Consider the following 70,979-nt stretch of genomic DNA (forward strand, 5'->3'; position numbering starts at 1 on the left):
TCTGGGTTTGGACTTTGTGGCACACTCTGGTTCTGGCACCTAAAACACCCAAGACACACAATATTACTGTTGAGCTTACGGGAAACCACCACCCCCATGCGCTACCTCTCTGCTACCCAGCTCACCTCCAACGCTCGTCCGGCTCCGGATGCCTGCGGCGCCTGCAAAACCAAAGACAAACACTCCCCTGAGCCGCAATGTAGCACTGGGCTATTAGACGCCAACGTGTCCACAACCGCCTCACTTGCTGGGACTACTCAGTGGGTGTGCAGCATCGCCCCTCTGACCCTGCATGTCACACCAACCGAAGAAACACACGCCGAGATACTGCCCAAAACCCTACCAAATTCCCCATCTCCCACTCCCTCACCTTGCCCGCCCATCCTCCCCCGAGGCGTGCAACCTGAAGGCTCGCAAACCACCCATAAAACCCAACAGACATGGGTTGCTTTAAAACTTGAAAGTTGCTCCCTCTGAGGCAGATGTGATAAGGTCAGCAGCGGCGGGTGGGCTGAAGTGACTGACTCATCCCCATCCCCACATCCCATGTCATTCATTGCTTCAAAACTTCAAATTGGAAAGAACCAATACATACAGTACTCAGAGCCACATCTTCTCTCTAATACCACGTGCTGACTCACCTTCTTACATTGCTCTCCTCTCCTACGCTGCCCCGCCAAGCTTGTCCTGTTGCATCTGCAAGAACGACATCAGAGAAATCACCCTGAGGCAGAGCAATAGAGTCATAACAACAAAAAGCCTTGCACCTTTTTACAAATACCATCTAAGGTCCAAATACAACCGTACACAAAGAAAATTACAAAAAAAAAAATCCGCACCAAAACCAGCTGTACCCTCTTCCACATGAACTCTTCTTCACTGCTGCTGTATTGCCTTTCCAACATGCCTCTGCTCTTCCCAAACAAAACAGAAGAGGTGTCTACACAGCCTCCCAAAGGCTACCCTGAGACAACTCTAACACCTTTGCCCCGATCTACTGGGATTCATGTACTACATATAGACTCTCCACAGGATTCCGCCCACCCTGGACACTACGTGCCCAGGCAGGGCAGCCCCGAGCCAAACACTCACGGTTACGGACAGACACTACACGGAACGCTACGAACGACACGCCTCAAAGATGAGAGAAAACTCTCAGCAAGAAAGATGACACGGGGACCAAAGTCACCGTCGTGCAAGAAAATCTGTGGGATCGTGATGATGTCAACATGAAGACGCTCTACGGAACCCCCTGAAGCAAACTGTAGAACGTGATGGTACGTAATAAGAATGGACTGTTGAGCCCGCTAAGATGGACGTGCAGGAAGTCTGGCTTCAAGACCTAAGAACGTAACGACGCAGGGAAGAACTCCCAGACGTGGAAGTGGGCCGTCCAGAAACTTCCGAGAGGCAAGATTGATGCACGCTTTAAGATGCTAACGCAAGAAGAGCATAAGATGAATGGTGCTACGCCCACAGGCCCAAGCATTCGAGACCCTAAGGATGACGCCCAGGGCCCCACGTCGTGCTCCTGGAGCTCAAAGATGACCTCGAGACCCAAGAAGGGGCGAAGATACACAACACAGACCACATGAACGACATGACAACACGCACGGGCTGGAACTGCCCTGCCCGGGACACGCTAGCGTCACACTGAGCAGTAAGCAACATCCTTTACCTTCCTAAATATGACTGTGCCCCGGGACAGCCCTCGCCACTACGCTAACGTCAAAGACCCCATTTTGCAATTGTCCACCTCGGCCCCTCTCCGGCGCCTGACTGTCAACTTAGCTTTTGGAGGGCCAGCCATCTGAATCCTTCTTCGATGCGGTCCGCAAAAACCAGCCATCCGATACATTTCCGCAGTCACCAGGTTCCTCCTCTTCCTCTGCAAAAGGAAAATAAAACATAATCCCAGAGGCCGCCACAGCACCAGCAATAAGCATCCTGAGAGGAGATGCCAACCTCTTCGACGACACGCTCAGCCTCCCGAATGCCGTGGCGTTCTGCTTGCCCGCTCTGCGCCGATTCCGGAGTCCGAGGCTGCAATGATAGTTATTCACAGCACCTAAGAGACCAAGAAACACAACATTACCACTGCGCTTCTGCCAAACCGCCACACCATCAACTCCTATCTTCTGTCTTCATTCACATGAAAAAAAAAGTACCCAATTGTATTCATAGAGGCGCCAGTCACATCTTCCCTCTAATGCCACATGCCGAGCCACCTCCGTACAGCGCTCCTCTCGGCTCCCCTACGTCACCCTGCACATCTCATCTCTCGGCATCTAAAAAGAGAAAAAAAAAAAAATCCAACATTACGCCGATGCAGAGCGATAGCTTAATTCCAAAGGTCTTGTTTCTACTTCGGAACACTGTTCAATTAGATCCAACTACAGCCTGCCATCAAAAAAAAAAAAAACACAGAAAAAGCCCACAAACATTACACCCCACACAAAGCAGCCTGAACATCTTTGAGATACTGTGTCCTTCACTGACTGTGAACAGCCTCTCCGACTTGGCTCTGCTTATGCCAACACCCACTAATAAAACACCCACGCACCCAACCTACTGAGAGCAAATTAATTCCAGATGACTACCCAACCTTTGCCTCGGTCGCCACAGATCCACATATTAACTGTAGACTCTCGTCACTATTCTGCCTGCCCTGGACTCTACACACCCGGGCAGGGGGGCTCCGAGCCAGACACACACACAAGCACAGACCAACACTACACAAAACGCTAAAAACAACGCATCTCAAGGATGAGAGAAAACTCTCAGCAAGAAGGATGACACCCAGACGGAAGTCACCGTCGGGCAAGACGACCTGGAGACCGTGGTGGTGATGTGAAGAGGCTCTATGGAAGCCCCTGAAACAGAGTGTAGGACATCATCATCTGTGATAAGAAGGGACTGTCAAGACTGATAAGATGTATGCGGGGGAAGCCTGGCTTCAAGACCTAAGAACATAATGACATAGGGAAGAAGTCCCAGTTGTAGACGCGGGCCATCCGGAAACTTCCAAGACGCAAGACCAATGCAAGCTTTAAGCTTCTAACGCAAGACGACCAGCAGCCGAATGGTGCTATGCCCATGGGTGCAGGCGTTCGAGACCCTAGGGATGGCGCCTGAGGCGCCATGCCGTGCTCCTGGAGCTTAAAGACGACCTCGAGACCCAAGAAAGGTCTAAGACACAGAACACGGACCACACGAAAGACAACAACACACACAGGCTGGAACCACCCTGCCCGGGAATGCCGAACAGTAAGCCGCATCCCTTACGTGCCTAAAGGAGACTGCCCTCCAGGACAAACCTCTCCCCTACGCCAACTTCAAAGACACCTTTTTGCAATTCTCAACCTCGTCCCCTCTCGAGCGCCAGTCTCTCAACTTAGCTTTTGGAGGGCCAGGGGTCCGAATCCATCCTTGAGGCAGTCCACAGAAAACAGCCATCCAGTACGTTCCTGTGGTCACCAGCTTCCTCCTCTTCCTCTGCAAAAGGAAAAGAAAAAAAAAAGTTATCCCAAAAGCAGCCACAGCACCAGCAATAAGCATCCTGAGAGGAGATGCCGACCTCTTCCACAACACCCTCAGCCTCATGAACACCGAGGCATTCTGCTCGCCCGCTCAGCGCCAATTCCAGAGTCTGACGCTGCGGCAACAGTTATTCACGGCACCTAAGATACCAAGAAACACAGCATTACCACTGCGCTACTGCCAAACCACCAGTCCCGTGCTCCTCCTCGATACTATCTGGCTCGCCTCAAATGCGAGAGCCTAGAGCACACCAGGCTCCGACGACACCCGAACCCATCTGCAAAACCTGTCCAAGAAGGACTCATGAACCCGGCTACCTTTTCTAGCCCTCCCCCAGTGCCAAAACTTTAGAAACCCCTTCTCTTCTCCCTGAGCTGCCAGGGAAGGAGCCCCACTTCTTCCCCATAGATCCCACCCTTTATTTGCCAGCCCGAACACCCGGCGTTGGACACTTCTTGAGAGCCACTCTTCCCAGCCTCTCCCTGCGTCCCACCACCACCTCCTATCTTCTGTCTTCCCACGGACTCTGGGCTCTGCTGCAGACCCACAGAGTCAGTGAAGCCCTGATCTGACCTATACCAGGGGCCTGCCACAAGCCGCAAAGGCTCCAGGGACACGGCAAAACCCTGAGCACGGTGGGGGAAGGTGACAAGGCACCCCACATCCTGAAATACGTTATGCTTTATGGCCCTGCTGCTTTCCTGAGAAATGTGGAAACTCCATCTACAGCTGCAGACAAGGTGCTCACCCAGTCCCTGCAAAGTAATCTCATCATCTGCCCGATTGAGACAAATTCTATTGGCATCTTATCTGGGATACAGCAAAGCTAGTGGGGGAAAAAAAAAAACCACAAACAAGAAAGTTCCGTCTTCAATACAGTCAGGGATTCCAGGAAAATGCGCCACGCCTGGAAGAGAGAAAACCATACCCTTAAACTATCTCACCGCCCCCTAAGACTCATTACCACGCGACTCACCTGAAAAACCACAAGGAAGAGAACCGGCACATGAGGCCGCTCTCTACTATACACGCTGCCAAACCTCACCTGGTCCTGAAGGTCTTGCCACCTCCAGCTTCTTACCTGCTATTCTCTAAATGGGATAACATCTCCACCCAAGGAGCTGAGCCGCCTCCAAAGCTGCAATCGACTGAAGGACAGGCAGAGCTCTGACCCTGGAGACACCTGGCAGCAGAACGAGCTGCCCCAGCAGAGGCTGTGGGTTATATACCCCGGGCCCCGCCCAACGCCCTTCCCACCAGCACCTGGGAAAGGGCCTGGCTGACCTCCACAAGGCATAGAGCCTGCCAGAGGAAAAGCTGCTCCTTTCCTCACAGGCCTGAGAAGTACAGCATGCAAAACACCAAAACGGAGAAAGCGACCCTTAGAGGAACGGACAATATGTGCTCTTTTATTACAACTACATCAACTGTGTCAGCAACAGGGCCCGGTAGGTAAGTAAACTTAATTAAACTTCTGCAGGGCGTAGACATAAAGAGAAAGACATCATCCTAACCTAAATAGGCCAGAAGATCATGAAGCACAGTAACAATATTTTTATCAAGACTCAATGTGCTTTAGTTTCCTTGTAAAAGAAACCCCACAACGAGTCATACAGCATTTCTAGCAAGACGACGCATATTATCCGACTTCTGCCAGAACTGTGTTCTGGATCGGACCGACAGACAGAGTGCAAGCAGAGGCTTGTGTGCCGCCTGTAATGCAGTGGCTGAGAAAGAACCAAGGCTTGGGGCCGCCGCTCTCCTCGGCCGAGTCTGCTCCGGTGCCCTGTCTGTCATCATTGCTGTTGTGCCTTAGGCCATGCAGTAAAACAAGTGACACATGCTCCCTTTTAACTTCTCTCCTGAGGCAGAAAAGAACAAGAGAGAGAGACTTAGGGACTGAAAGATAAACTGAACTGTAATGAAATCTTAACAGCAAAATAATACCAAGAAAAGACAACAGTAACAAGAAAACAATTAAATATATACAGGACATACACAACCCGATACAGAGCTCCCAGGATGACCGCTGCTTCACTGGCAAAGTCCGGAACCAGACTCCGTGACAGTCCGGAACCAGACTCCGGACCTGGTTGCATAAATGCACGGATCGAGGTCAAAGGACAATGAACAGACAGAGGAGTCTTCAGAGGCCAGACAACAGGTACCGACCCCTTTGATCCCTCCGCTTTTATACTGAGCGTGATGAGGATGGGATGGAATACCCTATCAGTCAGATTCGGGTCACCAGTCCCGTCTACTCTTCACTATGGGTACAACCCCTCTACGCTTTTCTGCTTCCAACCCTCCAACAGGGCATATATAAAAGTTAGCTGGGCTGGGCTGTTGTAGGAATAAGTATAAGCAAGAGCCTCTCCGCACGGCATCCCTTCGCATTAAGCGTAAATATAAGTTCTTGGTGCTCTGAAGGCAGATACTACCTGAAAAATACGTCATTATTTTCAGAGAGTTCACTTCATTGGAAGAGACTTACCTGAAAAGTAAAGTGACTGCAAACAACACCAGTTCTGTTGTACCTCAGACCAGCACTTCCACACATGGCTACGTAACCTCACATTCACATGAAAAAAAGAAGAAGTGGCCAAATGTATTCATGGAGCCGCCGGTCACATCTTCCCTTTAAGACCTCGGGCTCAGCCACCTTTGTCCTGCACCCCCATCAGCTCCCCTGTGTATCCCTGGCCACCTCATCTCTCTGCATCTGAAAAAAAAGCAACACACCAACATCAAACATTACCCTAATGCAGAGCAGTAGCTTAATTCCAAAGGTCTTGTTTCTACTTAGGAACCCTGTTCACATAAGTCCAACTACAGCCTGTCATCCAAAGAAGAGACGCCTGCAAACATTACACCCCACACAATGCAGGTTTACCATCTTTGAGATACTGTCCCCTCCACTAGCCATGAACACCCTCTCCAACTTGTCTCCGCTTATGCCCGCGCCCACTAATGAAACACCCATCCACACAGCCTCTCGAAAGCTAATCAATTCGAGACGACTGAGCAACCTTTGCCTGGGTCTAGACAGATCCTCATATTCAGTACAGACTGCTGTCGTGATTCTGCCTACCCTGGACGCTACACACCCAGGCAGGGCAGCCCCAAGCCAAACACACACAGACTGACGCTACACAGAACACAACAAACGACGCGCCTCAAGGATGAGAGAAAACTCTCAGCAAGAAGGATGACACCGGGACCAAAGTCATCGTCGGGCAAGACAGCCTGCAGGACCGTGATGGTGACGATGTGAAGAGGCTCCACAGAACCCCCTGAAACAAAGTGTAGAACTTCACAGTTCCTGAGAAGGGACTGTTGAGCCTGACAAGATGGACACACAGGAAGCCTAGCTTCAAGACCTAAGAACTTAACGACACAGGGAAGAAGCCCCAGTCGCTGACGCGGGCCATCCAGAAAGTTCCAAGATGCAAGACCGATGCACGCTTTAAGATGCTAATGCAAGAAGAGAGGCAGACGGTTGGTGCTACGCCCACGGGTGCAGGTGTTCGACACCATAAGGATGGCACCCAATGCACATTCCGTGCTCCTGGAGCTTAAAGATGATCTCAAGACCCAAAAAAAGGGTCTAGGATGCAAAACACAGACCACACGAACGACACGACAACACACACAGGCTGCAACTGCCCTGCCTAGGATGCGCTAACATCACACTGGACAGTAAGCTACATTGTTTACCTGCCCAAAGGAGACTGTGCCCCAGAACAGCCCTCCCCCCTACACTAACGTCAAAGACCCCATTACACAATTGTCAGCCTCCACCCCTCTCCAGTGCTGGTCTCTCAACTTAGCTTTTGGAGGGCTAGCATCTGATTCCATCCTCGACGTAGTCCACAAAACACAACCATCCGATACGTTCCTGCAGTCACCGGCTTACTCTTCCTCTGCAAAAGGAAAAGGAAAAGAGAAAGTCATCACAAAAGCAGCCACAACACCAGCAATAAGCATCCTGAGAGGAGATGACGACCTCCTCCACAAAACCCCTCAAGCCTCCTGAATGCTGATGCAGTCTGATTGCCTGCTCCACACAGATTCTAGAGTCGGATGCTGTAGCGACAGTTATTCACGGCACCTAAGATACCAAGAAACACAGCATTTGCACTGCGCTTCTGCCAAACCACCAGTCCTGTGCTCCTCCTCAATACTATCCGTCTTGCCTCAAATGCGAGAGCCTAGAGCAGACTAGATACCATCAACAACCAAACCCAATTACAAAACTGGTTTGAGAAAGACACATGAACCCGCCTCCCTTTCCTAGCCATCCCCCTCCTGAACCATCAGGGAAGGAGGCCCACTGCTTCCCCACAACTCCTGCCCCTTATTTTCCAACTGCTCCTCAGGACCTGCTGTTCTGAGCCCTGCCCTGTGTTTGGCAGGCGCCTCCTGTCTTCCGCCTTCATAGAGACTCCGGGCTCTGCTACAGACCTGGAAAGCCGGGAAAACAGTTACAGAACCTACTGGTAGCCTCCCGCAAGAGCTTTAGGGCCACCGTGATACCCTGCATGCTCTGGGGCAAAATGATGAGCCATCCCTGCTGCTTCCTCAAAACAAACAAACTCAATATATAGATACGTACAAAACACTCACCCTAAATCCTACTCCAGTATCTCATAACACACACAATTAAGACTAATAAAAACACCAACTAACATAGTGTACATCAAAATTGGAAAAAAACACAAGATTTTATCTTCAATGAAGTCAGAAATTATAGTAAAACACACCACCTGCCATAAGCAAAAAAAAAAAAGATACATACTATTAAGCCATTTAAACAAACCAAATGCTCCCTACAAAACTAAAGATATGGGGGGAAAAAAAAAAAAGATAACATACAACTCCACTTTCTATGGCAACCACCCTTACATTGAGAAGCCTTACCTCTGATGTCTTACCTATGCTAGTTTAAACGCTAAAACAAGCCTTCCCAAACAGCTGCACAAGCTCCAAAACAACACTTAAGAAGCTCCAGAGCTCCGACCCTGGAAAAGACCAGCAGCAGAACAAGGTCCTGCCCTGAAGCTGTGGCTCATATACCCCGGGCCCCACCTGAGGCCCTCAGGCCCCACCCACCACCTTTCCCACAATCCCCTGGGTAAAGGGTGGGGCCAACCCCCAGAAGCATAAAAGCACCTGAAGGTGCAGCAGGTGTTGTTATTTGCTTTAAGTTTACTATTTACAAAGTAGTGAAGAGTGACCCTTGATAGAAAAAGCATTATCTGCTCCTCCCTTGCAGCTACACCTATTGCATCAATGACATGTCCAGGTGAGCAATTAAGTTATTTTTTTATGGAATGTAAATAGAAAAAAAATAAACATCAGACTTATCTCTATAGAAAAGTAGCTTATTCAATGCAATGATAACAGTATTATTAAAATTTATGTACTTGAGTGTCCTTCAAAAAAAAAAATACAAACCCAAACACAATCTATTACTATGGGGTCATTCCTTATTTCTAGCAAGACCGTGTGTACTAACGAACTTCTGCCAGAACCCCTTTTTGGATGGGAGTGAATAACAAAACAGAATCAGATTCTATGAGAAAACTTTCTCAAAAACATTTTCCTCTGTGAAATAAGTTATTTATTGTAAATTGCTAGCAATTTAAAGTCATATTGATAATCTCATTTTGACTTGTTACTCAACAGCACTACTTGAGTCCCAAAATACAGAAAGCAACAAAAAAGCATGGAATTACAAGTCATGTATTTCCTGAACCTGCATAAAGCACCCTAATTAACATCTAAGTAGCTAGAACAAAAACAAATTTATATACATAAACTCATATTTTACAATAGGTATAAAAATGAGAAATTCTTCTTTATTTCAATGCCTCATGCCCATATAGACAGGTTTTATTCCATTTTTAAACACACATTCCCCCCATGAATTTTCAGGCATTTTTAGGTTGTGAACTGCCTCTTTTGGGGGGGACCCAGTGTGACAACCCACACCCCCCCGGAAAAGGTCTTCTTTTGACTTAGAAATACCATCTGGAGTACAATTACAGCCTGACATTAAAAAAAAAAAAAAACAAACTACACAAACATCACACCCCACACAAAGCAGCTTTAACATCTTTGAGATGCAGTCTGCTTCACTACTGCTGAACAGCCCCTCCCACATAGCTCTGCTCATCCCAAAAAAACCCTTAATTAAAGAGCTGCCCACACCACCTGCTGATGGCTAACTTGATGGGAGTTGACTGTACCACCTTGGCCTCAACAGTCTCATTAGATCAATGTATTAACCATATACTCTTACTGCTGTTCCCCCTACCCCTGACTCTACAGCCCCAGGCAGCGCAGCTCCAAGCCAAACACACCCACGTGCAGCCCAACACCACACAGCACTAGAGACAACGTGACTCCAAGATGAGAGAAAACTCTCCACAAGAAGAGCGACTTTCAGACAAGAGACGCTGTCGGGCAAGAAGAGCGACTTTCAGACAAGAGACGCTGTCGGGCAAGAAGAGCGACAGGGCTGCAGCGCTGACACGACCAGGCTCTACAGCCAAGCCATAAAAGAGTCAAATGTAACGGACCATTCCAAGAAGTTCCTGTCAAAACGGAGATGACGTATGTGCAGGAAGCATGGCTTCAAGACCCGAGAACGTAAGGATGCAGGGAAGAAATCCCAGTGCGTAACAGCAGGTGGCTAGAACGGCTAGGGCTCAGAGAAGAGAGCTGCTCAGGCAGCCGGGAACGACGCTGCAGAAGAGGACCATTCAGAAACTCCTGAGAGGCAAGTCCTATCTGCACTTTAAAATTGTTATGCAAGAAAAGAAGTGCCCATTGGGCACTCTGCCAATTAGCACAGGCATTTGAGACCCTACAGGTGGTGCCCGAGGCACATGCTGTGCTCCTTGAGTGCAAAGAGAAATAAGGACACCAAAACTTAAGGAAAGTCCAAGACACAGAAGACAGAGCACACAAACTACACAACCAAAGACACAGGCCAGAACTGCCCTGCCCAGCACACACTAGCTTTGTGCTGAAAAGTAACCCACTCCCTTTACCTACTCAGAGGAGACTGCTCCCGCATAGCCCTCTGCTCTAGCCTGACTTTAAAACTCCTCCCTGAAACTGTCAACCTTGGCCCCCCTCCAGCACCTGTCCCTCTACTTCGCTTTCAGAGGGCCAGTGGTCTGAATTCATCCTTGACAAAAAAAAACACAACAAACAGCTAACTGATGTGTTCCTGCAGTCACCATGTTCCTCTTCATCAGCAAAACAAAAAGAAATCACAGCTCCAGCAGTGACCACCATGACAGTAGATGCCAACCTCTTCCACAACACCCTCATCCTCAGAGGTGCCATGGCAATCCACTCACCTGCTTCACGTCGATTCCAGTCGGAGGCTGCAGCAACAATTATTTATGGCACCTAAGATACCAACAAACACAAAATTACCATTGCATTTCTGCAAAATCATCAGTCCCGTGCTCCTCCTCCACACTGTCCAGCTCACCTCAAATGCAAGAGACTAGAACAGACCAGACCCTGTTGACACCCAAATCCAAATGCAAAACCGATATGACAGAGACTGATGAACCCACCTCCTTTTCCTAGCCAGCCCCCAGCGCCAAAACTTTAGAAACCCCTTCTCTTCTCCTCAACCGTCAGGGAAGGAGCCTCACTTCTTCCTGACAGCTCCCATCCTGTATTTGCAACCCTGAACCCCCTACGCCGGCTGCTTCTCAGGAGCAGCTCTTCTGAGCTGTGCCCTGCGTTTGGCAGGCACCTCCTATCTTCTGTCTTCCCACAGACTCTGGGCTCTGCATCAGACCCACAAAACAAATAATGTCCTGACACAATCTATGAGGGGCCTGCTGCCCGCTGCAAAAACTCTAGGGACACCGTGGCACTCCATGGGCAACGGGGAAAGGTGATGAGCCATGCCATACCCTGAACGACGCTATGCCTTACGTCCCTGCTGCTTTCTTGAGAAATGCTGGTGCCATATATGCAGATGCATACAAAACGCTCACCCTAACCCCCATAAGATAATCTCATCATCAACCCAATTAAGAGAAACAATATCAGCAATTTACACAGCATACTGCAAAACTGGTGAAAAACCCACAGTTCTATCTTCAATAAAGTCAGAAATTCTAGGAAAACGCAGTGCTCCTAGAACAAAGAAAAGCATACTATTAAACCATCTGGGCACCCCTTAAACACTCATCACAAAGTTATGACCCGAAAAAAAAAGGAGCATACCAGTCAACTTTCTACCATACAGGCAGCTGGATGTTTACTGCTCCCGAAGGTCTCAGCTCAGCCTTCTCACCTCTGCCTCCCTAAATGCCGAAACACGCCTGCCCAAACAGCTGAGCCTGTCCCAAAGCTGCAGCAAAGCGAGGGACCAGCAGAGCACCCACCCCACGGGGCCCAGCAGCAGAATGAGCTCCTGAGCCCGGGCTGGGGCTCGTGTACCCCGGGCCCCGCCCACCGCCCTCAGGCCCCGCCCACCGCCCTTCCCACAATCCCCTGGGAAAGGGGCAGGGCCAACCCCCAGAAGACGTGAAGGCGGGTGGCAGCGGGAGCAGCAGCTTTGCTTCTCCTGCCTTAAGTTCCCAGCAGGCGAAGCGCCTCCCCTTTTTATTTCCATTTGGGACTAACCTCTGGTGATTCTCTTACCGCTTTTGTGTGATTTCTGTCCAGTTGTTGCTGTGGAGAAGAGAGCTCTGCAGGGGTTGCATTATTTTTGCGATCTTCAGATATTTTTGTGGTTAACTGATAATCGTGTTTTATCGTTTTGGAAGAGTGTTGGAAGCATATGATTTCCAGAAGACTTATGAGCATTTACGGACGGGCTCCTGGAGGACTAAAGTGCCATAGAGACGCGCGTCGGAGGACTGAGGGGGCACTTCCGGGGTCGTGGAGGACCGAAGTGCCACGGAGACGCGCGTCGGAGGACTGAGGGGGCACTTCCGGGGTCGTGGAGGACCGAAGTGCCACGGAGACGCGCGTCGGAGGGCTGAGGGGGCACTTCCGGGGTCGTGGAGGACCGAAGTGCCACGGAGACGCGCGTCGGAGGGCTGAGGGGGCACTTCCGGGGTCGTGGAGGACCGAAGTGCCACGGAGACGCGCGTCGGAGGACTGAGGGGGCACTTCCGGGGTCCTGGAGGACCGAAGTGCCACGGAGACGCGCGTCGGAGGACTGAGGGGGCACTTCCGGGGTCCTGGAGGACCGCGAGGTCACGTAGATGGAAACCCGGAAAACTGCCGGGCACTGACGGGGCCGTGGTAACGTGTAAGAGCTGATGCGGAGGGGCCGATGGCCGCTCTGCAGGCCGGGCGGGCGGCACCGATGCCGCTCCAGGTGGCGCGGAGCTCGCCAGAGTCCCGGCGGTCCTGGTTCGCCCTCCGGCCGCCGCTCTCTTGAGACTGCGGCCGGACGGGCCTCCGCGAAGCCGCGCCTGCGCACGAGCTGCGGAACCCACGCGGCGCCGGCGGTGGGGGCCGAGGGGGGCCGGGAGGCGCGGGCACTGCGCATGCGCCGCCCCCCACCTGCAGGACGCGCCTTCAGCCGCCAGGCGGCAGCACCCGCTCCGGTATTGACACACATCTGTACGTTTAGGGAATTTACGTTGCCCATTTCCTACGTTAACGCTTTTGATACCGAATATCTATTTAGGCTGTCTGCCTACACACCTAGTTTGACACTAATATCTTTTTATAAACGCATCTAAGTATTTTTATATTCTAGGATCTTTCATATAACACAGAATCACAGAATCCTTAGAGACAGAGGTTTTTATTTTGAACTTTTACATACATAATTTATATATATGTATGTTTCTCATTCCCTATTTCAATGCATCCTGCCCATAGTTACAGGTTTTCACATTTTTTAATGCATCCCAAGAATTTTCAGACATTCTGGGGCCGCGACCCACTTCTTTTGGGGGGGCAACTCCACGTAACCCCCCCCCCCATCTCCCACTCACCTGCTCCTCTGCTGCATCATCGCTGCCCCAGTGACATCGGGGTGCCCCAAATGACACCATCACCCCCCAAGACACACACACACAGACACCCTTCTATTCACCCCAAAAAAAGGCTTAAAACGCCCAGACCCAGGGCTGGCCCCTTCTCCTCAGGGGGGCTCCGCCACCGGCTGCAAACCTGGGCTGGGGCATCTCTCGAGCAGCACGAGACGCCTACGACGAGGCACCTGGAAAACAAAAATCCCCAATTATAGCTCAGCATCCCAAAAAAACAGCACAGAAGAGAGCAGAGGAATTCCGTCAGACGGAGGGACGGGACAGGAGCTGGGGAAACAGCTCAGCTCGAAATACAGCACAGCCTTCAAAAGCCAGCGCCATTTGAACTCTTAAAAGTCAGGATTAAGACTAATCAGTGCCATTTTGAACACGTTCTTAGCATAAGGGCGAACCCTCCGGCTGGTGCTGGGAAACACCTGGCCCTTTCCCTTTCACTGAGAAGGTGTGCATGAAGTTTACATCCACCCAGTGAAAATACTTACCCTGTGAAAGTACTTGGCTTTCCTTCGGCGCTAATTTAACTTGCACGGCTGTGAACGGATACTATTAAACTATCCGTCTCCAAAATACACAGCTATGATTTGACCACGGGGGGTTTTTTGTGTGCTACACGAGGAGGAGGAGGGACATCGGGGCAGCGGCGCTGCCCGAGAGAGACACTACTGGCTGCCGGGAAAAGGCGGCACTGAAAGCCAGACAGAAGTACTTCAGAGCACTCTGCCAAAAAAACGGGGGGGAAAACCGCGTAACATTCAGTTGTCTCTCCTTTTAAACATTTCGAACAAATACCTAACTGCCCAGGTACACCTCATAAATTGTACACTACAGCCGTTTAGGCGGCTGCAGTTTAAACTACGCAAGTCAGTTTGTCGATTATACAACTCTCACTTTTTTTTTTTTAGCTTCATTTAACATAGAAAAATCAGTGAGAGAAAAAACTCCTCCAAATGGTTTTACTTTTGGGGGCGGGGAATCAAATCGCCGGCGCCGCGATCCGTAGGGCTACCAAAAAGGACCGGCAGATTCGCGAATGCTTTTGGCTGTGCTGAAGGCGCAGAGGAACGCGTTTTTATGGTATCTCGACTGTTCCAACCGAGAACCCAAAGGCCGGCGATGCCAGCAACTGGGGGGAGACGCGCGGCACTTGGGCCTGCGGAAGGAAATGAACTTCCTCCCGAGGTTACAGAAAAAGGACATTGTTGAAGCCGTAACTCACCAAAACCACAACCAAAACCACAGGATTCGCCGTCACGAGTTAAACGCTGCTGCTGCTTCACGGCAAAGCCTGGAGAACACAGAGAGGCGATGCCCGTTTGTCCCGTTTTGTCCATGTCTCCTCTTTGACCTCAATCGCCTTTAGGACAGATGCCAGTATCTCAGTGAGGTTTTCGAGTACCGCTGTGAAATATTTTAAAGACTTATTGACTGAGAAAGCATAAAGTTTTTATCGTGAAAGCAAAGCCTGCTTCTTCTGGACATGTGAACTCTTACAAACAGTTCCTTCCCTCTTCTAGTACAGAATTATTTTCACAGTATCGTTTGACAGTGAGCACCCAGAAAGAGAAGAATATGCTTTCAGGAAGAGAAAAATAAATGGAGGGAAGTAAGCTTTGCAGAGGCGTAACGTGCTCCAGGACAGACTTTATTTTGTTTTTAGGATTGTGAGGGACGGACTGTAAATTCCCTGCCGAGGGGCAGGAGCCCCTCCAAGCCTTCAGTGGAACGCCTCAAACACTCGCAAGGAAATAAATAACGCAGGCCTGGCCTTCAAACAGCTGATGAGGCTCACACTTCTGGCGGCTGAAAGTGTGGGAGAACTGTCTTGTGAAGACAGGTCGGTTCTGCCACTCGTGCCCTGAGCTCGCTCGTTCTCAGTTCTCGAGGCCGTTGTGTCCCATGAGTGACCTTTGCTTCATTATCCGCGAAACGCACGTGAAAGCGCACGCCCTGCATGTGCTAATGAAGATTACAGAGATCACGCTAAACATGTGTGACCATGGCACTCGTCTCTCCACCCAAATCATGGCACACGTCACCGGGGAGAAGGGAGAAACCTGAGCTGAGCCCGTCCTCAGCAAGGAGGGCGGACCGTGCTGATTCAGCAAACGTAAAAGGGGAAAATAAGTGCCCCGAGGGAACAAAAAAGAAACAAAAGAAATAGATAGTGCCTGGGAAGATTCTTCCCAAGAAAGAAGAAGATTATGCCTGGGAAGAATCCCTGAAAAAGACGCTGGAACCAGGACCCGCGATCTCTTTATCTCTGTCTTTTTCTCTGTCTTTTCCTCTCTCTGTCCCTCAGTTTCTCTTTTCTCTTGGAATTGTTAAGTAACAGTTAGAGCTGTGAAGTGATGACCTTAAGATGACCTTAAGTACGACCTTAAGCACCGCTTGCCATAAGTTGTCCTACACCTGGTGTTAACTAACACAATGTACACCCCAACACCTGCCATAATTTTTTATATACCTAACCAATTATCGTGGGCTTGTTAAGATCTATACTAACCATTTTGGTAAGCTAATAAATGTTTCTGTATGGACCTTGAGATTTATCTCACCTTAGTCCGTGCCGCTGAGAATTTACAAATCTGAAGTCACTTACCCTCCCCTCTTTCCTGACAGCGGGAAGCGATAAGGATTTTGTTAAAATATTTCACAGAAAAACTATAGGAGGAGCGCTGGCACATCCTTCCCGTTAACTTCAGAGTCCACACTACAAGTACCTCAGGAAAAAAGCAGACGCGCATCGCAGACGCACCTCGTACTCGCAGAGCACTCCGGATTCTTTCCGTCTGTCCTGTACCATCACGGCAGAAGGAAGGGCGACCACGGAGAAACGCTGGCAGCTGGAATTCTGCCAAGACAGGAAAAAAACTTCTGGCGTAAAGCTAGGTGGCAATCTAAAGCGTCCTTCTTTCGTGAAGGTCTGTGAAGACTGCAGCCAACGGAGGCTCCTGACGAGTGGGACACGGCCCCAAAGCCTGGGACTCACCGCAGCTCCTGCTTTCAGCGCTGCCCACAGAATTTTCCAGTTCAGGTGCCTCTCTCTTTCTCTGTCCCTTCCTCTTCTGCAGCGCTGGTCACTTGACCATCCTCCACCTAAGAGAACACAGCGGTGTCTTACAGCTCTTGCGATATGAAGCTTCCCAGATGTGCAGCCTTGCACGCACACAACCCTTCCCCATGGCCATACCGTGATTTTGGATACGCGTACGGACCCTGCGGTACATATCAGCAATCTGGTCTGCTGAGGACAACTCAGAGGGGACCCTTCCTCACCCAGAAATGCTTGGCTGTCTCTTCCCTGCCGCAGGAAGCACCTTCTGGCTCAATCACCTTGATGTTGTTCTCTGGCTGTTTCACGTTTTTCAAGCATCTTAAGCTTCACCCGCAGCAGCTCCTGTTCAAAGCCAGTAAACGTCCACCAGTCCCAGGTCGCCCACACCAGGAGGGAGAACGGGGCTGAACGGAGACAGCCCAGGCAAGTCTGTGGCAAAGGCAGCCCACGACAACCCCGGGGAGGAGCGGACAACCGCGGCCTCCGGGAGAGAAAGAGAAGGGGCAGCAGTTCCCCGACCACTCGCCCCAGCGGGAGCCCCCCCTGCAGCAGGAGCTCCTGGAGACGCTGCTTTCCCCACCCGGATGCTCCTGGCACCTGCATCGAGAGGCGACCAAGCGCAGCCAGGGGCGGCCGCCGCTGTCGGGAACAGGACGGGGGGAGGACATCTGCCGGCAGTGCCTCGGCTGGGGAGGAGGGCCGGGGCCCGTCTCCTCGCAAAGGAACAGGGAGCGGGGGTGCTGCGGGCCCGGGAGCGGGGGGACGCCGGCCCGGGAGCAGGGGGGGGCCGGCCCGGGAGCCCGGGGACGCGGGGGGAGAACCGTCCCGATGGGGGGGTACGCGAGGGAGGGAGGGAGGGGGGGTCCGAGCCGGAGGACGCGGGGGGGGGGGCCGGGGCCGGGGCCGGCCTGGGAGCCAGGGGACGGGACGCGGGGGGGGAACCGTCCCGGGAGCGGGGGGGTCCGAGCCGGAGGACGCAGGGGGGGTCCGAGCCGGAGGACGGGGGGGGTGGGGCCGGGGCCGGGCTGGGAGCCCGGGGACGCGGGGGGGGGACGCGGGGAGGGGGGGAACCGTCCCGGGAGCGGGGGGGGGTCCGTCCCGGGAGCGGGGACCGCCTACCATCCTCCCGCCCGACGGAAACGCGACCGGCAGACGCCGCTCCCCACGTGACCACCCGGAAGTAACGTACCGGAAAATACTTCGCAGGCTGGCGTGGCGGCGCGACGTGGGCGCCGGTGGCGCCGAGGCTGACGGCCGCCGCAAAGCCCGCAGCCCCACGGGCTGTGGGGCCACGCGAGCGGCTGCCAAAGAGCTTTCCAACGAGGCACGGCTTTCCCTCCTGGCTCTTCGGGCGTGGGAGCTGTCGCCAGAGCCGCGGCCCTACCGGAAAATGCTTCGCAGGCTGGCGCGGCTGCACCTGGTGGGCGCCGATGGAACCGAGGCTGACGGCCGCCGGAAAGCCCGCAGCCTCACGGACTGTGGGGCCACGCGAGCGGCTGCCAAAGAGCTTTCCAGCGAGGCACGACTTTCCCTCCTGGCTCTTCGGGCGTGGGAGCTGTCGCCAGAGCCGCGGGCCTACCGGAAAATGCTTCGCAGGCTGGCGCGGCGGCGCCACGTGGGCGCCGGTGGCAGCGAGGCTGACGGCCGCCGCAAAGCCCGCAGCCCCACGGGCTGTGGGGCCACGCGAGCGGCTGCCAAAGAGCTTTCCAACGAGGCACGGCTTTCCCTCCCTGCTCTTGGGCGTGGGAGCTGTCGCCAGAGCCGCGGCCTTACCGGATAATGCTTCGCAGGCTGGCGCAGCGGCGCCACGTGGGCGCCGGTGGCAGCGAGGCTGACGGCCGCCGCAAAGCCCGCAGCCCCACAGGCTGTTTCGCCAGGCGAGCGGCTGCCAAAGAGCTTTCCAACGAGGCACGGCTTTCCCTCCTGGCTCTTCGTGCTTGGGAGCTGTCGCCAGAGCCGCGGCCCTACCGGAAAATGCTTCGCAGGCTGGTGGGGCGGCGTCACGTGGGCACCGGTGGCTCCGAGGCTGACGGCCGCCGCAAAGCCCGCAGCCCCACAGGCTGTTTCGCCAGGCGAGCGGCTGCCAAAGAGCTTTCCAATGAGGCACGGCTTTCCCTCCTGGCTCTTCGGGTGTGGGAGCTGTCGCCAGAGCCGCGGCCCTACAGGAAAATGCTTCGCAGGCTGGCGCAGCGGCGCCACGTGGGCGCCGGTGGCAGGGAGGCTGACGGTCGCCGCATAGCCCGCAGCCCCATGGGCTGTGGGGCCACGCGAGCGGCTGCCAAAGAGCTTTCCAACGAGGCACGGCTTTCCCTCCTGGCTCTTCGGGCGTGGGAGCTGTCGCCAGAGCCACGGCCCTACCGGAAAATGCTTCGCAGGCTGGCGCGGCTGCACCTGGTGGGTGCCGTTGGCCCCGAGGCTGACGGCCGCCGCAAAGCCCGCAGCCCCACAGGCTGTTTCGCCAGGCGAGCGGCTGCCAAAGAGCTTTCCAACGAGGCACGGCTTTCCCTCCTGGCTCTTCGGGCGTGGGAGCTGTCGCCAGAGCCACGGCCCTACCGGAAAATGCTTCGCAGGCTGGCGCGGCTGCACCTGGTGGGTGCCGGTGGCTGCGAGGCTGACGGCCGCCGCAAAGCCCGCAGCCCCACAGGCTGTTTCGCCAGGCGAGCGGCCGCCAAAGAGCTTTCCAACGAGGCACGGCTTTCCCTCCTGGCTCTTCGTGCTTGGGAGCTGTCGTCAGAGCCGCAGCCCTACCGGAAAATGCTTCGCAAGCTGGCGCGGCAGCGCCACGTGGGCACCGTTGGCGGCGAGGCTGACGGCCGCCGCAAAGCCCGCAGCCACACGGGCTGTGGGGCCACACGATCGGCTGCCAAAGAGCTTTCCAGCGAGGCACGACTTTCCCTCCTGGCTCTTCGGGCGTGGGAGCTGTCGCCAGAGCCGCGGCCCTACCGGAAAATGCTTCGCAGCCTGGTGAGGCGGTGACACATGGGCGCCGGTGGCAGCGAGGCTGACGGCCGCCGCAAAACCCGCAGCCCCACAGGCTGTTTCGCCAGGCGAGCGGCTGCCAAAGAGCTTTCCAACGAGGCACGGCTTTCCCTCCTCGCTCTTCGGGCGTGGGAGCTGTCGCCAGAGCCGCGGCCCTACAGGAAAATGCTTCGCAGGCTGGCGCGGCTGCACCTGGTGGGCGCCGGTGGCGGGGAGTCTGACGGCCGCCACAAAGCCCGCAGCCCCACGGGCTGTGGGGCCACGCGATCGGCTGCCAAAGAGCTTTCCAACGAGGCACGGCTTTCCCTCCTGGCTCTTCGTGCTTGGGAGCTGTCGCCAGAGTTGCGGCCCTACCGGAAAATGCTTCACAGGCTGGTGGGGCGGCGCCACGTGGGCGCCGGTGGCTCCGAGGCTGACGGCCGCGGCAAAGCCCGCAGCCGCACGGGCTGTTTCGCCAGGCGAGCGGCTGCCAAAGAGCTTTCCAACGAGACATGGCTTTCCCTCCTGGCTCTTCGTGCTTGGGAGCTGTCGCCAGAGTTGCGGCCCTACCGGAAAATGCTTCGCAAGCTGGCGCGGCGGCGCCACGTGGGCGCCGGTGGCGCCGAGGCTGACGGCCGCCACAATGCCCGCAGCCCCACGGGCTGTGGGGCCACGCGAGAGGCTGCCAAAGAGCTTTCCAACGAGGCATGGCTTTCCCTCCTGGCTCTTCGGGCGTGGGAGCTGTCGCCAGAGACGCGGCCCTACCGGAAAATGCTTCGCAGGCTGGCGCAGCGGCGCCACGTGGGCGCCGGTGGCGCCGAGGCTGACGGCCGCCGCAAAGCCCGCAGCCCCACAGGCTGTTTCGCCAGGCGAGCGGCTGCCAAAGAGCTTTCCAACGAGGCACGGCTTTCTCTCCTCGCTCTTAGGGCGTGGGAGCTGTCGCCAGAGCCGCGGCCCTACAGGAAAATGCTTCGCAGGCTGGCGCGGCTGCACCTGGTGGGCGCCGGTGGCGGGGAGGCTGACGGCCGCCACAAAGCCCGCAGCCCCACGGGCTGTGGGGCCACGCGATCGGCTGCCAAAGAGCTTTCCAACGAGGCACGGCTTTCCCTCCTGGCTCTTCGGGCGTGGGAGCTGTCGCCAGAGCCACGGCCCTACCGGAACATGCTTCGCAGGCTGGCGCGGCTGCACCTGGTGGGTGCCGTTGGCTCCGAGGCTGACGGCCGCCGCAAAGCCCGCAGCCCCACAGGCTGTTTCGCCAGGCGAGCGGCTGCCAAAGAGCTTTCCAACGAGGCACGGCTTTCCCTCCTGGCTCTTCGGGCGTGGGAGCTGTCGCCAGAGCCACGGCCCTACTGGAAAATGCTTCGCAGGCTGGCGCGGCTGCACCTGGTGGGTGCCGGTGGCTCCGAGGCTGACGGCCGCCGTAAAGCCCGCAGCCCCACAGGCTGTTTCGCCAGGCGAGCAGCCGCCAAAGAGCTTTCCAACGAGGCACGGCTTTCCCTCCTGGCTCTTCGGGCTTGGGAGCTGTCGTCAGAGCCGCAGCCCTACCGGAAAATGCTTCGCAAGCTGGCGCGGCAGCGCCACGTAGGCGCCGGTGGCGCCGAGGCTGACGGCCGCCGCAAAGCCCGCAGCCCCACGGGCTGTGGGGCCACGCGAGCGGCTGCCAAAGAGCTTTCCAACGAGGCATGGCTTTTCCTCCTGGCTCTTCGTGCTTGGGAGCTGTCGCCAGAGCCGCGGCCCTACCGGAAAACTCTTCGCAGGCTGGCGCAGCGGCGCCACGTGGGCGCCGGTGGCGGCGAGGCTGACGGCCGCCGCAGAGCCCGCAGCCCCATGGGCTGTGGGGCCACGCGAGCGGCTGCCAAAGAGCTTTCCAACGAGGCATGGCTTTCCCTCCTGGCTCTTCGGGCTTGGGAGCTGTCGTCAGAGCCGCAGCGCTACCGGAAAATGCTTCGCAAGCTGGCACGGCAGCGCCACGTGGGCACCGTTGGCGGCGAGGCTGACGGCCGCCGCAAAGCCCGCAGCCACACGGGCTGTGGGGCCACACGAGCGGCTGCCAAAGAGCTTTCCAGCGAGGCACGACTTTCCCTCCTGGCTCTTCGGGCGTGGGAGCTGTCGCCAGAGCCGCGGCCCTACCGGAAAATGCTTCGCAGCCTGGTGAGGCGGCGACACATGGGCGCCGGTGGCAGCGAGGCTGACGGCCGCCGCAAAGCCCGCAGCCCCACAGGCTGTTTCGCCAGGTGAGCGGCTGCCAAAGAGCTTTCCAACGAGGCACGGCTTTCCCTCCTCGCTCTTCGGGCGTGGGAGCTGTCGCCAGAGCCGCGGCCCTACAGGAAAATGCTTCGCAGGCTGGCGCGGCTGCACCTGGTGGGCGCCGGTGGCGGGGAGGCTGACGGCCGCCACAAAGCCCGCAGCCCCACGGGCTGTGGGGCCACGCGATCGGCTGCCAAAGAGCTTTCCAACGAGGCACGGCTTTCCCTCCTGGCTCTTCGTGCTTGGGAGCTGTCGCCAGAGTTGCGGCCCTACCGGAAAATGCTTCACAGGCTGGTGGGGCGGCGCCACGTGGGCGCCGGTGGCTCCGAGGCTGACGGCCGCGGCAAAGCCCGCAGCCGCACGGGCTGTTTCGCCAGGCGAGCGGCTGCCAAAGAGCTTTCCAACGAGGCATGGCTTTCCCTCCTGGCTCTTCGTGCTTGGGAGCTGTCGCCAGAGTTGCGGCCCTACCGGAAAATGCTTCGCAAGCTGGCGCGGCGGAGCCATGTGGGCGCCGGTGGCGCCGAGGCTGACGGCCGCCACAAAGCCCGCACCCCCACGGGCTGTGGGGCCACGCGAGAGGCTGCCAAAGAGCTTTCCAACGAGGCATGGCTTTCCCTCCTGGCTCTTCGGGCGTGGGAGCTGTCGCCAGAGACGCGGCCCTACCGGAAAATGCTTCGCAGGCTGGCGCAGCGGCGCCACGTGGGCGCCGGTGGCAGCGAGGCTGACGGCCGCCGCAAAGCCCGCAGCCCCACAGGCTGTTTCGCCAGGCGAGCGGCTGCCAAAGAGCTTTCCAACGAGGCACGGCTTTCTCTCCTCGCTCTTAGGGCGTGGGAGCTGTCGCCAGAGTTGCGGCCCTACAGGAAAATGCTTCGCAGGCTGGCGCGGCTGCACCTGGTGGGGGCCGGTGGCGGGGAGGCTGACGGCCGCCACAAAGCCCGCAGCCCCACGGGCTGTGGGGCCACGCGATCGGCTGCCAAAGAGCTTTCCAACGAGGCACGGCTTTCCCTCCTGGCTCTTCGGGCGTGGGAGCTGTCGCCAGAGCCGCGGCCCTACAGGAAAATGCTTCGCAGGCTGGTGGGGCGGCGCCACGTGGGCGCCGGTGGCTCCGAGGCTGACGGCCGCCGCAAAGCCCGCAGCCCCACAGGCTGTTTCGCCAGGCGAGCGGCTGCCAAAGAGCTTTCCAACGAGGCACGGCTTTCCCTCCTGGCTCTTCGGGCGTGGGAGCTGTCGCCAGAGCCGCGGCCCTACAGGAAAATGCTTCGCAGGCTGGCGCAGCGGCGCCACGTGGGCGCCGGTGGCAGGGAGGCTGACGGTCGCCGCATAGCCCGCAGCCCCATGGGCTGTGGGGCCACGCGAGCGGCCGCCAAAGAGCTTTCCAACGAGGCACGGCTTTCCCTCCTGGCTCTTCGGGCATGGGAGCTGTCGCCAGAGCCACGGCCCTACCGGAAAATGCTTCGCAGGCTGGCGCGGCTGCACCTGGTGGGTGCCGGTGGCTCCGAGGCTGACGGCCGCCGCAAAGCCCGCAGCCCCACAGGCTGTTTCGCCAGGTGCGCGGCTGCCAAACTGCTTTCCAACGAGGCACGGCTTTCCCTCCTGGCTCTTCGGGCTTGGGAGCTGTCGCCAGAGCCGCGGCCCTACCGGAAAACGCTTCGCAGGCTGGCGCAGCGGCGCCACGTGGGCGCCGGTGGCGGCGAGGCTGACGGCCGCCGCAGAGCCCGCACCCCCATGGGCTGTGGGGCCACGCGAGCGGCTGCCAAAGAGCTTTCCAACGAGGCATGGCTTTCCCTCCTGGCTCTTCGGGCTTGGGAGTTGTCGTCAGAGCCGCAGCCCTACCGGAAAATGCTTCGCAAGCTGGCACGGCAGCGCCACGTGGGCACCGTTGGCGGCGAGGCTGACGGCCGCCGCAAAGCCCGCAGCCACACGGGCTGTGGGGCCACACGAGCGGCTGCCAAAGAGCTTTCCAGCGAGGCACGGCTTTCCATCCTGGCTCTTCGGGCATGGGAGCTGTCGCCAGAGCCACGGCCCTACCGGAAAATGCTTCGCAGGCTGGCGCGGCTGCACCTGGTGGGTGCCGGTGGCGGGGAGGCTGACAGCCGCCGCAAAGCCCGCAGCCCCACAGGCTGTTTCGCCAGGCGAGCGGCTGCCAAAGAGCTTTCCAACGAGGCACGGCTTTCCCTCCTGGCTCTTCGGGCGTGGGAGCTGTCGCCAGAGAAACGGCCCTACCGGAAAATGCTTCGCAGGCTGGCGCGGCTGCACCTGGTGGGTGCCGGTGGCTCCGAGGCTGACGGCCGCCGCAAAGCCCGCAGCCCCACAGGCTGTTTCGCCAGGCGAGCGGCCGCCAAAGAGCTTTCCAACGAGGCACGGCTTTCCCTCCTGGCTCTTCGGGCTTGGGAGCTGTCGTCAGAGCCGCAGCCCTACCGGAAAACGCTTCGCAGGCTGGCGCAGCGGCGCCACGTGGGCGCCGGTGGCGCCGAGGCTGACGGCTGCCGAAAAGCCCGCAGCCCCATGGGCTGTGGGGCCACGCGAGCGGCTGCCAAAGAGCTTTCCAACGAGGCACGGCTTTCCCTCCTGGCTATTCGGGCTTGGGAGTTGTCGTCAGAGCCGCAGCCCTACCGGAAAATGCTTCGCAAGCTGGCACGGCAGCGCCACGTGGGCGCCGGTGGCAGCGAGGCTGACGGCCGCCGCAAAGCCCGCAGCCCCACAGGCTGTTTCGCCAGGCGAGCGGCTGCCAAAGAGCTTTCCAACAAGGCACGGCTTTCCCTCCTCGCTCTTCGGGCGTGGGAGCTGTCGCCAGAGCCGCGGCCCTACAGGAAAATGCTTCGCAGGCTGGCGCGGCTGCACCTGGTGGGCGCCGGTGGCGGGGAGGCTGACGGCCGCCGCAAAGCCCGCAGCCCCACAGGCTGTGGGGCCACGCGAGCGGCTGCCAAAGAGCTTTCCAACGAGGCACGGCTTTCCCTCCTCGCTCTTCGGGCGTGGGAGCTGTCGCCAGAGCCGCGGCCCTACCGGAAAATGCTTCGCAGCCTGGTGAGGCGGTGACACATGGGCGCCGGTGGCAGCGAGGCTGACGGCCGCCGCAAAGCCCGCAGCCCCACAGGCTGTTTCGCCAGGCGAGCGGCTGCCAAAGAGCTTTCCAACGAGGCACGGCTTTCCCTCCTCGCTCTTCGGGCGTGGGAGCTGTCGCCAGAGCCGCGGCCCTACAGGAAAATGCTTCGCAGGCTGGCGCGGCTGCACCTGGTGGGGGCCGGTGGCGGGGAGGCTGACGGCCGCCACAAAGCCCGCAGCCCCACGGGCTGTGGGGCCACGCGATCGGCTGCCAAAGAGCTTTCCAACGAGGCACGGCTTTCCCTCCTGGCTCTTCGGGCGTGGGAGCTGTCGCCAGAGCCGCGGCCCTACAGGAAAATGCTTCGCAGGCTGGTGGGGCGGCGCCACGTGGGCGCCGGTGGCTCCGAGGCTGACGGCCGCCGCAAAGCCCGCAGCCCCACAGGCTGTTTCGCCAGGCGAGCGGCTGCCAAAGAGCTTTCCAACGAGGCACGGCTTTCCCTCCTGGCTCTTCGGGCGTGGGAGCTGTCGCCAGAGCCGCGGCCCTACAGGAAAATGCTTCGCAGGCTGGCGCAGCGGCGCCACGTGGGCGCCGGTGGCAGGGAGGCTGACGGTCGCCGCATAGCCCGCAGCCCCATGGGCTGTGGGGCCACGCGAGCGGCCGCCAAAGAGCTTTCCAACGAGGCACGGCTTTCCCTCCTGGCTCTTCGGGCGTGGGAGCTGTCGCCAGAGAAACGGCCCTACCGGAAAATGCTTCGCAGGCTGGCGCGGCTGCACCTGGTGGGTGCCGGTGGCTCCGAGGCTGACGGCCGCCGCAAAGCCTGCAGCCCCACAGGCTGTGGGGCCACGCGAGCGGCTGCCAAAGAGCTTTCCAACGAGGCACGGCTTTCCCTCCTGGCTCTTCGGGCTTGGGAGCTGTCGTCAGAGCCGCAGCCCTACCGGAAAACGCTTCGCAGGCTGGCGCAGCGGCGCCACGTGGGCGCCGGTGGCGCCGAGGCTGACGGCCGCCGCAAAGCCCGCAGCCCCATGGGCTGTGGGGCCATGCGAGCGGCTGCCAAAGAGCTTTCCAACGAGGCACGGCTTTCCCTCCTGGCTATTCGGGCTTGGGAGTTGTCGTCAGAGCTGCAGCCCTACCGGAAAATGCTTCGCAGCCTGGTGAGGCGGTGACACATGGGCGCCGGTGGCAGCGAGGCTGACGGCCGCCACAAAGCCCGCAGCCCCACAGGCTGTTTCGCCAGGCGAGCGGCTGCCAAAGAGCTTTCCAACGAGGCACGGCTTTCTCTCCTCGCTCTTAGGGCGTGGGAGCTGTCGCCAGAGCCGCGGCCCTACAGGAAAATGCTTCGCAGGCTGGCGCGGCTGCACCTGGTGGGCGCCGGTGGCGGGGAGGCTGACGGCCGCCACAAAGCCCGCAGCCCCACGGGCTGTGGGGCCACGCGATCGGCTGCCAAAGAGGTTTCCAACGAGGCACGGCTTTCCCTCCTGGCTCTTCGTGCTTGGGAGTTGTCGCCAGAGTTGCGGCCCTACCGGAAAATGCTTCACAGGCTGGTGGGGCGGCGCCACGTGGGCGCCGGTGGCTCCGAGGCTGACGGCCGCGGCAATGCCCGCAGCCCCACGGGCTGTTTCGCCAGGCGAGCGGCTGCCAAAGAGCTTTCGAACGAGGCATGGCTTTTCCTCCTGGCTCTTCGGGCGTGGGAGCTGTCGCCAGAGCCGCGGCCCTACCAAAAAACGCTTCGCAGGCTGGCGCAGCGGCGCCACGTGGGCGCCGGTGGCGCCGAGGCTGACGGCCGCCGCAGAGCCCGCAGCCTCATGGGCTGTGGGGCCACGCGAGCGGCTGCCAAAGAGCTTTCCAACGAGGCATGGCTTTCCCTCCTGGCTCTTCGGGCTTGGGAGTTGTCGTCAGAGCCGCAGCCCTACCGGAAAATGCTTCGCAAGCTGGCACGGCAGCGCCACGTGGGCACCGTTGGCGGCGAGGCTGACGGCCGCCGCAAAGCCCGCAGCCCCACAGGCTGTTTCGCCAGGCGAGCGGCTGCCAAAGAGCTTTCCAACGAGGCACGGCTTTCCCTCCTCGCTCTTCGGGCGTGGGAGCTGTCGCCAGAGCCGCGGCCCTACCGGAAAATGCTTCGCAGGCTGGCGCGGCTGCACCTGGTGGGCGCCGATGGAACCGAGGCTGACGGCCGCCGGAAAGCCCGCAGCCTCACGGACTGTGGGGACACGCGAGCGGCTGCCAAAGAGCTTTCCAGCGAGGCACGACTTTCCCTCCTGGCTCTTCGGGCGTGGGAGCTGTCGCCAGAGCCGCGGCCCTACCGGAAAATGCTTCGCAGCCTGGTGAGGCGGTGACACATGGGCGCCGGTGGCAGCGAGGCTGACGGCCGCCGCAAAGCCCGCAGCCCCACGGGCTGTGGGGCCACGCGAGCGGCTGCCAAAGAGCTTTCCAACGAGGCACGGCTTTCCCTCCCTGCTCTTGGGCGTGGGAGCTGTCGCCAGAGCCGCGGCCTTACCGGATAATGCTTCGCAGGCTGGCGCAGCGGCGCCACGTGGGCGCCGGTGGCAGCGAGGCTGACGGCCGCCGCAAAGCCCGCAGCCCCACAGGCTGTTTCGCCAGGCGAGCGGCTGCCAAAGAGCTTTCCAACGAGGCACGGCTTTCCCTCCTGGCTCTTCGTGCTTGGGAGCTGTCGCCAGAGCCGCGGCCCTACCGGAAAATGCTTCGCAGGCTGGTGGGGCGGCGTCACGTGGGCACCGGTGGCTCCGAGGCTGACGGCCGCCGCAAAGCCCGCAGCCCCACAGGCTGTTTCGCCAGGCGAGCGGCTGCCAAAGAGCTTTCCAATGAGGCACGGCTTTCCCTCCTGGCTCTTCGGGTGTGGGAGCTGTCGCCAGAGCCGCGGCCCTACAGGAAAATGCTTCGCAGGCTGGCGCAGCGGCGCCACGTGGGCGCCGGTGGCAGGGAGGCTGACGGTCGCCGCATAGCCCGCAGCCCCATGGGCTGTGGGGCCACGCGAGCGGCTGCCAAAGAGCTTTCCAACGAGGCACGGCTTTCCCTCCTGGCTCTTCGGGCGTGGGAGCTGTCGCCAGAGCCACGGCCCTACCGGAAAATGCTTCGCAGGCTGGCGCGGCTGCACCTGGTGGGTGCCGTTGGCCCCGAGGCTGACGGCCGCCGCAAAGCCCGCAGCCCCACAGGCTGTTTCGCCAGGCGAGCGGCTGCCAAAGAGCTTTCCAACGAAGCACGGCTTTCCCTCCTGGCTCTTCGGGCGTGGGAGCTGTCGCCAGAGCCACGGCCCTACCGGAAAATGCTTCGCAGGCTGGCGCGGCTGCACCTGGTGGGTGCCGGTGGCTGCGAGGCTGACGGCCGCCGCAAAGCCCGCAGCCCCACAGGCTGTTTCGCCAGGCGAGCGGCCGCCAAAGAGCTTTCCAACGAGGCACGGCTTTCCCTCCTGGCTCTTCGTGCTTGGGAGCTGTCGTCAGAGCCGCAGCCCTACCGGAAAATGCTTCGCAAGCTGGCGCGGCAGCGCCACGTGGGCACCGTTGGCGGCGAGGCTGACGGCCGCCGCAAAGCCCGCAGCCACACGGGCTGTGGGGCCACACGAGCGGCTGCCAAAGAGCTTTCCAGCGAGGCACGACTTTCCCTCCTGGCTCTTCGGGCGTGGGAGCTGTCGCCAGAGCCGCGGCCCTACCGGAAAATGCTTCGCAGCCTGGTGAGGCGGTGACACATGGGCGCCGGTGGCAGCGAGGCTGACGGCCGCCGCAAAACCCGCAGCCCCACAGGCTGTTTCGCCAGGCGAGCGGCTGCCAAAGAGCTTTCCAACGAGGCACGGCTTTCCCTCCTCGCTCTTCGGGCGTGGGAGCTGTCGCCAGAGCCGCGGCCCTACAGGAAAATGCTTCGCAGGCTGGCGCGGCTGCACCTGGTGGGCGCCGGTGGCGGGGAGTCTGACGGCCGCCACAAAGCCCGCAGCCCCACGGGCTGTGGGGCCACGCGATCGGCTGCCAAAGAGCTTTCCAACGAGGCACGGCTTTCCCTCCTGGCTCTTCGTGCTTGGGAGCTGTCGCCAGAGTTGCGGCCCTACCGGAAAATGCTTCACAGGCTGGTGGGGCGGCGCCACGTGGGCGCCGGTGGCTCCGAGGCTGACGGCCGCGGCAAAGCCCGCAGCCGCACGGGCTGTTTCGCCAGGCGAGCGGCTGCCAAAGAGCTTTCCAACGAGACATGGCTTTCCCTCCTGGCTCTTCGTGCTTGGGAGCTGTCGCCAGAGTTGCGGCCCTACCGGAAAATGCTTCGCAAGCTGGCGCGGCGGCGCCACGTGGGCGCCGGTGGCGCCGAGGCTGACGGCCGCCACAATGCCCGCAGCCCCACGGGCTGTGGGGCCACGCGAGAGGCTGCCAAAGAGCTTTCCAACGAGGCATGGCTTTCCCTCCTGGCTCTTCGGGCGTGGGAGCTGTCGCCAGAGACGCGGCCCTACCGGAAAATGCTTCGCAGGCTGGCGCAGCGGCGCCACGTGGGCGCCGGTGGCGCCGAGGCTGACGGCCGCCGCAAAGCCCGCAGCCCCACAGGCTGTTTCGCCAGGCGAGCGGCTGCCAAAGAGCTTTCCAACGAGGCACGGCTTTCTCTCCTCGCTCTTAGGGCGTGGGAGCTGTCGCCAGAGCCGCGGCCCTACAGGAAAATGCTTCGCAGGCTGGCGCGGCTGCACCTGGTGGGCGCCGGTGGCGGGGAGGCTGACGGCCGCCACAAAGCCCGCAGCCCCACGGGCTGTGGGGCCACGCGATCGGCTGCCAAAGAGCTTTCCAACGAGGCACGGCTTTCCCTCCTGGCTCTTCGGGCGTGGGAGCTGTCGCCAGAGCCACGGCCCTACCGGAACATGCTTCGCAGGCTGGCGCGGCTGCACCTGGTGGGTGCCGTTGGCTCCGAGGCTGACGGCCGCCGCAAAGCCCGCAGCCCCACAGGCTGTTTCGCCAGGCGAGCGGCTGCCAAAGAGCTTTCCAACGAGGCACGGCTTTCCCTCCTGGCTCTTCGGGCGTGGGAGCTGTCGCCAGAGCCACGGCCCTACCGGAAAATGCTTCGCAGGCTGGCGCGGCTGCACCTGGTGGGTGCCGGTGGCTCCGAGGCTGACGGCCGCCGTAAAGCCCGCAGCCCCACAGGCTGTTTCGCCAGGCGAGCAGCCGCCAAAGAGCTTTCCAACGAGGCACGGCTTTCCCTCCTGGCTCTTCGGGCTTGGGAGCTGTCGTCAGAGCCGCAGCCCTACCGGAAAATGCTTCGCAAGCTGGCGCGGCAGCGCCACGTAGGCGCCGGTGGCGCCGAGGCTGACGGCCGCCGCAAAGCCCGCAGCCCCACGGGCTGTGGGGCCACGCGAGCGGCTGCCAAAGAGCTTTCCAACGAGGCATGGCTTTTCCTCCTGGCTCTTCGTGCTTGGGAGCTGTCGCCAGAGCCGCGGCCCTACCGGAAAACTCTTCGCAGGCTGGCGCAGCGGCGCCACGTGGGCGCCGGTGGCGGCGAGGCTGACGGCCGCCGCAAAGCCCGCAGCCACACGGGCTGTGGGGCCACACGAGCGGCTGCCAAAGAGCTTTCCAGCGAGGCACGACTTTCCCTCCTGGCTCTTCGGGCGTGGGAGCTGTCGCCAGAGCCGCGGCCCTACCGGAAAATGCTTCGCAGCCTGGTGAGGCGGTGACACATGGGCGCCGGTGGCAGCGAGGCTGACGGCCGCCGCAAAGCCCGCAGCCCCACAGGCTGTTTCGCCAGGTGAGCGGCTGCCAAAGAGCTTTCCAACGAGGCACGGCTTTCCCTCCTCGCTCTTCGGGCGTGGGAGCTGTCGCCAGAGCCGCGGCCCTACAGGAAAATGCTTCGCAGGCTGGCGCGGCTGCACCTGGTGGGCGCCGGTGGCGGGGAGGCTGACGGCCGCCACAAAGCCCGCAGCCCCACGGGCTGTGGGGCCACGCGATCGGCTGCCAAAGAGCTTTCCAACGAGGCACGGCTTTCCCTCCTGGCTCTTCGTGCTTGGGAGCTGTCGCCAGAGTTGCGGCCCTACCGGAAAATGCTTCACAGGCTGGTGGGGCGGCGCCACGTGGGCGCCGGTGGCTCCGAGGCTGACGGCCGCGGCAAAGCCCGCAGCCGCACGGGCTGTTTCGCCAGGCGAGCGGCTGCCAAAGAGCTTTCCAACGAGGCATGGCTTTCCCTCCTGGCTCTTCGTGCTTGGGAGCTGTCGCCAGAGTTGCGGCCCTACCGGAAAATGCTTCGCAAGCTGGCGCGGCGGAGCCATGTGGGCGCCGGTGGCGCCGAGGCTGACGGCCGCCACAAAGCCCGCACCCCCACGGGCTGTGGGGCCACGCGAGAGGCTGCCAAAGAGCTTTCCAACGAGGCATGGCTTTCCCTCCTGGCTCTTCGGGCGTGGGAGCTGTCGCCAGAGACGCGGCCCTACCGGAAAATGCTTCGCAGGCTGGCGCAGCGGCGCCACGTGGGCGCTGGTGGCAGCGAGGCTGACGGCCGCCGCAAAGCCCGCAGCCCCACAGGCTGTTTCGCCAGGCGAGCGGCTGCCAAAGAGCTTTCCAACGAGGCACGGCTTTCTCTCCTCGCTCTTAGGGCGTGGGAGCTGTCGCCAGAGTTGCGGCCCTACAGGAAAATGCTTCGCAGGCTGGCGCGGCTGCACCTGGTGGGGGCCGGTGGCGGGGAGGCTGACGGCCGCCACAAAGCCCGCAGCCCCACGGGCTGTGGGGCCACGCGATCGGCTGCCAAAGAGCTTTCCAACGAGGCACGGCTTTCCCTCCTGGCTCTTCGGGCGTGGGAGCTGTCGCCAGAGCCGCGGCCCTACAGGAAAATGCTTCGCAGGCTGGTGGGGCGGCGCCACGTGGGCGCCGGTGGCTCCGAGGCTGACGGCCGCCGCAAAGCCCGCAGCCCCACAGGCTGTTTCGCCAGGCGAGCGGCTGCCAAAGAGCTTTCCAACGAGGCACGGCTTTCCCTCCTGGCTCTTCGGGCGTGGGAGCTGTCGCCAGAGCCGCGGCCCTACAGGAAAATGCTTCGCAGGCTGGCGCAGCGGCGCCACGTGGGTGCCGGTGGCAGGGAGGCTGACGGTCGCCGCATAGCCCGCAGCCCCATGGGCTGTGGGGCCACGCGAGCGGCCGCCAAAGAGCTTTCCAACGAGGCACGGCTTTCCCTCCTGGCTCTTCGGGCATGGGAGCTGTCGCCAGAGCCACGGCCCTACCGGAAAATGCTTCGCAGGCTGGCGCGGCTGCACCTGGTGGGTGCCGGTGGCTCCGAGGCTGACGGCCGCCGCAAAGCCCGCAGCCCCACAGGCTGTTTCGCCAGGTGCGCGGCTGCCAAACTGCTTTCCAACGAGGCACGGCTTTCCCTCCTGGCTCTTCGGGCTTGGGAGCTGTCGCCAGAGCCGCGGCCCTACCGGAAAACGCTTCGCAGGCTGGCGCAGCGGCGCCACGTGGGCGCCGGTGGCGGCGAGGCTGACGGCCGCCGCAGAGCCCGCACCCCCATGGGCTGTGGGGCCACGCGAGCGGCTGCCAAAGAGCTTTCCAACGAGGCATGGCTTTCCCTCCTGGCTCTTCGGGCTTGGGAGTTGTCGTCAGAGCCGCAGCCCTACCGGAAAATGCTTCGCAAGCTGGCACGGCAGCGCCACGTGGGCACCGTTGGCGGCGAGGCTGACGGCCGCCGCAAAGCCCGCAGCCACACGGACTGTGGGGCCACACGAGCGGCTGCCAAAGAGCTTTCCAGCGAGGCACGGCTTTCCATCCTGGCTCTTCGGGCATGGGAGCTGTCGCCAGAGCCACGGCCCTACCGGAAAATGCTTCGCAGGCTGGCGCGGCTGCACCTGGTGGGTGCCGGTGGCGGGGAGGCTGACAGCCGCCGCAAAGCCCGCAGCCCCACAGGCTGTTTCGCCAGGCGAGCGGCTGCCAAAGAGCTTTCCAACGAGGCACGGCTTTCCCTCCTGGCTCTTCGGGCGTGGGAGCTGTCGCCAGAGAAACGGCCCTACCGGAAAATGCTTCGCAGGCTGGCGCGGCTGCACCTGGTGGGTGCCGGTGGCTCCGAGGCTGACGGCCGCCGCAAAGCCCGCAGCCCCACAGGCTGTTTCGCCAGGCGAGCGGCCGCCAAAGAGCTTTCCAACGAGGCACGGCTTTCCCTCCTGGCTCTTCGGGCTTGGGAGCTGTCGTCAGAGCCGCAGCCCTACCGGAAAACGCTTCGCAGGCTGGCGCAGCGGCGCCACGTGGGCGCCGGTGGCGCCGAGGCTGACGGCTGCCGCAAAGCCCGCAGCCCCATGGGCTGTGGGGCCACGCGAGCGGCTGCCAAAGAGCTTTCCAACGAGGCACGGCTTTCCCTCCTGGCTATTCGGGCTTGGGAGTTGTCGTCAGAGCCGCAGCCCTACCGGAAAATGCTTCGCAAGCTGGCACGGCAGCGCCACGTGGGCGCCGGTGGCAGCGAGGCTGACGGCCGCCGCAAAGCCCGCAGCCCCACAGGCTGTTTCGCCAGGCGAGCGGCTGCCAAAGAGCTTTCCAACAAGGCACGGCTTTCCCTCCTCGCTCTTCGGGCGTGGGAGCTGTCGCCAGAGCCGCGGCCCTACAGGAAAATGCTTCGCAGGCTGGCGCGGCTGCACCTGGTGGGCGCCGGTGGCGGGGAGGCTGACGGCCGCCACAAAGCCCGCAGCCCCACGGGCTGTGGGGCCACGCGATCGGCTGCCAAAGAGCTTTCCAACGAGGCACGGCTTTCCCTCCTGGCTCTTCGTGCTTGGGAGCTGTCGCCAGAGTTGCGGCCCTACCGGAAAATGCTTCACAGGCTGGTGGGGCGGCGCCACGTGGGCGCCGGTGGCTCCGAGGCTGACGGCCGCGGCAAAGCCCGCAGCCCCACGGGCTGTTTCGCCAGGCGAGCGGCTGCCGAAGAGCTTTCCAACGAGGCATGGCTTTTCCTCCTGGCTCTTCGGGCGTGGGAGCTGTCGCCAGAGCCACGGCCCTACCGGAAAACGCTTCGCAGGCTGGCGCAGCGGCGCCACCTGGGCGCCGGTGGCGGCGAGGCTGACGGCCGCCGCAGAGCCCGCAGCCCCATGGGCTGTGGGGCCACGCGAGCGGCTGCCAAAGAGCTTTCCAACGAGGCATGGCTTTCCCTCCTGGCTCTTCGGGCTTGGGAGTTGTCGTCAGAGCCGCAGCCCTACCGGAAAATGCTTCGCAAGCTGGCACGGCAGCGCCACGTGGGCACCGTTGGCGGCGAGGCTGACGGCCGCCGCAAAGCCCGCAGCCCCACAGGCTGTGGGGCCACGCGAGCGGCTGCCAAAGAGCTTTCCAACGAGGCACGGCTTTCCCTCCTCGCTCTTCGGGCGTGGGAGCTGTCGCCAGAGCCGCGGCCCTACCGGAAAATGCTTCGCAGCCTGGTGAGGCGGTGACACATGGGCGCCGGTGGCAGCGAGGCTGACGGCCGCCGCAAAGCCCGCAGCCCCACAGGCTGTTTCGCCAGGCGAGCGGCTGCCAAAGAGCTTTCCAACGAGGCACGGCTTTCCCTCCTCGCTCTTCGGGCGTGGGAGCTGTCGCCAGAGCCGCGGCCCTACAGGAAAATGCTTCGCAGGCTGGCGCGGCTGCACCTGGTGGGGGCCGGTGGCGGGGAGGCTGACGGCCGCCACAAAGCCCGCAGCCCCACGGGCTGTGGGGCCACGCGATCGGCTGCCAAAGAGCTTTCCAACGAGGCACGGCTTTCCCTCCTGGCTCTTCGGGCGTGGGAGCTGTCGCCAGAGCCGCGGCCCTACAGGAAAATGCTTCGCAGGCTGGTGGGGCGGCGCCACGTGGGCGCCGGTGGCTCCGAGGCTGACGGCCGCCGCAAAGCCCGCAGCCCCACAGGCTGTTTCGCCAGGCGAGCGGCTGCCAAAGAGCTTTCCAACGAGGCACGGCTTTCCCTCCTGGCTCTTCGGGCGTGGGAGCTGTCGCCAGAGCCGCGGCCCTACAGGAAAATGCTTCGCAGGCTGGCGCAGCGGCGCCACGTGGGCGCCGGTGGCAGGGAGGCTGACGGTCGCCGCATAGCCCGCAGCCCCATGGGCTGTGGGGCCACGCGAGCGGCCGCCAAAGAGCTTTCCAACGAGGCACGGCTTTCCCTCCTGGCTCTTCGGGCGTGGGAGCTGTCGCCAGAGAAACGGCCCTACCGGAAAATGCTTCGCAGGCTGGCGCGGCTGCACCTGGTGGGTGCCGGTGGCTCCGAGGCTGACGGCCGCCGCAAAGCCTGCAGCCCCACAGGCTGTGGGGCCACGCGAGCGGCTGCCAAAGAGCTTTCCAACGAGGCACGGCTTTCCCTCCTGGCTCTTCGGGCTTGGGAGCTGTCGTCAGAGCCGCAGCCCTACCGGAAAACGCTTCGCAGGCTGGCGCAGCGGCGCCACGTGGGCGCCGGTGGCGCCGAGGCTGACGGCCGCCGCAAAGCCCGCAGCCCCATGGGCTGTGGGGCCATGCGAGCGGCTGCCAAAGAGCTTTCCAACGAGGCACGGCTTTCCCTCCTGGCTATTCGGGCTTGGGAGTTGTCGTCAGAGCTGCAGCCCTACCGGAAAATGCTTCGCAGCCTGGTGAGGCGGTGACACATGGGCACCGGTGGCAGCGAGGCTGACGGCCGCCACAAAGCCCGCAGCCCCACAGGCTGTTTCGCCAGGCGAGCGGCTGCCAAAGAGCTTTCCAACGAGGCACGGCTTTCCCTCCTCGCTCTTCGGGCGTGGGAGCTGTCGCCAGAGCCGCGGCCCTACAGGAAAATGCTTCGCAGGCTGGCGCGGCTGCACCTGGTGGGCGCCGGTGGCGGGGAGGCTGACGGCCGCCACAAAGCCCGCAGCCCCACGGGCTGTGGGGCCACGCGATCGGCTGCCAAAGAGCTTTCCAACGAGGCACGGCTTTCCCTCCTGGCTCTTCGTGCTTGGGAGCTGTCGCCAGAGTTGCGGCCCTACCGGAAAATGCTTCACAGGCTGGTGGGGCGGCGCCACCTGGGCGCCGGTGGCTCCGAGGCTGACGGCCGCGGCAAAGCCCGCAGCCCCACGGGCTGTTTCGCCAGGCGAGCGGCTGCCAAAGAGCTTTCCAACGAGGCATGGCTTTCCCTCCTGGCTCTTCGTGCTTGGGAGCTGTCGCCAGAGTTGCGGCCCTACCGGAAAATGCTTCGCAAGCTGGCGCGGCGGCACCATGTGGGCGCCGGTGGCGCCGAGGCTGACGGCCGCCACAAAGCCCGCAGCCCCACGGGCTGTGGGGCCACGCGAGAGGCTGCCAAAGAGCTTTCCAACGAGGCATGGCTTTCCCTCCTGGCTCTTCGGGCGTGGGAGCTGTCGCCAGAGACGCGGCCCTACCGGAAAATGCTTCGCAGGCTGGCGCAGCGGCGCCACGTGGGCGCCGGTGGCAGCGAGGCTGACGGCCACCGCAAAGCCCGCAGCCCCACAGGCTGTTTCGCCAGGCGAGCGGCTGCCAAAGAGCTTTCCAACGAGGCACGGCTTTCTCTCCTGGCTCTTCGGGCGTGGGAGCTGTCGCCAGAGCCGCGGCCCTACAGGAAAATGCTTCGCAGGCTGGCGCAGCGGCGCCACGTGGGCGCCGGTGGCAGGGAGGCTGACGGTCGCCGCATAGCCCGCAGCCCCATGGGCTGTGGGGCCACGCGAGCGGCCGCCAAAGAGCTTTCCAACGAGGCACGGCTTTCCCTCCTGGCTCTTCGGGCATGGGAGCTGTCGCCAGAGCCACGGCCCTACCGGAAAATGCTTCGCAGGCTGGCGCGGCTGCACCTGGTGGGTGCCGGTGGCTCCGAGGCTGACGGCCGCCGCAAAGCCCGCAGCCCCACAGGCTGTTTCGCCAGGCGAGCGGCTGCCAAAGAGCTTTCCAACGAGGCACGGCTTTCCCTCCTGGCTCTTCGGGCGTGGGAGCTGTCGCCAGAGAAACGGCCCTACCGGAAAATGCTTCGCAGGCTGGCGCGGCTGCACCTGGTGGGTGCCGGTGGCTCCGAGGCTGACGGCCGCCGCAAAGCCCGCAGCCCCACAGGCTGTTTCGCCAGGCGAGCGGCCGCCAAAGAGCTTTCCAACGAGGCACGGCTTTCCCTCCTGGCTCTTCGGGCTTGGGAGCTGTCGTCAGAGCCGCAGCCCTACCGGAAAATGCTTCGCAAGCTGGCGCGGCAGCACCACGTGGGCGCCGGTGGCGCCGAGGCTGACGGCCGCCGCAAAGCCCGCAGCCACACGGGCTGTGGGGCCACGCGAGCGGCTGCCAAAGAGCTTTCCAACGAGGCATGGCTTTTCCTCCTGGCTCTTCGGGCATGGGAGCTGTCGCCAGAGCCGCGGCCCTACCGGAAAACGCTTCGCAGGCTGGCGCAGCGGCGCCAAGTGGGCGCCGGTGGCGGCGAGGCTGACGGCCGCCGCAGAGCCCGCAGCCCCATGGGCTGTGGGGCCACGCGAGCGGCTGCCAAAGAGCTTTCCAACGAGGCATGGCTTTCCCTCCTGGCTCTTCGGGCTTGGGAGTTGTCGTCAGAGCCGCAGCCCTACCGGAAAATGCTTCGCAAGCTGGCACGGCAGCGCCACGTGGGCACCGTTGGCGGCGAGGCTGACGGCCGCCGCAAAGCCCGCAGCCACACGGGCTGTGGGGCCACACGAGCGGCTGCCAAAGAGCTTTCCAACGAGGCACGACTTTCCCTCCTGGCTCTTCGGGCGTGGGAGCTGTCGCCAGAGACGCGGCCCTACAGGAAAATGCTTCGCAGGCTGGCGCAGCGGCGCCACGTGGGCGCCGGTGGCAGGGAGGCTGACGGCCGCCACAAAGCCCGCAGCCCCACGGGCTGTGGGGCCACGCGAGCGGCCGCCAAAGAGCTTTCCAACGAGGCACGGCTTTCCCTCCTGGCTCTTCGGGCGTGGGAGCTGTCGCCAGAGCCACGGCCCTACCGGAAAATGCTTCGCAGGCTGGCGCGGCTGCACCTGGTGGGTGCCGGTGGCTCCGAGGCTGACGGCCGCCGCAAAGCCCGCAGCCCCACAGGCTGTTTCGCCAGGCGAGCGGCTGCCAAAGAGCTTTCCAACGAGGCACGGCTTTCCCTCCTGGCTCTTCGGGCGTGGGAGCTGTCGCCAGAGCCACGGCCCTACCGGAAAATGCTTCGCAGGCTGGCGCGGCTGCGCCTGGTGGGTGCCGGTGGCTCCGAGGCTGACGGCCGCCGCAAAGCCCGCAGCCCCACAGGCTGTTTCGCCAGGCGAGCGGCCGCCAAAGAGCTTTCCAACGAGGCATGGCTTTCCCTCCTGGCTCTTCGGGCGTGGGAGCTGTCGCCAGAGTTGCGGCCCTACCGGAAAATGCTTCGCAGGCTGGTGGGGCGGTGCCACGTGGGCGCCGGTGGCTCCGAGGCTGACGGCCGCCGCAAAGCCCGCAGCCGCACGGGCTGTTTCGCCAGGCGAGCGGCTGCCAAAGAGCTTTCCAACGAGGCATGGCTTTCCCTCCTGGCTCTTCGGGCTTGGGAGCTGTCGCCAGAGTTGCGGCCCTACCGGAAAATGCTTCGCAGGCTGGTGGGGCGGCGCCACGTGGGCGCCGGTGGCTCCGAGGCTGACAACTGCCGCAAAGCCCGCAGCCCCACGGGCTGTGGGGCCACGCGAGCGGCTGCCAAAGAGCTTTCCAACGAGGCACGGCTTTCCCTCCTGGCTCTTCGGGCTTGGGAGTTGTCGTCAGAACCGCAGCCCTACCGGAAAATGCTTCGCAGCCTGGTGAGGCGGCGACACATGGGCGCCGGTGGCAGCGAGGCTGACGGCCGCCGCAAAGCCCGCAGCCCCACAGGCTGTTTCGCCAGGCGAGCGGCTGCCAAAGAGCTTTCCAACGAGGCACGGCTTTCCCTCCTCGCTCTTCGGGCGTGGGAGCTGTCGCCAGAGCCGCGGCCCTACAGGAAAATGCTTCGCAGGCTGGCGCGGCTGCACCTGGTGGGCGCCGGTGGCTCCGAGGCTGACGGCCGCCACAAAGCCCGCAGCCCCACGGGCTGTGGGGCCACGCGATCGGCTGCCAAAGAGCTTTCCAACGAGGCACGGCTTTCCCTCCTGGCTCTTCGGGCGTGGGAGCTGTCGCCAGAGCCGCGGCCCTACCGGAAAATGCTTCGCAGGCTGGTCGGGCGGCGCCACGTGGGCGCCGGTGGCTCCGAGGCTGACGGCCGCCGCAAAGCCCGCAGCCCCACGGGCTGTTTCGCCAGGCGAGCGGCTGCCAAAGAGCTTTCCAACGAGGCACGGCTTTCCCTCCTGGCTCTTCGGGCGTGGGAGCTGTCGCCAGAGCCGCAGCCCTACAGGAAAATGCTTCGCAGGCTGGCGCGGCGGTGCCACGTGGGCGCCGGTGTCGCTGAGGCTGACGTCCGCCGGAAAGCCCGCAGCCCCACGGGCTGTGGGGCCACGCGAGCGGCTGCCAAAGAGCTTTCCAACGAGGCACGGCTTTCCCTCCTGGCTCTTCGGGCGTGGGAGCTGTCGTCAGAGCCGCAGCCCTACCGGAAAATGCTTCGCAGGCTGGCGCGGCTGCACCTGGTGGTCGCCAGTGGCGGGGAGGCTGACGGCCGCCACAAAGCCCGCAGCCCCACGGGCTGTGGGGCCACGCAAGAGGCTGCCAAAGAGCTTTCCAACGAGGCATGGCTTTCCCTCCTGGCTCTTCGGGCTTGGGAGCTGTCGCCAGAGCCGCGGCCCTACCGGAAAATGCTTCGCAGGCTGGCGCGGCTGCACCTGGTGGGGGCCGGTGGCGGGGAGGCTGACGGCCGCCACAAAGCCCGCAGCCCCACGGGCTGTGGGGCCACGCGAGCGGCTGCCAAAGAGCTTTCCAACGAGGCACGGCTTTCCCTCCTGGCTCTTCGGGCGTGGGAGCTGTCGCCAGAGCCGCGGCCCTACAGGAAAATGCTTCGCAGGCTGGTGGGGCGGCACCACGTGGGCGCCGGTGGCTCCGAGGCTGACGGCCGCCGCAAAGCCCGCAGCCCCACAGGCTGTTTCGCCAGGCGAGCGGCTGCCAAAGAGCTTTCCAACGAGGCACGGCTTTCCCTCCTCGCTCTTCGGGCGTGGGAGCTGTCGCCAGAGCCGCGGCCCTACAGGAAAATGCTTCGCAGGCTGGCGCGGCTGCACCTGGTGGGCGCCGGTGGCTCCGAGGCTGACGGCCGCCACAAAGCCCGCAGCCCCATGGGCTGTGGGGCCACGCGATCGGCTGCCAAAGAGCTTTCCAACGAGGCACGGCTTTCCCTCCTGGCTCTTCGGGCGTGGGAGCTGTCGCCAGAGTTGCGGCCCTACCGGAAAATGCTTCGCAGGCTGGTGGGGCGGCGCCACGTGGGCGCCGGTGGCTCCGAGGCTGACGGCCGCCGCAAAGCCCGCAGCCCCACGGGCTGTTTCGCCAGGCGAGCGGCTGCCAAAGAGCTTTCCAACGAGGCACGGCTTTCCCTCCTGGCTCTTCGGGCGTGGGAGCTGTCGCCAGAGCCGCAGCCCTACAGGAAAATGCTTCGCAGGCTGGCGCGGCGGTGCCACGTGGGCGCCGGTGTCGCTGAGGCTGACGTCCGCCGGAAAGCCCGCAGCCCCACGGGCTGTGGGGCCACGCGAGCGGCTGCCAAAGAGCTTTCCAACGAGGCACGGCTTTCCCTCCTGGCTCTTCGGGCGTGGGAGCTGTCGTCAGAGCCGCAGCCCTACCGGAAAATGCTTCGCAGGCTGGCGCGGCTGCACCTGGTGGGCGCCAGTGGCGGGGAGGTTGACGGCCGCCACAAAGCCCGCAGCCCCACGGGCTGTGGGGCCACGCAAGAGGCTGCCAAAGAGCTTTCCAACGAGGCATGGCTTTCCCTCCTGGCTCTTCGGGCGTGGGAGCTGTCGCCAGAGCCGCGGCCCTACCGGAAAATGCTTCGCAGGCTGGCGCGGCTGCACCTGGTGGGGGCCGGTGGCGGGGAGGCTGACGGCCGCCACAAAGCCCGCAGCCCCACGGGCTGTGGGGCCACGCGAGCGGCTGCCAAAGAGCTTTCCAACGAGGCACGGCTTTCCCTCCTGGCTCTTCGGGCGTGGGAGCTGTCGCCAGAGCCGCGGCCCTACAGGAAAATGCTTCGCAGGCTGGTGGGGCGGCACCACGTGGGCGCCGGTGGCTCCGAGGCTGACGGCCGCCGCAAAGCCCGCAGCCCCACAGGCTGTTTCGCCAGGCGAGCGGCTGCCAAAGAGCTTTCCAACGAGGCACGGCTTTCCCTCCTCGCTCTTCGGGCGTGGGAGCTGTCGCCAGAGCCGCGGCCCTACAGGAAAATGCTTCGCAGGCTGGCGCGGCTGCACCTGGTGGGCGCCGGTGGCTCCGAGGCTGACGGCCGCCACAAAGCCCGCAGCCCCATGGGCTGTGGGGCCACGCGATCGGCTGCCAAAGAGCTTTCCAACGAGGCACGGCTTTCCCTCCTGGCTCTTCGGGCGTGGGAGCTGTCGCCAGAGTTGCGGCCCTACCGGAAAATGCTTCGCAGGCTGGTGGGGCGGCGCCACGTGGGCGCCGGTGGCTCCGAGGCTGACGGCCGCCGCAAAGCCCGCAGCCCCACGGGCTGTTTCGCCAGGCGAGCGGCTGCCAAAGAGCTTTCCAACGAGGCACGGCTTTCCCTCCTGGCTCTTCGGGCGTGGGAGCTGTCGCCAGAGCCGCAGCCCTACAGGAAAATGCTTCGCAGGCTGGCGCGGCGGCGCCACGTGGGCGCCGGTGTCGCTGAGGCTGACGTCCGCCGGAAAGCCCGCAGCCCCACGGGCTGTGAGGCCACGCGAGCGGCTGCCAAAGAGCTTTCCAACGAGGCACGGCTTTCCCTCCTGGCTCTTCGGGCGTGGGAGCTGTCGTCAGAGCCGCAGCCCTACCGGAAAATGCTTCGCAGGCTGGCGCGGCTGCACCTGGTGGGCGCCAGTGGCGGGGAGGCTGACGGCCGCCACAAAGCCCGCAGCCCCACGGGCTGTGGGGCCACGCAAGAGGCTGCCAAAGAGCTTTCCAACGAGGCATGGCTTTCCCTCCTGGCTCTTCGGGCGTGGGAGCTGTCGCCAGAGCCGCGGGCCTACCGGAAAATGCTTCGCAGGCTGGCGCGGCTGCACCTGGTGGGCGCCGGTGGCGGGGAGGCTGACGGTCGCCGCAAAGCCCGCAGCCGCACGGGCTGTTTCGCCAGGCGAGCGGCTGCCAAAGAGATTTCCAACGAGGCATGGCTTTCCCTCCTGGCTCTTCTGGCTTCGGAGCTGTCGCCAGAGTTGCGGCCCTACCGGAAAATGCTTCGCAGGCTGGTGGGGCGGCGCCACGTGGGCGCCGGTGGCTCCGAGGCTGACAACCGCCGCAAAGCCCGCAGCCCCACGGGCTGTGGGGCCACGCGAGCGGCTGCCAAAGAGCTTTCCAACGAGGCACGGCTTTCCCTCCTGGCTCTTCGGGCGTGGGAGCTGTCGCCAGAGCCGCGGCCCTACCGGAAAACGCTTCGCAGGCTGGCGCAGCGGCGCCACGTGGGCGCCGGTGGCGGCGAGGCTGACGGCCGCCGCAGAGCCCGCAGCCCCATGGGCTGTGGGGCCACGCGAGCGGCTGCCAAAGAGCTTTCCAACGAGGCACGGCTTTCCCTCCTCGCTCTTCGGGCGTGGGAGCTGTCGCCAGAGCCGCGGCCCTACCGGAAAATGCTTCGCAGGCTGGTGAGGCGGTGACACATGGGCGCCGGTGGCGGCGAGGCTGACGGCCGCCGCAAAGCCCGCAGCCCCACGGGCTGTGGGGCCACGCGAGCGGCTGCCAAAGAGCTTTCCAACGAGGCACGGCTTTCCCTCCTCGCTCTTCGGGCGTGGGAGCTGTCGCCAGAGCCGCGGCCCTACAGGAAAATGCTTCGCAGGCTGGCGCGGCTGCACCTGGTGGGCGCCGGTGGCGGGGAGGCTGACGGCCGCCACAAAGCCCGCAGCCCCACGGGCTGTGGGGCCACGCGATCGGCTGCCAAAGAGCTTTCCAACGAGGCACGGCTTTCCCTCCTGGCTCTTCGTGCTTGGGAGCTGTCGCCAGAGTTGCGGCCCTACCGGAAAATGCTTCACAGGCTGGTGGGGCGGCGCCACGTGGGCGCCGGTGGCTCCGAGGCTGACGGCCGCGGCAAAGCCCGCAGCCCCACGGGCTGTTTCGCCAGGCGAGCGGCTGCCAAAGAGCTTTCCAACGAGGCATGGCTTTCCCTCCTGGCTCTTCGTGCTTGGGAGCTGTCGCCAGAGTTGCGGCCCTACCGGAAAATGCTTCGCAAGCTGGCGCGGCGGCGCCATGTGGGCGCCGGTGGCGCCGAGGCTGACGGCCGCCACAAAGCCCGCAGCCCCACGGGCTGTGGGGCCACGCGAGAGGCTGCCAAAGAGCTTTCCAACGAGGCATGGCTTTCCCTCCTGGCTCTTCGGGCGTGGGAGCTGTCGCCAGAGACGCGGCCCTACCGGAAAATGCTTCGCAGGCTGGCGCAGCGGCGCCACGTGGGCGCCGGTGGCAGCGAGGCTGACGGACGCCGCAAAGCCCGCAGCCCCACAGGCTGTTTCGCCAGGCGAGCGGCTGCCAAAGAGCTTTCCAACGAGGCACGGCTTTCCCTCCTGGCTCTTCGGGCGTGGGAGCTGTCGCCAGAGCCGCGGCCCTACCGGAAAATGCTTCGCAGGCTGGCGCGGCTGCACCTGGTGGGCGCCAGTGGCTCCGAGGCTGATGGCCGCCGCAAAGCCCGCAGCCCCACAGGCTGTTTCGCCAAGCGAGCGGCTGCCAAAGAGCTTTCCAACGAGGCACGGCTTTCCCTCCTGGCTCTTCGGGCGTGGGAGCTGTCGCCAGAGCCACGGCCCTACCGGAAAATGCTTCGCAGGCTGGCGCGGCTGCACCTGGTGGGTGCCGGTGGCTCCGAGGCTGACGGCCGCCGCAAAGCCCGCAGCCCCACAGGCTGTTTCGCCAGGCGAGCGGCCGCCAAAGAGCTTTCCAACGAGGCACGGCTTTCCCTCCTGGCTCTTCGGGCGTGGGAGCTGTCGCCAGAGTTGCGGCCCTACCGGAAAATGCTTCGCAGGCTGGTGGGGCGGTGCCACGTGGGCGCCGGTGGCTCCGAGGCTGACGGCCGCCGCAAAGCCCGCAGCCCCACGGGCTGTGGGGCCACGCGAGCGGCTGCCAAAGAGCTTTCCAACGAGGCACGGCTTTCCCTCCTGGCTCTTCGGGCTTGGGAGTTGTCGTCAGAGCCGCAGCCCTACCGGAAAATGCTTCGCAGCCTGGTGAGGCGGCGACACATGGGCGCCGGTGGCAGCGAGGCTGACAACCGCCGCAAAGCCCGCAGCCCCACAGGCTGTTTCGCCAGGCGAGCGGCCGCCAAAGAGCTTTCCAACGAGGCACGGCTTTCCCTCCTGGCTCTTCGGGCTTGGGAGCTGTCGTCAGAGCCGCAGCCCTACCGGAAAATGCTTCGCAAGCTGGCGCGGCAGCACCACGTGGGCGCCGGTGGCGCCGAGGCTGACGGCCGCCGCAAAGCCCGCAGCCACACGGGCTGTGGGGCCACGCGAGCGGCTGCCAAAGAGCTTTCCAACGAGGCATGGCTTTTCCTCCTGGCTCTTCGGGCGTGGGAACTGTCGCCAGAGCCGCGGCCCTACCGGAAAACGCTTCGCAGGCTGGCGCAGCGGCGCCACGTGGGCGCCGGTGGCGGCGAGGCTGACGGCCGCCGCAGAGCCCGCAGCCCCATGGGCTGTGGGGCCACGCGAGCGGCTGCCAAAGAGCTTTCGAACGAGGCATGGCTTTCCCTCCTGGCTCTTCGGGCTTGGGAGTTGTCGTCAGAGCCGCAGCCCTACCGGAAAATGCTTCGCAAGCTGGCACGGCAGCGCCACGTGGGCACCGTTGGCGGCGAGGCTGACGGCCGCCGCAAAGCCCGCAGCCCCACAGGCTGTTTCGCCAGGCGAGAGGCTGCCAAAGAGCTTTCCAACGAGGCACGGCTTTCCCTCCTGGCTCTTCGGGCGTGGGAGCTGTTGCCAGAGCCACGGCCCTACCGGAAAATGCTTCGCAGCCTGGTGAGGCGGTGACACATGGGCGCCGGTGGCAGCGAGGCTGACGGCCGCCGCAAAGCCCGCAGCCCCACAGGCTGTTTCGCCAGGCGAGCGGCTGCCAAAGAGCTTTCCAACGAGGCACGGCTTTCCCTCCTCGCTCTTCGGGCGTGGGAGCTGTCGCCAGAGCCGCGGCCCTACAGGAAAATGCTTCGCAGGCTGGCGCGGCTGCACCTGGTGGGCGCCGGTGGCGGGGAGGCTGACGGCCGCCGCAAAGCCCGCAGCCCCACGGGCTGTGGGGCCACGCGATCGGCTGCCAAAGAGCTTTCCAACGAGGCACGGCTTTCCCTCCTGGCTCTTCGTGCTTGGGAGCTGTCGCCAGAGTTGCGGCCCTACCGGAAAATGCTTCACAGGCTGGTGGGGCGGCGCCACGTGGGCGCCGGTGGCTCCGAGGGTGACGGCCGCGGCAAAGCCCGCAGCCCCACGGGCTGTTTCGCCAGGCGAGCGGCTGCCAAAGAGCTTTCCAACGAGGCATGGCTTTCCCTCCTGGCTCTTCGGGCGTGGGAGCTGTCGCCAGAGTTGCGGCCCTACCGGAAAATGCTTCGCAAGCTGGCGCGGCGGCGCCATGTGGGCGCCGGTGGCGCCGAGGCTGACGGCCGCCACAAAGCCCGCAGCCCCACGGGCTGTGGGGCCACGCGAGAGGCTGCCAAAGAGCTTTCCAACGAGGCATGGCTTTCCCTCCTGGCTCTTCGGGCGTGGGAGCTGTCGCCAGAGATGCGGCCCTACCGGAAAATGCTTCGCAGGCTGGCGCAGCGGCGCCACGTGGGCGCCGGTGGCAGCGAGGCTGACGGCCGCCGCAAAGCCCGCAGCCCCACAGGCTGTTTCGCCAGGCGAGCGGCTGCCAAAGAGCTTTCCAACGAGGCACGGCTTTCTCTCCTCGCTCTTAGGGCGTGGGAGCTGTCGCCAGAGCCGCGGCCCTACAGGAAAATGCTTCGCAGGCTGGCGCGGCTGCACCTGGTGGGGGCCGGTGGCGGGGAGGCTGACGGCCGCCGCAAAGCCCGCAGCCACACGGGCTGTGGGGCCACACGAGCGGCTGCCAAAGAGCTTTCCAACGAGGCACGGCTTTCCCTCCTGGCTCTTCGGGCGTGGGAGCTGTCGCCAGAGCCGCGGCCCTACAGGAAAATGCTTCGCAGGCTGGTGGGGCGGCGCCACGTGGGCGCCGGTGGCTCCGAGGCTGACGGCCGCCGCAAAGCCCGCAGCCACACGGGCTGTGGGGCCACGCGATCGGCTGCCAAAGAGCTTTCCAACGAGGCATGGCTTTTCCTCCTGGCTCTTCGGGCGTGGGAGCTGTCGCCAGAGCCGCGGCCCTACCGGAAAACGCTTCGCAGGCTGGCGCAGCGGCGCCACGTGGGCGCCGGTGGCGGCGAGGCTGACGGCCGCCGCAGAGCCCGCAGCCCCATGGGCTGTGGGGCCACGCGAGCGGCTGCCAAAGAGCTTTCCAACGAGGCATGGCTTTCCCTCCTGGCTCTTCGGGCTTGGGAGTTGTCGTCAGAGCCGCAGCCCTACCGGAAAATGCTTCGCAAGCTGGCACGGCAGCGCCACGTGGGCACCGTTGGCAGCGAGGCTGACGGCCGCCGCAAAGCCCGCAGCCCCACAGGCTGTTTCGCCAGGCGAGCGGCTGCCAAAGAGCTTTCCAACGAGGCACGGCTTTCCCTCCTCGCTCTTCGGGCGTGGGAGCTGTCGCCAGAGCCGCGGCCCTACAGGAAAATGCTTCGCAGGCTGGCGCGGCTGCACCTGGTGGGCGCCGGTGGCTCCGAGTCTGACAACCGCCGCAAAGCCCGCAGCCCCACGGGCTGTGGGGCCACGCGATCGGCTGCCAAAGAGCTTTCCAACGAGGCACGGCTTTCCCTCCTGGCTCTTCGGGCGTGGGAGCTGTCGCCAGAGTTGCGGCCCCACCGGAAAATGCTTCGCAGGCTGGTGGGGCGGCGCCACGTGGGCGCCGGTGGCTCCGAGGCTGACGGACGCCGCAAAGCCCGCAGCCCCACGGGCTGTTTCGCCAGGCGAGCGGCTGCCAAAGAGCTTTCCAACGAGGCACGGCTTTCCCTCCTGGCTCTTCGGGCGTGGGAGCTGTCGCCAGAGCCGCAGCCCTACAGGAAAATGCTTCGCAGGCTGGCGCGGTAGCGCCACGTGGGCGCCGGTGTCGCTGAGGCTGACGTCCGCCGGAAAGCCCGCAGCCCCACGGGCTGTGGGGCCACGCGAGCGGCTGCCAAAGAGGTTTCCAACGAGGCACGGCTTTCCCTCCTGGCTCTTCGGGCGTGGGAGCTGTCGTCAGAGCCGCAGCCCTACCGGAAAATGCTTCCCAGGCTGGCGCGGCTGCACCTGGTGGGCGCCAGTGGCGGGGAGGATGACGGCCGCCACAAAGCCCGCAGCCCCACGGGCTGTGGGGCCACGCAAGAGGCTGCCAAAGAGCTTTCCAACGAGGCATGGCTTTCCCTCCTGGCTCTTCGGGCGTGGGAGCTGTCGCCAGAGCCGCGGCCCTACCGGAAAATGCTTCGCAGGCTGGCGCGGCTGCACCTGGTGGGCGCCGGTGGCTCCGAGGCTGACAACCGCCGCAAAGCCCACAGCCCCACGGGCTGTGGGGCCACGCGAGCGGCTGCCAAAGAGCTTTCCAACGAGGCACGGCTTTCCCTCCTGGCTCTTCGGGCTTGGGAGTTGTCGTCAGAGCCGCAGCCCTACCGGAAAATGCTTCGCAGCCTGGTGAGGCGGCGACACATGGGCGCCGGTGGCAGCGAGGCTGACGGCCGCCGCAAAGCCCGCAGCCCCACAGGCTGTTTCGCCAGGCGAGCGGCTGCCAAAGAGCTTTCCAACGAGGCACGGCTTTCCCTCCTGGCTCTTCGGGCGTGGGAGCTGTCGCCAGAGCCGCGGCCCTACAGGAAAATGCTTCGCAGGCTGGCGCGGCTGCACCTGGTGGGCGCCGGTGGCTCCGAGGCTGACGGCCGCCACAAAGCCCGCAGCCCCACGGGCTGTGGGGCCACGCGAGCGGCTGCCAAAGAGCTTTCCAATGAGGCACGGCTTTCCCTCCTGGCTCTTCGGGCGTGGGAGCTGTCGCCAGAGTTGCGGCCCTACCGGAAAATGCTTCGCAGGCTGGTGGGGCGGCGCCACGTGGGCGCCGGTGGCTCCGAGGCTGACGGCCGCCGCAAAGCCCGCAGCCCCACGGGCTGTTTCACCAGGCGAGCGGCTGCCAAAGAGCTTTCCAACGAGGCACGGCTTTCCCTCCTGGCTCTTCGGGCGTGGGAGCTGTCGCCAGAGCCGCAGCCCTACAGGAAAATGCTTCGCAGGCTGGCGCGGCGGCGCCACGTGGGCGCCGGTGTCGCTGCGGCTGACGTCCGCCGGAAAGCCCGCAGCCCCACGGGCTGTGGGGCCACGCGAGCGGCTGCCAAAGAGGTTTCCAACGAGGCACGGCTTTCCCTCCTGGCTCTTCGGGCGTGGGAGCTGTCGTCAGAGCAGCAGCCCTACCGGAAAATGCTTCGCAGGCTGGCGCGGCTGCACCTGGTGGGCGCCAGTGGCCGGGAGGCTGACGGCCGCCACAAAGCCCGCAGCCCCACGGGCTGTGGGGCCACGCAAGAGGCTGCCAAAGAGCTTTCCAACGAGGCACGGCTTTCCCTCCTGGCTCTTCGTGCTTGGGAGCTGTCGCCAGAGCCGCGGCCCTACCGGAAAATGCTTCGCAGGCTGGTGGGGCGGCGCCACGTAGGCGCTGGTGGCTCCGAGGCTGACGGCCGCCGCAAAGCCCGCAGCCCCACGGGCTGTGGGGCCACGCGAGCGGCTGCCAAAGAGCTTTCCAACGAGGCATGGCTTTCCCTCCCTGCTCTTCGGGCGTGGGAGCTGTCGCCAGAGCCGCAGCCCTACCGGAAAATGCTTCGCAGGCTGGTGCGGCGGTACCACGTGGGCGCCGGTGGCGCCGAGGCTGACGGCCGCCGCAAAGCCCGCAGCTCCATGGGCTGTGTGGCCACGCGAGCGGCTGCCAAAGAGCTTTCCAACGAGGCACGGCTTTCCCTCCTGGCTCTTCGGGCTTGGGAGTTGTCGTCAGAGCCGTGGCCCTACTGGAAAATGCTTCGCAGGCTGGCGCGGCGGCGCCACGTGGGCGCCGGTGTCGCTGAGGCTGACATCCGCCGGAAAGCCTGCAGCCCCACGGGCTGTGGGGCCACGCGAGCGGCCGCCAAAGAGCTTTCCAACGAGGCACGGCTTTCCCTCCTGGCTCTTCGGGCTTGGGAGCTGTCGTCAGAGCCGCAGCCCTACCGGAAAATGCTTCGCAAGCCGGCGCGGCAGCGCCACGTGGGCGCCGGTGGCGCCGAGGCTGACGGCCGCCGCAAAGCCCGCAGCCCCACGGGCTGTGGGGCCACGCAAGAGGCTGCCAAAGAGCTTTCCAACGAGGCATGGCTTTCCCTCCCTGCTCTTCGGGCGTGGGAGCTGTCGCCAAAGCCGCGGCCCTACCGGAAAATGCTTCGCAGGCTGGCGCGGCTGCACCTGGTGGGCGCCGGTGGCGGGGAGGCTGACGGTCGCCGCAAAGCCCGCAGCCCCACGGGCTGTGGGGCCACGCGAGCGGCTGCCAAAGAGCTTTCCAACGAGGCATGGCTTTCCCTCCTGGCTCTTCGGGCGTGGGAGCTGTCGCCAGAGCCGCGGCCCTACCGGAAAATGCTTCGCAGGCTCGTGCGGCGGCGCCACGTGGGCGCCGGTGGCGCAAAGGCTGACGGCCGCCGCAAAGCCCGCAGCCACACGGGCTGTGGGGCCACACGAGCGGCTGCCAAAGAGCTTTCCAACGAGGCACGGCTTTCCCTCCTGGCTCTTCGTGCTTGGGAGCTGTCGCCAGAGCCGCGGCCCTACCGGAAAATGCTTCGCAGGCTGGTGGGGCGGCGCCACGTGGGCGCCAGTGGCTCCGAGGCTGACGGCCGCCGCAAAGCCCGCAGCCCCACGGGCTGTTTCGCCAGGCGAGCGGCTGCCAAAGAGCTTTCCAACGAGGCACGGCTTTCCCTCCTGGCTCTTCGGGCGTGGGAGCTGTCGCCAGAGCCGCAGCCCTACAGGAAAATGCTTCGCAGGCTGGCGCGGCGGCGCCACGTGGGCGCAGGTGTCGCTGAGGCTGACGTCCGCCGGAAAGTCCGCAGCCCCACGGGCTGTGGGGCCACGCGAGCGGCTGCCAAAGAGCTTTCCAACGAGGCACGGCTTTCCCTCCTAGGTCTTCGGGCGTGGGAGCTGTCGCCAGAGACGCGGCCCTACCGGAAAATGCTTCGCAGGCTGGCGCAGCGGCGCCACGTGGGCGCCGGTGGCAGCGAGGCTCACGGCCGCCGCAAAGCCCGCAGCCCCACAGGCTGTTTCGCCAGGCGAGCGGCTGCCAAAGAGCTTTCCAACGAGGCACGGCTTTCTCTCCTCGCTCTTAGGGCGTGGGAGCTGTCGCCAGAGCCGCGGCCCTACAGGAAAATGCTTCGCAGGCTGGCGCGGCTGCACCTGGTGGGCGCCGGTGGCGCCGAGGCTGACGGCCGCCACAAAGCCCGCAGCCACACGGGCTGTGGGGCCACGCGAGCGGCCGCCAAAGAGCTTTCCAACGAGGCACGGCTTTCCCTCCAGGCTCTTCGGGCGTGGGAGCTGTCGTCAGAGCTGCAGCCCTACCGGAAAATGCTTCGCAAGCTGGCACGGCGGCGCCACGTGGGCGCCGGTGGCGCCGAGGCTGACGGCCGCCGCAAAGCCCGCAGCCCCACGGGCTGTGGGGCCACGCAAGAGGCTGCCAAAGAGCTTTCCAACGAGGCATGGCTTTCCCTCCTGGCTCTTCGGGCGTGGGAGCTGTCGCCAGAGCCGCTGCCGTACCGGAAAATGCTTCGCAGGCTGGTGCGGCTGCACCTGGTGTGCGCCGGTGGCGGGGAGGCTGACGGTCGCCGCAAAGCCCGCAGCCACACAGGCTGTGGGGCGACGCGAGCGGCTGCCAAAGAGCTTTCCAATGAGGCATGGCTTTCCCTCCTGGCTCTTCGGGCATGGGAGCTGTCGCCAGAGCCGCGGCCCTACCGGAAAATGCTTCGCAGGCTCGTGCGGCGGCGCCACGTGGGCGCTGGTGGCTCCGAGGCTGACGGCCGCCGCAAAGCCCGCAGCCACACGGGCTGTGGGGCCACGCGAGCGGCTGCCAAAGAGCTTTCCAACGAGGCATGGCTTTCCCTCCCTGCTCTTCGTGCTTGGGAGCTGTCGCCAGAGCCGCGGCCCTACCGGAAAATGGTTTGCAGGCTGGCGCGGCGGCACCACCTCGGGCTGCGGGCTTTCCTGCTGCCTTCAGAGTCTCACAGCCACCCTTTCCCACTTGGCACCACGCCAGCCTCTAGCATTTCTATTATTAAGTCAAGACAGTGTACGACTTAACATCATACAGAGCGCTACACATCAATACATGCTCAAATTAAGCATAGCCACTGGAAAAATTGGCAATACAGTGCCATCGTATGTTACCAAGTGTCACATCTCATTGAAGACAATGACAGAGCGATGCAACGTCAAGCGTAACACAGTACTGGGCCGTGCGAGGCAATACGCCGTCACAGAATCAGCAATAGAGAAATTCACAACGGAGTGCGGTCTTACGATAGAATCTCTAAAGCCACCGTTAAGCCAGTGACAGGCGGTACAATGCCACACGTTACAGTATACAGGGCAGTACAACCCGATTCGCAGACAAATAAATTAGAGCAAATTACAAGACTCCCAATACAGTACAGTACAATGCCAGACCGTCTCAGATGTCGGTCAAGACAATGCCAGGGCAATGCAGTGCAAGACATAACGTTATACAGGTCAGTACAAGGCAATACGCAGTCAAATGAAGAACAGTAAACTACAATACCCAAACCACACTGGCAAACAATGGCAAACAATCCCACATGTCGGTCGAGACAATGACAACGCGAGACAGAACACCGTGCAGGGCAGCGCAAGGCAGTACACAGTCAAATAGAGAACAGCTGACCAGAAAACCCGCACTACGCTGCCGTACGATCTCAAAACATCTCGGATGGCAGTCAAGGCAATTACAGGGCAAGACAAAGCACTACGTCGCAGTACACAAGGCAGTACAAGGCAATACTCAGTCAAATAAATAACAGACAGTCACAAAATTCACAGTGCAGTGAATTCACATGGGTCAGATGGCAACCAAAAGAAGGACAGGGCAATACAAGGCGAGAGGTAACCCAATACGGGGCCGGACAAGGCAATATGCAGTTGTGGCGGGTGGAGCGATTCACTTCAGTCCTGAGAGAAGTAGAGAAACATTTAGAAACATCAACACAGTGTTTCGACAAAGGCAGCAGTGAACGTAACATCCCTTTACCAGGTTCCGTGGCCACGTACCCCAGATCATTTATTGCACAGGGGCCAGGGTCAGACGAGCTGTTAGGGAGACCCTCCCGTCGAGCCACAACCCCCTTGCTTTCTAAACTCCTTCTTGAAGAGCAGTCTAAGTGCGGCTGGATCCAATTCCTAGCCCTGGACTTGGGCACCGGTTCACCTCTAAAGGATTGTATCCGCGCCATCAACCCTTTATATCACTGAGCTAAGGCTACGAGGTTTAGCGTGGTATTAGTCACTTACCGAGACTCTGTTGCGGCAAGGGATCTCTCAGCCTTGAGGAGCAGAACCTGAAGCAAGCGTCCCCGCTCAAGGGCACATCCTGGTGCTATGACAGACTATGACAGGCAATACTATGACAGGGCAATACAATGCGAGACGTAACTTTACACAGGGCAGTACAAGGCCAATACACAGTCAAATAGGGAATGACCGATCACAAAATTGATGCACGGTCAAATAGAGTACAACAGCCTAAGAAGCCCTCAATACAGTGCCTGTCAACGCCAGAATACATCAGATGGCTCGCAGCACGGTGAGAGGGCAATACGACGCAAGACTCAGGAAAATACAGGGCAGTACAAAGCAATACGTAGTCAAATATAGAACAGCCGATCAAAAACACCCTCAGTTCGGTGCGGTACAACCCCAGAGAGTGTAAAAGGACAGTTAAGACTATTTCATGGCAACACAACGCACAATGTAACACAATACAGGTTGCTACAACACGATACAGAATAATATAGGAAACAACCCATCAAAACGCCACAATACGGTGCAGTACGATCCCACACGGTCTCGGGTGGCAGTCAAAACAACTATAGGGCGACACGATCCAAGATGCAACATTACACGACAGAGCAGAACTGAAGACGCAGTCAACTAAATACCAACCAATTAGAAGAACCGCAATACAGTGCGGGAGAAAACAAAAATAAATGGAGATGCCAGTCAAGACAATGACAGAGCAATACAAGGCAAGAAATAACGCAATACAGGGCAGTACAGTGAAATACACGGTCAAATAAATAACTGATTAAGTATCCCGCAATACCGTGCGATGCAATGCCAAAACGCGTGAGACAGCAGTCGAGGCAGTGACAGAGCTATACAATGGAAGACGTAACAATGCAGGGCTGTACAACACCAAAATGTATCAGATGGCACTCAGAACAATAACATGGCGATACAATGCAAGCCGCAACACAATACAAGGTGGTAACAAGGCAATACACGGTCAAACACAGACTAACGAATAAAACCTGCACAATACGGATCGCTGCAATCCCAGAACATCTAAAGTGACAGTGAACGGAATGACGGGGCAGTACAATGCAAGATACAACACTAGACAGGGCAATACGCATTCAAATAACGCACAACCGATTAAAAAACCCACAATACACACCAGTACAATGCCGGAACAGATCAGATGGCAGTCCGGGCAAATAGAGGACAATACAATGCCAAACGTGATGCCATACAGGGCCGGACAAGGCAATACGCAGTTGTGGCAGGCCGAGCGGCTAACTTCGCTTCTAAGAGAGAAGCGGTGAAACATTCAGAAACATCAACACAGTGATTCTCCAAAGGCAGCAGCGCATGTGACGGCGCTTTACCAGATTCCATATGGCCACGCACCCCGGATTATTTACTGCCTAGGGGCCAGGGTCAGACAAGCTGTCAGGGAGACCCTCCCGTTGAGTCACGAGGCTCGGAAAGGACCCCCTTGCTTTCTAAACTCCTTCTCGGAGAGGAGTCTAGGTGCGGCTGGATCCAATTCCTAGCCCCGGACTTAGGCAACGGTTCACCTCTAAAGGATTGTATCTGCGCCATCGACCCTTTATATCACTGAGCTAAGGCTACAAGGTTTTGTATGCTATTAGTCACTTACTGAGAATCTGTTGCGGCAAGGCATCTCTATCTCGAGGAGCAGAACCTTAATTGAGCGTCCCTGCTCAAGGGGAGATCCTGGCACGGAGGCCCCTGCCATGCAGAAGTCAAAAGGCTCTTGGGCTGTCCACTATTTATGGGGTAAGCTAATTGACTTATAGTCACATCAGCACAGGAACAAAATATCTAGGTCCCCACTGTGTTGCCAACCATCCCCCAACTTCAAGTACCACTCAGAACAACTCCATGGATGATTGGGGCGCCAAAACGAAGGGGCGCCCACACCACCCCAGCAGTCAAATAAGGAACAACCAATGGAACTTTCACAATAAATAAGTACAATCCCAGACAGTCCAAAGTAACAGCCAAGACAACGACAGACCAATACAGTGCAAGACCTAACATCACACAGAGCAGTAAAAGGCAACGCGCAGCCAAGTCAAGAACAGTTAAAATACCCATAATCCAGTGCAGCACTATGACACTGTCCCAAAACGCAGTCAAAACAACGACAGAGTAATGCAACACGAGCTGTAACACAATACAGGGCAGCACAAAGCAATACACAGTCACACAAAGAACAGCCAATTACAAAACCCACAACAGAACGCCCTACGATCTCAGGAAGTCTCAGAGGGCAGTCACGGCAAATACAGGGCAATACGGTGCAAGATAACACAATACAGGCCACTGCCAGCCAATACTCAGTCAAATAAATAACAAACAGTCAAAAAATTCACAATGCAGTGCACTACTATGACACCATGGGTCAGGTGGCAATCATGACAACGATAGGGCAATACAAGGCAAGACGTAACCCAACACGGGGCCGGACAAGGCAATATGCAGTTGTGGCAGGTGGAGCCATTCACTTCACTCCTAAGAGAAAAGTAGAGAAACATTCAGAAACATCAACACAGTGATTCTCCAAAGGCAGCAGTGCGCATGACGGCGCTTTATCAGGTTCCGTGGCCACGGACCCTGGATTATTTCCTGCCTAGGGGCCAGGGTCAGACGAGCTGTCAGGGAGACCCTCCCGTTGAGTCACGAGGCTCGGAAAGGACCCCCTTGCTTTCTAAACTCCTTCTCGGAGAGGAGTCTAGGTGCGGCTGGATCCAATTCCTAGCTCGGAGAGGACCCCCTTGCTTTCTAAACTCCTTCTCGGAGAGGAGTCTAGGTGCGGCTGGATCCAATTCCTAGCCCCGGACTTGGGCAACGGTTCACCTCTAAAGGATTATGTCTGTGCCGTCAACCCTTTACATGGCTCATAAAAAACAGCTGATGAAGGAAGTGACAATATGGTGGCCTACAACGGCAGAATAGATCAGATGACAATCAAGACAACAACAGAGCAATACAATGGAAGACGTAACACCACACGGGGCCGGACAAGGCAATACACAGCCACATCAGAACCCATGAGAGACATCAAACTACAGTCCAGACCTAGGACAGATTCTCTAACGTGACCGTCAAGACGACAGGGCAATGCAATGCAAGATGTAACACAGGCCATATGCAGTTGTGGCGGGCGCAATGATAAAATTCACTCCTAAGAGAGAGGTAGAGAAACATTAACAAACATAACAGTGATTCACTAAAGGTAGCAGCGCACGTGATGGCACTTTACCAGGTTCCATATGGCCACGCACCCCGGGTCATTTACTGCCTCAGGGCCAGGGTCTGACACGCTGTCTGGGAGACCCTCCTGTTGAGTCACGAGGCTCGGAAAGGACCCCCTTGCTTTCTAAACTCCTTCTCCGAGAGGAGTCTAGGTGCGGCTGGATCCCATCCTCGCCCCGGACTTGGGCAACGGTTCACCTCTAAAGGATCATATCTGCGTGATCAAACCCTTCGTATCGCTCAGCTAAGATGGCAAAGTCTGGCATGCTGTTAGTCACTTACCCAGAATCTGTTGCGGCAAGGCTTCTCTCAACCTAGAGGAGCAGAACCTTAAGTGAGTGTCCCCGGGAAACGCTGGCAAACAGGCCGCTGCCTTGCAAGGAAGCTCAAAGGGCTCTTGGTCTGTCCGCTAGGTCTATAGCAAGCTAACTGACTCACAGTGTCTTGACTCTGGTGCCAGCCACCCCACAAAGTTCAAGTGCCACTCGTAGCGACTCCTGCTGGTCGTTATAGCTCGAGCAGCAGCCTGGAGGAAAAAGGGGGGTGACATCGCAACAGCGGTCAAATACACAACAACCGGTTAAAAATTGCACAATACTGTGCCAGAGACTCTAAAATAACTGGCAAGACAACGACAGGGCAACACCATGCAAGATCTAACCTTACACAGGGCAGTACAAGGCAACATACAATCAAATGCAGAGCAGACAATGAAAGAATTGACGGTACGGTGCCATACAACGGTAGAATATATCAGATGTCGGTCACCACAATGACAGAGCAATACAAGGCAAGACGTAACGCGATACGGGGCCCTACCAGGCGACACAGTCAAGGAAACAACAACCCATGAAAGAATTCACAATACAGCGCGGTCCTAGGACGGAACGTGTAAAATGACCGTCGAGACAGTGACAGGGCAATACAATGCAAGACACAACACCATACCAGGTGGTAACAAGGCAACATGCAGCCAAACGAAGAACAACCGATTAAGAAACCCAGCATACGTTCAACTGTAATACCAGAAAACATCAGAAGGCAGTCAAGACAACGACAGCACACTATAACATGAGAAGTAACACAATACACAGCAGTACAAGGCATTACACAGTCAAATAAAGAAGAACCGATTAAAAACCACACAATACAGTGCGGTGCGATGCCAGAGCGGATCAGAAGGCAGTCGAGACTATGACGGGGCAATATAATGCAAGATGTTACACAATACAGGGCGGTACAAGGCATTAGAAAGCCAGATGAAGAACAACCGATTAAAAAACCCGCAATACAGCGTGGTACGAGGCCCGAACAGATCAGAAGGCAGTCAAGGCTACGACGGGGCAATATAACACGAGACATAACGCAATAGAGGGCGGTACAAGGCATTACACAGTCAAAGAACAACCGATTAAAAAAAAAAAACCACGCAACACGGTGTGGTACGATGCCAGAATAGAACACAGAGCAATCAAGAGCGTGACGGGGCAACACGATGCGAAACTGATACTGAGTGAGGCGGAGCAATACTATTTCAAATATACAAGAACATAGTACGGAACCAAATTCTTAAGCGTACGACACAAGACCATCTCAAATGGCAGTCAAGGAAGTTACTGAGCAACGTAATCCCGATTTGCACAAAATGGTGCCATCAGGCACCATCACGTCCGTCAACACTAAGTTGTACTGCAACTGTACCCCGCATCACACGCGCCGTACCCTTCTGCTCACCTGCTCCGCATGGATTCTGGGTTTGGACTTTGTGGCACACTCTGGTTCTGGCACCTAAAACACCTAAGACACACAATATTACTCTTGAGCTTACGGGAAACCACCACCCCCATGCGCTACCTCTCTGCTACCCAGCTCACCTCCAACGCTCGTCCGGCTCCGGATGCCTGCGGCGCCTGCAAAACCAAAGACAAACACTCCCCTGAGCCGCAATGTAGCACTGGGCTATTAGACGCCAACGTGTCCACAACCGCCTCACTTGCTGGGACTACTCAGTGGGTGTGCAGCATCGCCCCTCTGACCCTGCATGTCACACCAACCGAAGAAACACACGCCGAGATACTGCCCAAAACCCTACCAAATTCCCCATCTCCCACTCCCTCACCTTGCCCGCCCATCCTCCCCCGAGGCGTGCAACCTGAAGGCTCGCAAACCACCCATAAAACCCAACAGACATGGGTTGCTTTAAAACTTGAAAGTTGCTCCCTCTGAGGCAGATGTGATAAGGTCAGCAGCGGCGGGTGGGCTGAAGTGACTGACTCATCCCCATCCCCACATCCCATGTCATTCATTGCTTCAAAACTTCAAATTGGAAAGAACCAATACATACAGTACTCAGAGCCACATCTTCTAATACCACGTGCTGACTCACCTTCTTACATTGCTCTCCTCTCCTACGCTGCCCCGCCAAGCTTGTCCTGTTGCATCTGCAAGAACGACATCAGAGAAATCACCCTGAGGCAGAGCAATAGAGTCATAACAACAAAAAGCCTTGCACCTTTTTACAAATACCATCTAAGGTCCAAATACAACCGTACACAAAGAAAATTACAAAAAAAAAAATCCGCACCAAAACCAGCTGTACCCTCTTCCACATGAACTCTTCTTCACTGCTGCTGTATTGCCTTTCCAACATGCCTCTGCTCTTCCCAAACAAAACAGAAGAGGTGTCTACACAGCCTCCCAAAGGCTACCCTGAGACAACTCTAACACCTTTGCCCCGATCTACTGGGATTCATGTACTACATATAGACTCTCCACAGGATTCCGCCCACCCTGGACACTACGTGCCCAGGCAGGGCAGCCCCGAGCCAAACACTCACGGTTACGGACAGACACTACACGGAACGCTACGAACGACACGCCTCAAAGATGAGAGAAAACTCTCAGCAAGAAAGATGACACGGGGACCAAAGTCACCGTCGTGCAAGAAAATCTGTGGGATCGTGATGATGTCAACATGAAGACGCTCTACGGAACCCCCTGAAGCAAACTGTAGAACGTGATGGTACGTAATAAGAATGGACTGTTGAGCCCGCTAAGATGGACGTGCAGGAAGTCTGGCTTCAAGACCTAAGAACGTAACGACGCAGGGAAGAACTCCCAGACGTGGAAGTGGGCCGTCCAGAAACTTCCGAGAGGCAAGATTGATGCACGCTTTAAGATGCTAACGCAAGAAGAGCATCAGATGAATGGTGCTACGCCCACAGGCCCAAGCATTCGAGACCCTAAGGATGACGCCCAGGGCCCCACGTCGTGCTCCTGGAGCTCAAAGATGACCTCGAGACCCAAGAAGGGGCGAAGATACACAACACAGACCACATGAACGACATGACAACACGCACGGGCTGGAACTGCCCTGCCCGGGACACGCTAGCGTCACACTGAGCAGTAAGCAACATCCTTTACCTTCCTAAATATGACTGTGCCCCGGGACAGCCCTCGCCACTACGCTAACGTCAAAGACCCCATTTTGCAATTGTCCACCTCGGCCCCTCTCCGGCGCCTGACTGTCAACTTAGCTTTTGGAGGGCCAGCCATCTGAATCCTTCTTCGATGCGGTCCGCAAAAACCAGCCATCCGATACATTTCCGCAGTCACCAGGTTCCTCCTCTTCCTCTGCAAAAGGAAAATAAAACATAATCCCAGAGGCCGCCACAGCACCAGCAATAAGCATCCTGAGAGGAGATGCCAACCTCTTCGACGACACGCTCAGCCTCCCGAATGCCGTGGCGTTCTGCTTGCCCGCTCTGCGCCGATTCCGGAGTCCGAGGCTGCAATGATAGTTATTCACAGCACCTAAGAGACCAAGAAACACAACATTACCACTGCGCTTCTGCCAAACCGCCACACCATCAACTCCTATCTTCTGTCTTCATTCACATGAAAAAAAAAGTACCCAATTGTATTCATAGAGGCGCCAGTCACATCTTCCCTCTAATGCCACATGCCGAGCCACCTCCGTACAGCGCTCCTCTCGGCTCCCCTACGTCACCCTGCACATCTCATCTCTCGGCATCTAAAAAGAGAAAAAAAAAAAAATCCAACATTACGCCGATGCAGAGCGATAGCTTAATTCCAAAGGTCTTGTTTCTACTTCGGAACACTGTTCAATTAGATCCAACTACAGCCTGCCATCAAAAAAAAAAAAAAACACAGAAAAAGCCCACAAACATTACACCCCACACAAAGCAGCCTGAACATCTTTGAGATACTGTGTCCTTCACTGACTGTGAACAGCCTCTCCGACTTGGCTCTGCTTATGCCAACACCCACTAATAAAACACCCACGCACCCAACCTACTGAGAGCAAATTAATTCCAGATGACTACCCAACCTTTGCCTCGGTCGCCACAGATCCACATATTAACTGTAGACTCTCGTCACTATTCTGCCTGCCCTGGACTCTACACACCCGGGCAGGGGGGCTCCGAGCCAGACACACACACAAGCACAGACCAACACTACACAAAACGCTAAAAACAACGCATCTCAAGGATGAGAGAAAACTCTCAGCAAGAAGGATGACACCCAGACGGAAGTCACCGTCGGGCAAGACGACCTGGAGACCGTGGTGGTGATGTGAAGAGGCTCTATGGAAGCCCCTGAAACAGAGTGTAGGACATCATCATCTGTGATAAGAAGGGACTGTCAAGACTGATAAGATGTATGCGGGGGAAGCCTGGCTTCAAGACCTAAGAACATAATGACATAGGGAAGAAGTCCCAGTTGTAGACGCGGGCCATCCGGAAACTTCCAAGACGCAAGACCAATGCAAGCTTTAAGCTTCTAACACAAGACGACCAGCAGCCGAATGGTGCTATGCCCATGGGTGCAGGCGTTCGAGACCCTAGGGATGGCGCCTGAGGCGCCATGCCGTGCTCCTGGAGCTTAAAGACGACCTCGAGACCCGAGAAAGGTCTAAGACACAGAACACGGACCACACGAAAGACAACAACACACACAGGCTGGAACCACCCTGCCCGGGAATGCCGAACAGTAAGCCGCATCCCTTACGTGCCTAAAGGAGACTGCCCTCCAGGACAAACCTCTCCCCTACGCCAACTTCAAAGACACCTTTTTGCAATTCTCAACCTCGTCCCCTCTCGAGCGCCAGTCTCTCAACTTAGCTTTTGGAGGGCCAGGGGTCCGAATCCATCCTTGAGGCAGTCCACAGAAAACAGCCATCCAGTACGTTCCTGTGGTCACCAGCTTCCTCCTCTTCCTCTGCAAAAGGAAAAGAAAAAAAAAAGTTATCCCAAAAGCAGCCACAGCACCAGCAATAAGCATCCTGAGAGGAGATGCCGACCTCTTCCACAACACCCTCAGCCTCATGAACACCGAGGCATTCTGCTCGCCCGCTCAGCGCCAATTCCAGAGTCTGACGCTGCGGCAACAGTTATTCACGGCACCTAAGATACCAAGAAACACAGCATTACCACTGCGCTACTGCCAAACCACCAGTCCCGTGCTCCTCCTCGATACTATCTGGCTCGCCTCAAATGCGAGAGCCTAGAGCACACCAGGCTCCGACGACACCCGAACCCATCTGCAAAACCTGTCCAAGAAGGACTCATGAACCCGGCTACCTTTTCTAGCCCTCCCCCAGTGCCAAAACTTTAGAAACCCCTTCTCTTCTCCCTGAGCTGCCAGGGAAGGAGCCCCACTTCTTCCCCATAGATCCCACCCTTTATTTGCCAGCCCGAACACCCGGCGTTGGACACTTCTTGAGAGCCACTCTTCCCAGCCTCTCCCTGCGTCCCACCACCACCTCCTATCTTCTGTCTTCCCACGGACTCTGGGCTCTGCTGCAGACCCACAGAGTCAGTGAAGCCCTGATCTGACCTATACCAGGGGCCTGCCACAAGCCGCAAAGGCTCCAGGGACACGGCAAAACCCTGAGCACGGTGGGGGAAGGTGACAAGGCACCCCACATCCTGAAATACGTTATGCTTTATGGCCCTGCTGCTTTCCTGAGAAATGTGGAAACTCCATCTACAGCTGCAGACAAGGTGCTCACCCAGTCCCTGCAAAGTAATCTCATCATCTGCCCGATTGAGACAAATTCTATTGGCATCTTATCTGGGATACAGCAAAGCTAGTGGGGGAAAAAAAAAAAACACAAACAAGAAAGTTCCGTCTTCAATACAGTCAGGGATTCCAGGAAAATGCGCCACGCCTGGAAGAGAGAAAACCATACCCTTAAACTATCTCACCGCCCCCTAAGACTCATTACCACGCGACTCACCTGAAAAACCACAAGGAAGAGAACCGGCACATGAGGCCGCTCTCTACTATACACGCTGCCAAACCTCACCTGGTCCTGAAGGTCTTGCCACCTCCAGCTTCTTACCTGCTATTCTCTAAATGGGATAACATCTCCACCCAAGGAGCTGAGCCGCCTCCAAAGCTGCAATCGACTGAAGGACAGGCAGAGCTCTGACCCTGGAGACACCTGGCAGCAGAACGAGCTGCCCCAGCAGAGGCTGTGGGTTATATACCCCGGGCCCCGCCCAACGCCCTTCCCACCAGCACCTGGGAAAGGGCCTGGCTGACCTCCACAAGGCATAGAGCCTGCCAGAGGAAAAGCTGCTCCTTTCCTCACAGGCCTGAGAAGTACAGCATGCAAAACACCAAAACGGAGAAAGCGACCCTTAGAGGAACGGACAATATGTGCTCTTTTATTACAACTACATCAACTGTGTCAGCAACAGGGCCCGGTAGGTAAGTAAACTTAATTAAACTTCTGCAGGGCGTAGACATAAAGAGAAAGACATCATCCTAACCTAAATAGGCCAGAAGATCATGAAGCACAGTAACAATATTTTTATCAAGACTCAATGTGCTTTAGTTTCCTTGTAAAAGAAACCCCACAACGAGTCATACAGCATTTCTAGCAAGACGACGCATATTATCCGACTTCTGCCAGAACTGTGTTCTGGATCGGACCGACAGACAGAGTGCAAGCAGAGGCTTGTGTGCCGCCTGTAATGCAGTGGCTGAGAAAGAACCAAGGCTTGGGGCCGCCGCTCTCCTCGGCCGAGTCTGCTCCGGTGCCCTGTCTGTCATCATTGCTGTTGTGCCTTAGGCCATGCAGTAAAACAAGTGACACGTGCTCCCTTTTAACTTCTCTCCTGAGGCAGAAAAGAACAAGAGAGAGAGACTTAGGGACTGAAAGATAAACTGAACTGTAATGAAATCTTAACAGCAAAATAATACCAAGAAAAGACAACAGTAACAAGAAAACAATTAAATATATACAGGACATACACAACCCGATACAGAGCTCCCAGGATGACCGCTGCTTCACTGGCAAAGTCCGGAACCAGACTCCGTGACAGTCCGGAACCAGACTCCGGACCTGGTTGCATAAATGCACGGATCGAGGTCAAAGGACAATGAACAGACAGAGGAGTCTTCAGAGGCCAGACAACAGGTACCGACCCCTTTGATCCCTCCGCTTTTATACTGAGCGTGATGAGGATGGGATGGAATACCCTATCAGTCAGATTTGGGTCACCGGTCCCGTCTACTCTTCACTATGGGTACAACCCCTCTACGCTTTTCTGCTTCCAACCCTCCAACAGGGCATATATAAAAGTTAGCTGGGCTGTGCTGTTGTAGGAATAAGTATAAGCAAGAGCCTCTCCGCACGGCATCCCTTCGCATTAAGTGTAAATATAAGTTCTTGGTGCTCTGAAGGCAGATACTACCTGAAAAATACGTCATTATTTTCAGAGAGTTCACTTCATTGGAAGAGACTTACTTGAAAAGTAAAGTGACTGCAAACAACACCAGTTCTGTTGTACCTCAGACCAGCACTTCCACACATGGCTACGTAACCTCACATTCACATGAAAAAAAGAAGAAGTGGCCAAATGTATTCATGGAGCCGCCGGTCACATCTTCCCTTTAAGACCTCGGGCTCAGCCACCTTTGTCCTGCACCCCCATCAGCTCCCCTGTGTATCCCTGGCCACCTCATCTCTCTGCATCTGAAAAAAAAGCAACACACCAACATCAAACATTACCCTAATGCAGAGCAGTAGCTTAATTCCAAAGGTCTTGTTTCTACTTAGGAACCCTGTTCACATAAGTCCAACTACAGCCTGTCATCCAAAGAAGAGACGCCTGCAAACATTACACCCCACACAATGCAGGTTTACCATCTTTGAGATACTGTCCCCTCCACTAGCCATGAACACCCTCTCCAACTTGTCTCCGCTTATGCCAGCGCCCACTAATGAAACACCCGTCCACACAGCCTCTCGAAAGCTAATCAATTCGAGACGACTGAGCAACCTTTGCCTGGGTCTAGACAGATCCTCATATTCAGTACAGACTGCTGTCGTGATTCTGCCTACCCTGGACGCTACACACCCAGGCAGGGCAGCCCCAAGCCAAACACACACAGACTGACGCTACACAGAACACAACAAACGACGCGCCTCAAGGATGAGAGAAAACTCTCAGCAAGAAGGATGACACCGGGACCAAAGTCATCGTCGGGCAAGACAGCCTGCAGGACCGTGATGGTGACGATGTGAAGAGGCTCCACAGAACCCCCTGAAACAAAGTGTAGAACTTCACAGTTCCTGAGAAGGGACTGTTGAGCCTGACAAGATGGACACACAGGAAGCCTAGCTTCAAGACCTAAGAACTTAACGACACAGGGAAGAAGCCCCAGTCGCTGACGCGGGCCATCCAGAAAGTTCCAAGATGCAAGACCGATGCACGCTTTAAGATGCTAATGCAAGAAGAGAGGCAGACGGTTGGTGCTACGCCCACGGGTGCAGGTGTTCGACACCGTAAGGATGGCACCCAATGCACATTCCGTGCTCCTGGAGCTTAAAGATGATCTCAAGACCCAAAAAAAGGGTCTAGGATGCAAAACACAGACCACACGAACGACACGACAACACACACAGGCTGCAACTGCCCTGCCTAGGATGCGCTAACATCACACTGGACAGTAAGCTACATTGTTTACCTGCCCAAAGGAGACTGTGCCCCAGAACAGCCCTCCCCCCTACACTAACGTCAAAGACCCCATTACACAATTGTCAGCCTCCACCCCTCTCCAGTGCTGGTCTCTCAACTTAGCTTTTGGAGGGCTAGCATCTGATTCCATCCTCGACGTAGTCCACAAAACACAACCATCCGATACGTTCCTGCAGTCACCGGCTTACTCTTCCTCTGCAAAAGGAAAAGGAAAAGAGAAAGTCATCACAAAAGCAGCCACAACACCAGCAATAAGCATCCTGAGAGGAGATGACGACCTCCTCCACAAAACCCCTCAAGCCTCCTGAATGCTGATGCAGTCTGATTGCCTGCTCCACACAGATTCTAGAGTCGGATGCTGTAGCGACAGTTATTCACGGCACCTAAGATACCAAGAAACACAGCATTTGCACTGCGCTTCTGCCAAACCACCAGTCCTGTGCTCCTCCTCAATACTATCTGTCTTGCCTCAAATGCGAGAGCCTAGAGCAGACTAGATACCATCAACAACCAAACCCAATTACAAAACTGGTTTGAGAAAGACACATGAACCCGCCTCCCTTTCCTAGCCATCCCCCTCCTGAACCATCAGGGAAGGAGGCCCACTGCTTCCCCACAACTCCTGCCCCTTATTTTCCAACTGCTCCTCAGGACCTGCTGTTCTGAGCCCTGCCCTGTGTTTGGCAGGCGCCTCCTGTCTTCCGCCTTCATAGAGACTCCGGGCTCTGCTACAGACCTGGAAAGCCGGGAAAACAGTTACAGAACCTACTGGTAGCCTCCCGCAAGAGCTTTAGGGCCACCGTGATACCCTGCATGCTCTGGGGCAAAATGATGAGCCATCCCTGCTGCTTCCTCAAAACAAACAAACTCAATATATAGATACGTACAAAACACTCACCCTAAATCCTACTCCAGTATCTCATAACACACACAATTAAGACTAATAAAAACACCAACTAACATAGTGTACATCAAAATTGGAAAAAAACACAAGATTTTATCTTCAATGAAGTCAGAAATTATAGTAAAACACACCACCTGCCATAAGCAAAAAAAAAAGATACATACTATTAAGCCATTTAAACAAACCAAATGCTCCCTACAAAACTAAAGATATGGGGGGAAAAAAAAAAAGATAACATACAACTCCACTTTCTATGGCAACCACCCTTACATTGAGAAGCCTTACCTCTGATGTCTTACCTATGCTAGTTTAAACGCTAAAACAAGCCTTCCCAAACAGCTGCACAAGCTCCAAAACAACACTTAAGAAGCTCCAGAGCTCTGACCCTGGAAAAGACCAGCAGCAGAACAAGGTCCTGCCCTGAAGCTGTGGCTCATATACCCCGGGCCCCACCTGAGGCCCTCAGGCCCCACCCACCACCTTTCCCACAATCCCCTGGGTAAAGGGTGGGGCCAACCCCCAGAAGCATAAAAGCACCTGAAGGTGCAGCAGGTGTTGTTATTTGCTTTAAGTTTACTATTTACAAAGTAGTGAAGAGTGACCCTTGATAGAAAAAGCATTATCTGCTCCTCCCTTGCAGCTACACCTATTGCATCAATGACATGTCCAGGTGAGCAATTAAGTTATTTTTTTATGGAATGTAAATAGAAAAAAAATAAACATCAGACTTATCTCTATAGAAAAGTAGCTTATTCAATGCAATGATAACAGTATTATTAAAATTTATGTACTTGAGTGTCCTTAAAAAAAAAAAATACAAACCCAAACACAATCTATTACTATGGGGTCATTCCTTATTTCTAGCAAGACCGTGTGTACTAACGAACTTCTGCCAGAACCCCTTTTTGGATGGGAGTGAATAACAAAACAGAATCAGATTCTATGAGAAAACTTTCTCAAAAACATTTTCCTCTGTGAAATAAGTTATTTATTGTAAATTGCTAGCAATTTAAAGTCATATTGATAATCTCATTTTGACTTGTTACTCAACAGCACTACTTGAGTCCCAAAATACAGAAAGCAACAAAAAAGCATGGAATTACAAGTCATGTATTTCCTGAACCTGCATAAAGCACCCTAATTAACATCTAAGTAGCTAGAACAAAAACAAATTTATATACATAAACTCATATTTTACAATAGGTATAAAAATGAGAAATTCTTCTTTATTTCAATGCCTCATGCCCATATAGACAGGTTTTATTCCATTTTTAAACACACATTCCCCCCATGAATTTTCAGGCATTTTTAGGTTGTGAACTGCCTCTTTTGGGGGGGACCCAGTGTGACAACCCACACCCCCCCGGAAAAGGTCTTCTTTTGACTTAGAAATACCATCTGGAGTACAATTACAGCCTGACATTAAAAAAAAAAAAAAAACAAACTACACAAACATCACACCCCACACAAAGCAGCTTTAACATCTTTGAGATGCAGTCTGCTTCACTACTGCTGAACAGCCCCTCCCACATAGCTCTGCTCATCCCAAAAAAACCCTTAATTAAAGAGCTGCCCACACCACCTGCTGATGGCTAACTTGATGGGAGTTGACTGTACCACCTTGGCCTCAACAGTCTCATTAGATCAATGTATTAACCATATACTCTTACTGCTGTTCCCCCTACCCCTGACTCTACAGCCCCAGGCAGCGCAGCTCCAAGCCAAACACACCCACGTGCAGCCCAACACCACACAGCACTAGAGACAACGTGACTCCAAGATGAGAGAAAACTCTCCACAAGAAGAGCGACTTTCAGACAAGAGACGCTGTCGGGCAAGAAGAGCGACTTTCAGACAAGAGACGCTGTCGGGCAAGAAGAGCGACAGGGCTGCAGCGCTGACACGACCAGGCTCTACAGCCAAGCCATAAAAGAGTCAAATGTAACGGACCATTCCAAGAAGTTCCTGTCAAAACGGAGATGACGTATGTGCAGGAAGCATGGCTTCAAGACCCGAGAACGTAAGGATGCAGGGAAGAAATCCCAGTGCGTAACAGCAGGTGGCTAGAACGGCTAGGGCTCAGAGAAGAGAGCTGCTCAGGCAGCCGGGAACGACGCTGCAGAAGAGGACCATTCAGAAACTCCTGAGAGGCAAGTCCTATCTGCACTTTAAAATTGTTATGCAAGAAAAGAAGTGCCCATTGGGCACTCTGCCAATTAGCACAGGCATTTGAGACCCTACAGGTGGTGCCCGAGGCACATGCTGTGCTCCTTGAGTGCAAAGAGAAATAAGGACACCAAAACTTAAGGAAAGTCCAAGACACAGAAGACAGAGCACACAAACTACACAACCAAAGACACAGGCCAGAACTGCCCTGCCCAGCACACACTAGCTTTGTGCTGAAAAGTAACCCACTCCCTTTACCTACTCAGAGGAGACTGCTCCCGCATAGCCCTCTGCTCTAGCCTGACTTTAAAACTCCTCCCTGAAACTGTCAACCTTGGCCCCCCTCCAGCACCTGTCCCTCTACTTCGCTTTCAGAGGGCCAGTGGTCTGAATTCATCCTTGACAAAAAAAAACACAACAAACAGCTAACTGATGTGTTCCTGCAGTCACCATGTTCCTCTTCATCAGCAAAACAAAAAGAAATCACAGCTCCAGCAGTGACCACCATGACAGTAGATGCCAACCTCTTCCACAACACCCTCATCCTCAGAGGTGCCATGGCAATCCACTCACCTGCTTCACGTCGATTCCAGTCGGAGGCTGCAGCAACAATTATTTATGGCACCTAAGATACCAACAAACACAAAATTACCATTGCATTTCTGCAAAATCATCAGTCCCGTGCTCCTCCTCCACACTGTCCAGCTCACCTCAAATGCAAGAGACTAGAACAGACCAGACCCTGTTGACACCCAAATCCAAATGCAAAACCGATATGACAGAGACTGATGAACCCACCTCCTTTTCCTAGCCAGCCCCCAGCGCCAAAACTTTAGAAACCCCTTCTCTTCTCCTCAACCGTCAGGGAAGGAGCCTCACTTCTTCCTGACAGCTCCCATCCTGTATTTGCAACCCTGAACCCCCTACGCCGGCTGCTTCTCAGGAGCAGCTCTTCTGAGCTGTGCCCTGCGTTTGGCAGGCACCTCCTATCTTCTGTCTTCCCACAGACTCTGGGCTCTGCATCAGACCCACAAAACAAATAATGTCCTGACACAATCTATGAGGGGCCTGCTGCCCGCTGCAAAAACTCTAGGGACACCGTGGCACTCCATGGGCAACGGGGAAAGGTGATGAGCCATGCCATACCCTGAACGACGCTATGCCTTACGTCCCTGCTGCTTTCTTGAGAAATGCTGGTGCCATATATGCAGATGCATACAAAACGCTCACCCTAACCCCCATAAGATAATCTCATCATCAACCCAATTAAGAGAAACAATATCAGCAATTTACACAGCATACTGCAAAACTGGTGAAAAACCCACAGTTCTATCTTCAATAAAGTCAGAAATTCTAGGAAAACGCAGTGCTCCTAGAACAAAGAAAAGCATACTATTAAACCATCTGGGCACCCCTTAAACACTCATCACAAAGTTATGACCCGAAAAAAAAAGGAGCATACCAGTCAACTTTCTACCATACAGGCAGCTGGATGTTTACTGCTCCCGAAGGTCTCAGCTCAGCCTTCTCACCTCTGCCTCCCTAAATGCCGAAACACGCCTGCCCAAACAGCTGAGCCTGTCCCAAAGCTGCAGCAAAGCGAGGGACCAGCAGAGCACCCACCCCACGGGGCCCAGCAGCAGAATGAGCTCCTGAGCCCGGGCTGGGGCTCGTGTACCCCGGGCCCCGCCCACCGCCCTCAGGCCCCGCCCACCGCCCTTCCCACAATCCCCTGGGAAAGGGGCAGGGCCAACCCCCAGAAGACGTGAAGGGGGGTGGCAGCGGGAGCAGCAGCTTTGCTTCTCCTGCCTTAAGTTCCCAGCAGGCGAAGCGCCTCCCCTTTTTATTTCCATTTGGGACTAACCTCTGGTGATTCTCTTACCGCTTTTGTGTGATTTCTGTCCAGTTGTTGCTGTGGAGAAGAGAGCTCTGCAGGGGTTGCATTATTTTTGCGATCTTCAGATATTTTTGTGGTTAACTGATAATCGTGTTTTATCGTTTTGGAAGAGTGTTGGAAGCATATGATTTCCAGAAGACTTATGAGCATTTACGGACGGGCTCCTGGAGGACTAAAGTGCCATAGAGACGTGCGTCGGAGGACTGAGGGGGCACTTCCGGGGTCGTGGAGGACCGAAGTGCCACGGAGACGCGCGTCGGAGGACTGAGGGGGCACTTCCGGGGTCGTGGAGGACCGAAGTGCCACGGAGACGCGCGTCAGAGGACTGAGGGGGCACTTCCGGGGTCCTGGAGGACCGAAGTGCCACGGAGACGCGCGTCGGAGGACTGAGGGGGCACTTCCGGGGTCCTGGAGGACCGCGAGGTCACGTAGATGGAAACCCGGAAAACTGCCGGGCACTGACGGGGCCGTGGTAACGTGTAAGAGCTGATGCGGAGGGGCCGATGGCCGCTCTGCAGGCCGGGCGGGCGGCACCGATGCCGCTCCAGGTGGCGCGGAGCTCGCCAGAGTCCCGGCGGTCCTGGTTCGCCCTCCGGCCGCCGCTCTCTTGAGACTGCGGCCGGACGGGCCTCCGCGAAGCCGCGCCTGCGCACGAGCTGCGGAACCCACGCGGCGCCGGCGGCGGGGGCCGAGGGGGGCCGGGAGGCGCGGGCACTGCGCATGCGCCGCCCCCCACCTGCAGGACGCGCCTTCAGCCGCCAGGCGGCAGCACCCGCTCCGGTATTGACACACATCTGTACGTTTAGGGAATTTACGTTGCCCATTTCCTACGTTAACGCTTTTGATACCGAATATCTATTTAGGCTGTCTGCCTACACACCTAGTTTGACACTAATATCTTTTTATAAACGCATCTAAGTATTTTTATATTCTAGGATCTTTCATATAACACAGAATCACAGAATCCTTAGAGACAGAGGTTTTTATTTTGAACTTTTACATACATAATTTATATATATGTATGTTTCTCATTCCCTATTTCAATGCATCCTGCCCATAGTTACAGGTTTTCACATTTTTTAATGCATCCCAAGAATTTTCAGACATTCTGGGGCCGCGACCCACTTCTTTTGGGGGGGCAACTCCACGTAACCCCCCCCCCCATCTCCCACTCACCTGCTCCTCTGCTGCATCATCGCTGCCCCAGTGACATCGGGGTGCCCCAAATGACACCATCACCCCCCAAGACACACACACACAGACACCCTTCTATTCACCCCAAAAAAAGGCTTAAAACGCCCAGACCCAGGGCTGGCCCCTTCTCCTCAGGGGGGCTCCGCCACCGGCTGCAAACCTGGGCTGGGGCA

Source organism: Chroicocephalus ridibundus, chromosome 16 (genome assembly GCF_963924245.1).
Source record: "Chroicocephalus ridibundus chromosome 16, bChrRid1.1, whole genome shotgun sequence".
NCBI classification, from domain to species: Eukaryota; Metazoa; Chordata; class Aves; order Charadriiformes; family Laridae; genus Chroicocephalus; species Chroicocephalus ridibundus.